This window comes from Dromaius novaehollandiae, chromosome 3 (genome assembly GCF_036370855.1).
Source record: "Dromaius novaehollandiae isolate bDroNov1 chromosome 3, bDroNov1.hap1, whole genome shotgun sequence".
In the NCBI taxonomy this organism is placed as follows: domain Eukaryota; kingdom Metazoa; phylum Chordata; class Aves; order Casuariiformes; family Dromaiidae; genus Dromaius; species Dromaius novaehollandiae.
In genome coordinates, this window is record NC_088100.1 from 107,317,787 (window position 1) to 107,389,875 (window position 72,089).

At 43.5% G+C, this 72,089-nt stretch overlaps 1 protein-coding gene across 1 annotated transcript; it reads right to left on the reverse strand.

Annotated features, from left to right (window-relative positions):
* Window positions 1-27,033: 27,033 nt before the first annotated feature.
* On the reverse strand, window positions 27,034-56,686 carry DUSP10 (dual specificity phosphatase 10). The gene is made up of 4 exons (XM_064509730.1): window positions 56,508-56,686; window positions 54,076-54,921; window positions 32,112-32,486; window positions 27,034-29,308 (listed from the first exon to the last, which is right to left on the reverse strand). The coding sequence occupies exons 2-4, from the start codon at window positions 54,875-54,877 to the stop codon at window positions 29,043-29,045; spliced, it is 1,443 nt and encodes a 480-aa protein (XP_064365800.1). The 5' UTR covers window positions 54,878-54,921; window positions 56,508-56,686; the 3' UTR covers window positions 27,034-29,042.
* Between the last annotated feature and the right edge of the window lie 15,403 nt (window positions 56,687-72,089).

Sequence of the window (72,089 nt, forward strand, 5' to 3'; positions counted from 1 at the left end):
TCCAAAACATACAAGTGAACAAGATGATGAGCTCCTCAAGCATCCATCTCTAATATCACTTTGACCAAAATTTCAGTGTTAGGAACTTATTTTGGAGGTGTTCTCCTGCCAGAACTAAAACATGTCCAGATTTTTTAAATTATAGACAACAATTTCAACAACTTCCTGACTCAAAGAGTGCTGTATCTTGACTTTATCTGGTAGATAATAAGCAAACAGTCACTGAATCAAAACTGTATGGTTACTTACTTAGGTACAAGAGACCATGCTTTGGCTGTTCAGTTTGAACATCAAAAATGCAAATCCCAAACCACTAATCTAACTACACTTTTTGCAGTTTCACAAAGCTAAAAATAATTGACAGTAAGATAAGAAAACAAACAAAAATATGAATTGTCATTATTTAAGAGCGTTTTATGAGATAGCCCAGAAATGAAGATTCCACATTCCAAAAAAATGTGTTCAATAATTTTAAAAGCACTTGGCTTTTAAAGAGGAAAAGAAAGAACTGTACATGTAAAACTCAACAAAACCCCAAGCTATAATACACAATAAAGCAGGGAAGTTGTTAACCAATAATATAAACTAAAGTCTAAAATAATAGGTCGTTGAAATAAGCAACTGAATTAAGCACTATAAAAAAGGTTTGGGGGGGGTGAGAGCATTAAGAACAAAAACAAATAATACAGAAATAGTGGAGTTGTAATGCAGAAAATGCAGAAGTAGCTCATAGATATTTCTGTGCTACATAAATAGGGAAAAGAACATGTGCTCATATCATACGGTGGTGAAATACCCTGAGTTATAAATATAACACAAGAATGTTTGACAGAAGCTAACACAGATTCAAGTTTTAAGAGATTTGTCCAAAGAGCTATTTAGCTTTTTGGATACTAACGTTGAATCTCTTTAAATCTTGGAACGCTGGGGAAGTTCCAGAAGAGCCTGAGTAAGAGGCTGGATTTTAGTAACAACAAAAGGATTGCTGATATGAGACATGGTAGCAGTGTTGATAAAGTATTTTTACCCTTCTGCAATAATCTGCTTTCTGGATCGAAGGCTACAACAATACAAACCTATGTGGTGCATGCTAAGCTTCTCACAACCTGGTTAACTGACAGATCTCTGGTTGTAATTGTAAATAAGGGATCCTTTTCAAACAACTATGTTTTCAGCGGGACTCTACAAGAATTAATCCCCAGTCTTTATTTACTATTTTTTGTCAGTAACCTGGATGCACAAAATAGAAATCCTCTTGATCAAGGATTACAACTGACATGGAGATCTGAAGACTAGTAAATAACAAGGGCAGTCATTGATGCCTGATGATCTGAATTGCTGATTAACTGAGAACAAGGAAATATCATGCTCTCCAGGACAACAAACCATAAAGTTCTATAACCCTGAGTAAAAAAGTCAAGCCATGCTCACTTGGGAACCAGGAACTTTTAAAAAAGGCTTATAATTATGGCAATTATCAACCCATTGTAAATATATTGGCCACAGTGTGTCAAAGTATATAAAAAGAGGACTATCAAGTAGCCAAACAACATCTTACTTGGCTGTGTTGCAAGTATTACTGTACTCCATTCTGGTACCACATATCTAGAAAGCAGATGAAAAATTGTAAAGGGATCAGAGAAAAATGAGAAAAAATAAAGAATGATGTACAAAATTCAGTCTACTTAATTTATGAAAAAAAATATTACAAATGTTTTCATCACAGTTTATCAGCTTCACCAATTTCTTTAACTAATGGCTCTTACATTCAGCAACCAACAATATAACAGGAGCCAACTGATGGAAGGTGAAGCCAGACAAATTCGTTCTAAAAATGAAAGACAAAGCAAGAGTGGAATAACTAATCATTTGCATTACATATCCCATAGCTTGTGATGGATCTGCCATCACCAGAAATCTTAAATTAAGAAAAAAAGCATCATCTGAAAGCTGTGCTCCAGAACAACCGTGGAATAGACTTGGAATAACAGTTACTTCTGCAGAACTATTATAACCCATGCAACACAAAGGCTGATCACATAAGATCCTATGAGTTCTCCAGATGATTCTGTTCATAAATCCACAATTTAAAAATTGAACCTGATATAGTTTCTGAAAATGTATATATTTTGTTCATTTTGAGGCCTCTGTGCTATCCCATGATCTCTCATAAACACCATATGGATATATCTTTATGTGTCTGTTATACCCATTGCTATCAGATTTCAGTATCTGGCTCAATTCCACCTCAACAACAACATTTAAAACAGCCAGGGCAAAGGAAAAAGATGAACTGACAAGTACAGAAAAATGGCCTTTTTACCAGACTTTAAAGGAGATGTTGTGAGAGCACACAGGGGAGATTTTTGAAAGCATGCTGGGCTGCTTCCTCTGACTATGACAACTGCGTGCCTAAGTCTCCTCATAACGAGTGACACCGTGGTCCACAGCAGGCAACGGGAATATTGTGCTATCACCCCCACTCGGGTTAATCCCAGTACCTTTTGAACTGCCATGTCCTGCCACAGCCAGGTATAAGTCCTCACAACATCATGCCATGAAACTCAGCATTTGTGACAGTATTTCTACTCCTTCAGCCACGCTCTCACAGATTTCACTGCCAAAACAACCACTGACTGTAGTCCCGTTGCTCTCTAAAAGAGTATAAAAGAGCATCCATTTTGAACACCAAAACTCTCCCTCACTGCTCTGTGAGGATGGATGCACCACAAAGAGAGAGACGTCCCACTTCTTTGTTTGTGGACTTTCCCAAGAAAGCAATTTTTAAAGGACAAAGACCTTTTGGTGATCGGGGAGGACAGAAATAGCAAGCTATGCACCTGAACAAAGACTTAATGCCAGGCTACATATTAATCTGTTTGTTGCAGCCTGATCACACTTAACTTACAACCCAGCAGAAGGGGTAACATTAGGGAAATTTTGGCAGCAAAATTTCCTTCCTTCTGTCTTACAACCATGCTATGGTTTGTGCTGGATCAACTCCTTTCCTCCGAAAGAAATCCAGTTGCCAGAGCCAAAACTGGCTTTATCATGCCAGTCTTCCAAACTCAGATTCTCCTTCCTCACTAATACTTAAAATAAGATTCTTTCTTTACTTGGGTAAGTGAAGGACAGACCTAAAGCATATTTTAAACCTAGACCAGGGTATTTCTGATAAGCAAGCCAAGGGTAGCCAGGATTGATGCATCTGCCACTATTTCGGCTCTGATCAGCCAAACATTTAACTCTCCAGCCAGCTCAGCTCACCCTGTTCCACAATGCTCATTCTTTTATGAGGGGGACAGAACGGGAAATAATGGCTGCCTTTCAGTAGGAATTAGTGCACCTGTAGTTAGGATAAAGGATCTGTGGGAGAACTCCCCAAATCTCTTCCCACTGATATCACTCAGTCTTTGAGCCTCCCCAGACAAGCTGTTAACACTTTGCGTCTCACTTTAGCCCTCTTTGAAACATAACTAAACAGTGCTGTGAGGTATAATGAGAACTGATTATCAAAATGCCCAAGGCTCTCTGAAGCATGGGAGCCATGTAAGTATAAAATGTCCTTAGCTTGCTCCTAGATGTTTATAAAATGCTATGTACAATTCTTGGATTGTCATGAGAAGTTATTGCAAAACTCTTCTACTGCTGACTTCCTCAATGACTGTAGAGTCAACATCAAAGAGTCATTTGAAGCTAAGCATGAAAATGTTCAAATGGAAATATCTTTGAAACAATGGCCTCATTCAGCCTCTCTGGAGCTGTTCCATCACAGTGTCTTTAAAACATCAAGAGGAAAGTAGGTCATGATAAAGACCAAAGGAAGAGAAATTTTCATAGGAAGGTTGTCCTATTTAAATGCCAGACTAACAAAGTCATATGCGAGAGGCCAGGCAGAGAGAGGAAAAGAGAGATCATATTGTCAGAAGGACAAGCATAAGATGCAGAAAAAAAGCTCTGGGACAGCTCATAAGACCACATTCTGACTTCTGAAAAGACTTAGGGTGGCAAATGCATTCATTATTGTCTCTAATCTGTTATATTCCTCAGGGTGATGATGAAGAGAGTCATTTGATTTTGGAGCCTGAGAAAATGCTATGCATTGAAACATCAGACCTTACCCACAGTTGCTATTGTCATAACAGCAGTCATTCTAGGGAGAGGGTGAATAAGCCACTATGCAGGAGGAAGAAGGCCCATCACTCATCCTTCACAGATGGACCACGGGGCTTAGCTCTGGAAAAGGGACCTTAAAGGGAGGTCACACCTAGCAATTCCAGCCAGGCAACACTTGGATTCTGGTTAAAGCCAGGAGCCTGAAAATACATGGAAATAAAATGACTGGGTGAATATTCACCCTTGCAAAGTGCTACAATGGCAGTGGCAAGATAAGGTTGATATTTAAAAAGCCATACAAATACGTAGGAAAGATTCCACTAATTTATTCAAGCAGCTCCACTGTAATGGACTGAAGGATTTCACCTCTTTGCCTATGGCAGTCCTGCTTCCCAGCCAATATGCAACTCATTGCTCAGCTGAGTTATTTCAGCAGAGAGTTGACCCATTTTTCTCTGGGTTGCTGCTGAAAATAAGAGACTAAAGCTACTGTATAACTGTAATCAATCAAAACATTTGCTAGCATTGTTACTTGCTTCTGATAAGGTTATTGGAGAACTTAAAACAACAGCTTGGTTGCCAGGAAAAATAATTTAGGAAAGAAGATTTCAGCTGCTCTACCTTCTACTATGTTGATGGGATAACAGTGTCTTTAATGACATCCTTTTTATGAGGGGTAGATCCACTTATGCATACATGACTCACTACTATTGCAGGAACTGTATATGCATTGTCTAAACCCCAAAGTTAGAAGTTTCACGTACACATAGCCTATTAAATAAAAGGCTCCTCACACAGTGCAAACAAATGAGAAGGGACAAAGTGTATAAGTGACTGCTGATCACTTCTTACCCTATCAGTTCAAGATCAGCCATCATGCCTTTTTTTCTTATGAAAGTTGTTGACTGCTCTGTGTGTGTGTGTGTGTGTGTGTGTGTGTGTGCACACGTGCATATACATACATATTGTATATGCATGTGTATTTGTGTATTTTTTTTTTCTCTTGGCAACTGTTTCTTTCTTTCTTCTTGGCACATTGAATACCTGGCACTTAATCACTGTGAGTGATTTGCCATGACAGACCCAGCAGATATTTCTGTAACCTGAAGAGGGAAAATCTTCAGTTCCTGAAGGATATACGTACCTTTCTTGTAATGTCACTCAAGACTTAACCCAAGACAACTGTCTAGTGCACGGCCATCACTGACTGACATGCCAGTAGGCTCTGACCTCCATGCTATAAGGCCACAGTGTCCACAGGAGGAGGCACATCACCAGCCAGATAACACTCATCGGAAGTTGGAGACACTTCCTATTTAAAGGCATGGGAAAGGAAGGAATCTCATAGCAAGACACTTGGGATTCCAGTCTTTTTATAGTAGTGCTTCTGTTGTGTTTTTATAGAGAATGAAGAATTACATCCTTTTCTAATTGGCTTTGAGTTCCAATATTACAAAACATGACCAAGAGCAGAAAAGTTCCCTGATTTTTCTTGGACTCTCCCTCCCTGTTCTTGCTGCTGCTTTGCAAAAGCAAAACAGAACTGTCATATTTTATATCCTCTGTATATGCTCTGATATTTTGAGTGAATTAAGTGTCATTTTGGCAAATGGCAAATATAGCAATCAGCAAAAAATGAAGTTTGCATCTTTATATAAAGCTTCATTTACTGTCCTTTGAAATCAATGTAAAGCCTTGCATTGACGTCAGTGAGCTTTCAGTCAGACTTGTACCACTGTAAATATAAATCCAAGTTTTCCAATAGCAGAACTCATGTAATAAGCCACATTTTTGATGTATTGAACAGTACAATCAAATTTTCCTTTGATCATCCATAGCAGTCTTCTTCCGTGGGTTTTAAAGTATATTACAAAGGGAGACAAGCATCATCAGCCTCAATTTACAAGCGAGAAGGAAGAGGTAGGAGGAGACAAAATGATTAGTAAGGCTGTATAATACGTCAGTACAGAGATGAGAATATAACACACACTTTCTGACAGCAAGCCAGGGTCTTAACCAATATATCACACTGATAGAGGATCTAGTTTACTACTCAGATATCAAAACAATTCTTTATCTTCCCAGACAAAGCTTTCAGAGGAATGAACTTCAAAAGCTTCAGACAGAAATTCTGATTGATATGGAGGTAAAAGGGAGAGGGGAAAAAAGGACAGAAAGGCATAAGCAAAAAGGAAATGGTATAAAGTCCCTGTACCATAATCACATGTGACCTCTGCATTATTTGAAAGCAAGCTCAGGTCCACAGTGAGATTTCACACATGGGCTTTACCTTTAAAAGGGCAAAGGTTCAAGGGGATTATAGTTTAGGTGTCTCAAGGCTCAGTTCTCCTTCTTGGAGTGGGCTCCCTAACTGGGCTTCATCTTCTATTGTGTACTACTTTTTCCCTTCTTGCTGAAGAGATCACATCAGTGCCTCATGTTACGTTCTCCCTAGAGGAGACAGCCTGAATTCCAGCCGTTTGGCACCATAGGGCAGCCAAGGCTGTAATTTCCACTCGGAGGTTAACTAGAAGTAGGGGCGGGCAGTTGATCTGTGCACAGCCTTCTCCCTGCCCAGATCGTCTCGCAGCTGTAAGGTTAGCCGTCCCAGCGTTTGGCTCCCTGGTGGTTGGTGGCTGCTCTGGGGGACTCACCTGCTGGCTGGGCTACCCTTTGGGCACCTAGAACGTGCCAGCCAGTTTCTGAGCTGCCCTGTGCTCCGCCCCACCTCTGGAGCTCCCTGGGGTACTGGTGGGGCCCCTGCATGCCCTCAAAGTGGGAAAAATAAAATAAAATAAAAGTAAGGTAAATTTAAATAAATAAATAAATACATATCAAGCCTCATGGCTGAGATTCTTCATATTGCTATGGTCATGTACAATGCCGTACACCCACCTTACAGTGGGCAGATAGGAAGAGGAGGAAAGTCTGATCAATTCATATTTCCTAGACTAGGTCAAGCAATCTTATAATTATTCAGTAAACAGTCATTTAAATTAGTTCAAATAAAGTATCTACTTAATGTTTTATACATCATTTCCCCAGCTCAAAACCTGCAGTGCTGCCTTGCACCAGCATTAGTCATTTGCAAGCAGTTTGATTTTCCTGAATTTCAGTGGACAGCACAAAGATAGCAATATCAGATTGCTTGCCAGAAATCCTTAATATTTATGCTGAGAAAAGCCTGATTAATTAATCACAGAGAATGAGAATTAAAGCACAGAAGTGGAAGGGAAACCAGAGATACAGAGCCACTGCAAAAAGGTCTCTGTAAAGAAATGCTATTTTTAATATAAAAGGCTGGCTAACGGTGCAGTGTTCAGAGTCAGATAGACTTAAGAACTGTTTGCGATTTCCATTAGCCTCACAGAGCAGTCACAACTAGGAAAGCTGGAGCCCATTGCTTCTGGTGCACCAGCAACAAGCCTATTTATGTAAGCTTCCAAGTACTAACATATACAAAATTGCAGTACACTCAGTTTGTAAACAGGCAGATGATGTCAGATAACCAGTAATACAAATGCACACACACTTCATCTCCTTTCTGAAAGAAATAAGAAATGTAGTGCCTTGAATCTACTGAACTTTGCATTCAAATGTACCCTCACAAGTCAAATCTCAAGCTGCCAGAAAAATGTTCTTTAGGATGTGTTCATGTACATCGGTGTGACATCCCGTGGCAGGTTCAGTTAGTTTCAAGTGCTTGCTCTTACCTTTGTTTCTCCCACACAATACTACAAGTTTTCTCTTTCCACCCCCTCTTTCAGCCCCAGGAAAAACATGGATGCAGCTGGCTGCTTCTCCACAGCATGCTGTGCTTGAGGCCAGAATGAATGAGAGGGTTTTGTTTTAATCAATTCCCGAGTTACTACCTTTCTTTCCATCTTTTCTCGCTTGGTGGTCAGTGTTACATCTCTTTCATCATCTCCTTTGCTGTGGGATGGGAGAGCTCAGGGATGCTGCTTCCATTATTTTCTCCTGTTTGCTTGTGAGAGCACAGGCTCTGCTGATGGATTTGGGGCACTGCTATGCTGTTTACTGCACATCATATCTCCTTTTAATATTTCATGCACAGACCCAGAAAAAATAGTGCATTTTTTCTGTGTCACAAGACACATACCACATGGCCAACCTACCATTATACTCCCTGTTCTCCAGCAAACTGTATTTCCCTAGGAGTCTGTTATGTTTAATCTTAGAATCCCATTCTCAGATATTTCCCATTCATCTAGAGGACCACAAGCAACAGTTTTCCCTTGTGTCAGTGGAAGGGCTTGGCCTACACTCTTTTTTTTTAACCAAGGATTCTCAGTGGGGGGGAAAAAAACCCACTAAACATCCTTCTGTAATTTCTTCTTCTTATGTCCTGCTAAGTCAAGGGATTCTTGCTGCAGGTTTCTCCAGCCACTACCAGGGCTCCTGGGGTCTTCCTTCCCCGGCCTGACCCACAGATGCACGCGCACCCGTGTGGGGTGCCCTCTCTAACTCCTCTACTACTCCGCCAGCGGGGAACAGGCGAGGACACAAAACTACTGCTCCTACTGGCAGGATATTCGCATTTGTACATCTGTTTCCTGAATGCGGACATCGGACATGAACATGTGTTTGCCCTCCATTCTAGGTTTGAGACCTGTCTTGCCCCAGAGGAGGTGACAGTCAGTTTGGAGACCTGGCTGGCAACTTACTGGCATGAAATACATTAAGATCCTTTAGGCATTTGGCATCTAGGATAACTCAAGTTGACAAGGTCTTTCCTAAGGAGATCAAAACCTTAAACTATTTTAGAGTCTGTTAAGACATAGCTAGTTAACTAACAAAGTCTGGGGAGCAGGGCTGTGCCCTTTCTTTTCCGGGTGGTGATGGTGATGAGGCCTGTTCACACTTCACATATGAACAGCTTTTGCATTAAAAAAATAAATAGAAATAAATAAATAAATAATCCATATTTATTTGCAGCAGCACTTTCATAAGAACTGCTTGAAGAAATATAAAGACTATGTCTGCATGGAATTTACTAATCATACATAAAATACATATGTTCTTCTCTTGAGACTTGTTAATAGAGTTGGGGGCAGACAGGGGCTGAGACTACCCTTCTTCATGATTAGATGGGAAAGGGAGCTTCGCCTACCAGAAAAGCTTGAAAGTCACTGGCATAAAGAACTGTGATTTAATGCTAGGAAAAACTGTATCCCTTTTAGTAAGTGTACTTCGACTAGATTTTATGTAAGTAAACACAGAACACAGAAAAACCTTACTCATTCTTATGTCACTAATCCATACCCCTCATAATTTGCTTGGGGGTGGGGAGGAAAGGAGAGGAAAATCAGCACACTGCTGCTTCCCAGACAAAATGTAATACTGAGGTTTCTCACTATTAAAATTTCATTTTATTTTATGCAACAACAGAATATTCACTACTATATACAAAGCCACACACAGACCCCTCTGTTTACTCTTCAAGTAATCCTATATAGATGTCTAAACACAGACAAATGTAGAGGCAAAGTCTTTCTTGGTGCGTTAAGTTTCAATAGTAATGTTGAAAAGAAAGTACGTCAGTCTTGCGTTATTCGGATGCATCATCCATCTTTTGCTGTATGGTTGAAGCTCAAATATTTTACAGATCAGTGTGCAGCGTCTCAATGTATTTTGAAAGTAAAGCCCTTCTTTCCATCCTTGTACATTCTCTGCTCTCGGAAAGACAGCATTGTCATAACCTCTTATGTTTTCCCATCTTTTTCTCTATCCACAAACACTTTTCCACATTTAGATGCATCAAGCAATTCAGTTACTGCTTTCTCACAGCTGTGTCCTACCCTGCCAGTTGCACTGTGAAAGTGTGCTTTTAAATAAGAACAAAATGAAAAAGAGTATTTGAGGAGGTAAGTGATTCTGAATGCATGGAGTTTAGGGTCTGTTGATCAATAAGAACACACACACAGAGCCTCACATACCCATACATGCTTCATCTGAGTGACACGCAGGGATTTGGTAAAATTCCATTTCATGAAGCAATGGATGTGTTTTAATCACCCATTGGCAGTACCCAAAAGAGTGTCTGCATAAGCAGAAAAAGAAAGTTAATTAGTTGCTAAACCTTTCCCAGGAATCACATTAGCCCCAGACTTAATGATCTCATCTGCTGGTTACTGGCTTTTGGGTTCTTAACTACTTCTGTTTGTCTTAGTCCTCTTTCTCCAGGAATGTTGCTTTTTTTCCATACAGAGGAATACAATTCAAGCCAAATGTTAACATCTACTAAGTTCAAAGTTATTGCCCCACAGACACACTATCTTGTCATGAAAGAACCCCAGCATGCACAAATCTGTCCCCTTTCTCCTTAATTATACGTTATAAGGATGGAACTTCCTTGCTATCTGCAGTCCTGAACAACCATACCTACTGAAGTAGAACAGAAATATTCACCAACAGGTTTCAAGATGTTCTTGCCCTTGGAAATTTTTCCATCTAGTGTCTTGGGCAGGGCGGCTTCTGCCACAGCAACAACTGGGGATGGTTCACACTGTCAGTACTGACAGGTCCTGTTCAGGGCAGCACTTTTACACATGATATAGACACTGGTATACTCATGCAGTCAAGCCAGAGGCAAGCATGGCATTTAAGTTGGCAACAGCACTACGCTGCTACCATCGACAAAGAAAAAGATCTCCTCCCTCTAAAGGAAAGGGAAGAGCAAGACAAGGGCTCCTCACATTGCTGCGGCATCCTGTTTTATCCCTCTAGCAATGAGCAGCATAAACTTAGTGAACCTTCAGTCTGAATGTTTACCCATTTGGTCACCGCAAAGTTGGGAAAAACATGGATGCTGAATTAGAAGAACTTACAGAAACACAGCCAATGCTCACAGCTCTGCCTATCTCAAGCCAAAAATCCATGTTTTGGAAAAGAACTAGTTATTCTGTAGACCCTCCTGAGGGCACCTGCTCAGTATTTTCTGAAAACAAGGCTTTTTTTTATTGGTGTAAAATCAAGGTATCCAAAAACCAGACACTTCTGAGTAATCAACACCTTTCTGTAGGTCAGGGCTAAGACAGCTGTGTTCACCACAGCTGTTGCTTTAGCTATGTCTAGCATGCATGCATGAAAATTGACACTAGGTTTCATGAATTCTAGCCATGCTGTAATTCACACACTATTGTAATTATTTTCATTATATAATTTTTAATTGCAGTATTTTGATCCTATTACATCTAATTAGATAAGACATGATTTGATGATGAGACTACTTTACAACAGCACATCAGTCACTGGCTATTTAATTTTATGTGACATCGAGCATTTTATGAATTTTAATTCCCATTTATTTTCAGTTTTATTCCAAGTTCATGCCACATTTATAATGAATGGCTGGATTCCAACATGCACTTGGGACTCTCAGCACGATGAGCGAGGGAATCTGAGGTATTGCGGAGGAGCTCCCCTACAGCCATTTAACCAAGCCCATCTCCTTCCCTGGCTGATTGCAATGGGGAAGAGAGGACTGTGGCTCCCATTACCCATAACTGCCCTCTAGCAATACTACATGTGAGTAAGGTTTGGCAGTGGTGCCGCTCTAGGACAGCGTACAGTGTAGTCCTGAGCTGTACAGGACTGAACACTTGGAAAGATCCAATTGCTTGTAAAATCATATTGCTGCTGTTCTTATCATGAGTGTGTTTCCACAGTCCACATCTCAAGGGAACGAGAATGACTTGTGGTGTGGGCAGCACCATGTGGGCACCTGGCTAATAAACCCTGTGTCCGAGAGGCACCTGGCTTCCCCGTGGCAGGGCTGGTGACTCAGGCATCCCCGCAGCACTTGCTGCGGTACAGGGAACCCGTGCTGCTGGAGCAGTCTGTGCGTGCTGGCCTCGGCAGATGCAACAGCAGCAGCTTTGCCCACCAGCTTGGGGAATACAGCACTGGGAGCAAACACAGTGGAAAAAGCACATCTCATTGTCCTTGTAACACCAAGTTTCAGATCAGGAGTGCCCATGAGCTCACCACAGGGATAAGAGGTTGAGCATATAGCGATGCAGACTTTTGTAACTCTCAGCATTGGCACGTCCTAGTCGTGTGGAACAGTATCTCACAAGCACTGAACAGCTTCCTTTCCAAGGGCAAGTATCAGGACTGTCAGGATCTCTTGGGAAAACTCCGCGTTACTTTAGGATGAACTAGAACAGTTCACACTGTATTTAGCATCAGTATTTTCTCCACGCAGGCAAGGTGCAGACACTCCAGACTCGAGATCATTTCCAAGTCATATTTAAGCACTGCAAAACAATTACATCAACACATCATTTTCTTTGATAGAAATTCTTATTCCCAACTACCTATTCCCATGCTTTTCAATTAGTTAGATAATGTTACTTCTTGTGCAAGCCCAATTCTAACCTATGGCATCTTAACCAAGCCCCCCCGCACCCTGATTAACCAGGGACAGATGTGGAGACAGTAGAGGATTGTTGTTCCACTTACTATTCAAAAAGGTACTATTTCTTGAAATTTCTTAGGTTTGCTTCATTGAAGATACTTACTTCAAAACTTTGTCAACCCAAATTTTATGTCAGTGAAAAACACTGTTCAGCTCTGCTAAGGTGACAATTACTATGGTGTGAGTTTGTTTCAGGATTTATGAGAAGTCTTCTATAGATTCTGGCAGCAGATTTGTTTGTTATTTTTATATAACACTGATCAACTGTAAACTTTATATAACACTGATCAACTGTAAACTATACCACTGAAGGCAAGGGTGTTACTGCCGAAGAATTTTCTCCAGGCTGGCAATAGCACTGTATTACTATAAAATAAAAGGAGAGGTAGTTCTGTCTCCCTGCCCATGCACATAGACTACCAACAGCAATGACTTTAAATGATAACTATGCAGACTGATCCTCCACTCATTAAACGTCTTACATATTTTTTTTCTAAAGGCAGTTTCTTCTTAACAGAGGACTGCAGGATCCAGTCTTCAGCTGGGTTTTACTGATGACAAAATCGACTCACCAGTAACTGATGCATTTCACATATGCCACAGATAACTATTGGCAGCCAAAGGCTTTTTGAAACTACCTGTCTGGACTGAATTTCAGCAAGTGACCTGACAATACAGTTGGACTTGTTCATTACCCTTCTGCTGAGCCATCTGATCACCAGAAGTCACAGACTTCACACAAATGCAAATCTAAATGAGTTTCTCAAGTAGAAATTTAAAGATCATGTGGCCCATTATGAAGGGAGGAGATCACAGGAACATCTTGCTTCAGGAATTCAAAGTGTCAGGTCAGAGTAGCTCAGAAGCCAGGAATGATAATTACTTCTTTTTGACATAGAAGTTAATTGAAGTTATTCACTGAAATTTCAAAACTCAGGTGTTGCTATCAGGATTTTAATGTAGTCAGGAATATAAATACCTAGAGACAACTAAGGAAATACCTGATGTAAGTATATTAATAATTACATTAAATAATTATCCCCTTATTTGGACTTAACATATCCTTTAAAGGATTAGCTTGAATAAGCTTGAAATAAAATTAGTCAATTAATAGTTAGGATGACAGAAAGCAGACTAGTTAATTGGTTTGTGGAAGGTTATTGCTGTGGCATTCAACCTCAGGGTGAGTTAAGGAGAGGATGATGAAGGGATAAAGCTAAGCAAGAGTAAAAGAAACAGTGTAAAGTCCCAGTAGTGGGAAAAACATGCTGTAGATGGTTTGAGGTGTGTCCAGTTGCAAGCATGGCCAATAATCACCACCATCCATGGAGTCAGGGACTAAGTAAACAAGTGATAAGGAGCTCATGCTAACCATGATAAAACTTAACAACCAGGTTTAAAAGTAGCCAGTTTTAAATAGGTGCAAAAATTTTGGATTGGATTGCCAAAATAAGCAATTTTGAAAGCATGGGTACAGAGAAGCAGACTTATTTTGTAATCATTCCAACATTGTCAGTTTGATAACTGGACTGGAATTTGAACTTGCATTGATTTATGTTCTGGGTTAGAGTGGGGCTGACAGTGAAGAAAGAAAGGACCATCTTTTCTGAGAAATACTGGATTTTGCCTAGAATAGTGTGATTGAGCAACTGAGCATTTAAAACTTAACAGGAAAGGAAAAAAAATGGGGGGGGGAGAAGTTTTTCTTTGCAAATTATCTCTAAGTTTCCTTTCTCAGAACAAAACCAGAACCTGGGGACCGGAGCAAGAGGAACCACGTGTGTGGAAGGAGTTTCGAAGGTTATCGCTCTAACTCTACAGCCAGGAACCCAGACACCCTGAGAGATTCCACTCCAGGCACAGTCCACAGGGCTTTCAAGATTAGCACTTTGAGAGGTTTTTACTTTGTAGGGGCCTAAAAGGTTTGAGGACTTCAGTTCCAAGGCATTAAGAATAAAAGAAAGGAAAATAAATTATTTTTAAAAAAGGAGGCTTGCAAATCAGCTTACAGAGTCAGCTGGGCTTTGCTAAAGGACACGGAGCTGCAAATATAAGAGCACCACTTTCTGTCTCCAAGTACTCTGCTCTCCACTGCTGTATCTTAAGTTCAGAGAGACATGGTACAAAGGCCTCTTTGTTAGTGATACAATTTCTTTTCTCCAAGATGATCAGTCTTGGAGGCTTGAGGATGGCAGTGCTCCCTTTACTGGATCACCAGCCTGACACGCGGCATATCTCAGCCACATCCTCTATTTTCCTTGTTTCTATATCTTTGCTTGCTCAACTATGCAATACTTGGAAAAGTTGTAAATAGGATCTTCCAGAAAACCATATATATCTTTGAGACCAATGTTTAAAAACATGTAGAAAATACCATGCCACAAAGACTGTTTGTGCTTCACTTTCTTAGAAACATACTCAAAATGATAAACACAGGAACTTTTGAGGAAACTAGATCGCTACTACTGTGATCACAGTTCTGCAAAAATTATGCAATAAACTTCTATAAAATAACTCCAAGGAGAAAACCCTAGTGAACTCTACTTTCATCCATGCAAATCCAAAACAGGACAAGTACGCTTCCAGCTGAAGAAGATACATCTGAATTACCAAGATATTAAAATCCATTTTGGCATATTCTGCTTGCTTCTAACTTGACCTCACATGGCAGCTTCTCCACAGGACAGGTTTCATCACAATTAGGAATCATTTTGTTCTTTGCAGCACATTTTCAACTAATTTTCATATATTATGTTGCAGGTCTTTGTACCAGCTTACTGCCTTTTCTCTTTCATCACACAGAAACCAACTTCAAGATATTGTCTTCCTTTCACAATTTTCTCGCCTATGCCAAATATCAGGCCTCCTTTTATTTAACCCTAATCATCTCTAGTGAACACCCAAACCCTTTTGTTGCATTTCTGAATTACTGAGGATAATTATGCACAAAGACATGAGGGTCATATAGCAGAAAAGAAAACACAAAGCATTTTTTTCTGCACAAGACAAATTAAATGCTCTCAATTATAAAAGCCATGTGTTACCTTTATCGCTAGCCTGATAATCAGGCATACCTTGATTTCTTACTAATATCTTGCAGTAGGAAAAACAGTCTTCCATCCAAGTTCAGAAACGGCAAGGCACTTGGGGCACAAGGTTCTCAGTATAACCGAGTGCTAGGAAACCTAAGCTTAACAAGTCAACAGTGGGCAATATCAGGCTCTTGACTTTCAAACATACAAACTTTGACTTTCAAACATACAAACTTTTATATTCCCTACTACTTACATTGCTCTTTGGCAATACAAAGCACTATATTGACTTTAGTTACATAATACTTTTTCCCAAACATGTTAATGTGCCTTCTCTTTCTAAGAAGCCTTATTCCTTAAGCACACGCAGCATCAAGAGCTCTTCAAGCACTTCCAGGGCAATTCCAGAGAAGTGCACCAGCATTTGCTCTTTAGCCCATACTCCCTCTTTGAGGATCCCAAACTAACTTCTTCTGTCCACATTTCCTACTAGGAACACTGAACCCTGAAGACATAAGCAATTCCCTCCCCTCATTTTATAGATGAGGACACCAAATATGAGAATTAAGATCACACCTGAGCACATGAATGCCTGCCTGGAAGAGGATATGGACCAAGGAAACTTCCCCTGACACATCTGTTGTGTCACATACTAGATCAAGGATAGCAGCCACTGCTGTAACACCTGCACTGGCTGGACACCAGGCTTGAACCAGGTACGCGCTCCAGGAAAAAGGCCAAAGTAGCTTGCATCCCTCGGGGGGGGGCAGAACGTGGTATTGCTACAGCCACAGCATTGCACTCAGAGGCACAGTTGGTTTGAGCTGACACTGAATGCCTAGGTCAAAGACATACCAAGAATCAATAGCAAAGGCAGAAAGAAAGCAGGAGTCATGCTTCCCAAAGCTACAAACTTAAAACTGCTATTATGCCTTCTCCTACTTTTAGGATATTACATGAAGGCCTTTGCCACTAGGCCTACTTGAATTCTTCTTCTAGCCTAAGCGCTCCAAATGGGATCAGACAAAGGATGATTAAGAAAGAAAGAAGGATGGAAGGAAGGAAAGAAGGAAGGAAGAAGAGAAAAAACTAGCACAGAGCATTTTTGTTGAAACTGTAATCTGGAAGGATGGCTTTGGCTACACTTCCCTCTAAGTTCTGCAGGCTGAGGAGATTGAAGTAGTAGTCTGGGTAAGTTTGAAACTTTGGGGAGAGCTTATAGAAGCCAACGTTTTTGAAGATCTCTCAAATATAAGAATATATCATTATTTTCTATAAACAGAATTTCATCTTCATATTAAGAACCAGTTCAGGGAGGCACACCTTTGTGCCAACACAGGTTTAACAGAACAAATTTATAATCAACATCTATCCACACAATGGCAGTTTTGCAAGTGCTATCAGTCATTGTGCATGTACATTTCTCCCTTTCACAACAAGGGCACAAGTTTTTATTCCCCTCTTAAAACCTGGTTTAGTAGTAGTATGACTAGGAGCACCTGCCTAGGAACCTCAGAACAAATTGTACAGTGATGTGCTGTACAAACAGAAAACAAGTCCCTTTCTTTTCTCACTCTCACCAGTAGGACTTGTACAAGGCCAGGCTGGGCTAGATCCTCTTCTTACCTAGCTCCAAATGTGAATGAACTCACTGATTCACTTGGGAGAGCAGCAGACATGTTCCAGTTCAGTGAGGGTACTTTTCATTTACTTGCTAGTGGAAATGAATTCTTGTCGTAATTCTCAGCACTTTGTTAAATAATGTATCATCTCCCCCCCAAAAACCAGACTACTACTCTTGATTATTTGATAGGGCCAGCTCTTGCACTTCTGATGGATTTAATGTGTCCCTTCTCAACCCTAAGGGCTCCTATGAAGAACATTTTCTGACAGCTTTTGGTACCACCAGGTAAGATGTCAGCACAACGCCTTCTGACATTAGCAGATCGGGGTGGCAACCACTGCCTGTGCAGCTCAGGCAGCAGAGGTATACACTGCATGTCCGGCACTTCCACAGATGACCTATATTCAGTTCAATACCAAAACAAATGGACGGACCTACACAGTTTCAGTATACTTTTTTAAAAAGCAAATCATCAAAACAAGTGAGACAATTAGACATAGCTCCTTTCTCCACTCATATTTACAGTATGAAATGGTTAGTATTTGAGATTATCATTCACTGGGAAACACTGACATTCCATATTAGAAGAACTCCATCACTTCAAAAATTGCTTGCACCAACACATTTCAAAAGTCATTCATTTACAGGTGACCAAAGAGTTCTGACAAAAGTCAAAGTGCATATTTCCAACAGCAACTTTATTTTGTTTTAGAGAAACATTCAGATGATGAAGTCCTTTTTTGGAATGGAGAATTTTGCAGGGTTTCATTGTTATAAGGTCAAAGTGAAACATTCTGCCCTTATCAGAAGGCTTTCTTTCCAATTATTTTCTAAACAAAATTTTATCAGAATTGTGGATTGTGTGCAGTGCCTTGCTGCTAATGAAATGGTACTTCTTAATGGAAAAAAGAAAACATTTCAAACTTTCTAATTAGTTCAAGTTAAAAAAGAATTATCTAAGAACACAATGGAAATAGAAGAGCTCCAGCTCACAGCAAAGCCTAGACATCCACCCGGCATGGAAAATTTTAGCCCAAAATAGCTCAAGTTCAACAAAGTTATAAGGAACTGAAACCTGAGCCTTCTCATGATAAGTGTAAGGAAAGAGCAATGAGACTGACAGAGTCAGCAGGATAATGACAAAGTGCCCATAGCCTCCTCCTTGAGGCAACAGAATTTAACCTTCAAGGCAAAAGGTTTGCAGGGAAGCCAGTATGCCTTCCAGGTGGGTAAAGCTGCTGACGGGCTAGAAGTTTAGCCTTTTCTCACAGTATTAGGATACATATTGGACTCGACTGTCTTTCAATCATTAGTGATTCAGCTAAATCCTGGCCCTTACTGGGAAACTCCCAGTTTCCTGAAGACTCCAGGAGGATCATAAACCCTTGGACAGGCACGAAATGGCTCCAGTGCCTTCTGCAGCTATCATATCTCTAACAGGACTTAGGAAACTTTACTTCTTTTCAGAGCTCTACTACTAGGCCGATGAGTGGCAGCCTGTGTTTCAGAGTGCCAAATTTTTGTAGCTGAACACCAGCACATTGCCATATTTTGGTCTCTGAATTGCTCCTGGGATTTGACATCTGCTTTCTCCACTGCCCAGAGAGAGGGACTAAGGTGGAATTTTGGCCATGAAGAAACTCATGTCCTATCTGGATCACTGTTTCCCTCTCTCTAAAACAGGGTAATGATATCATAAAGAAATGTGTGAAGCAAGATTGTTGTTTTCCTCCAAACCAGCTTCCAAAACGCATTTCTTTCCCTGGGCAGCAGCTCATCTCAAATTGTCCAGCTATCAGTTGCCAGAGGCAGAACTCCTGATTCTCCACCTCTCAGCAGAGATTGTGCATCATCCCTCAAACCTGGGTGGAGAGAGACTCTCACCTGTGCATCTAGCTTTTCTGCTGTGCCATCCCCTGCTTCTAAGCATCTCCCATAAGTAGTATTTTTCAGCAAGACAGTTAAGCCTTTTCCACCCTCCGATCATTAAAAGCCTTGAAGAAGCATGCATATGTGTACATGCACAGATGCTTGTGGGGGGGAATCTTATGCTACCTTACTCTGCATAAGCCTCTTTCTGACCCATATATTGCCTGAAAAATGGCTTGGAAGCAATTAAGCAACTGATTTCTTCCAATAAAGGTGGCTAAACTCCACACAGCAGAATCATCAGCAGGTGAAGCAGGAAGCAAAGAGAAATATCATCTCCAGCTGAAATGGAACGAAGAATTTTAAGCAGGCAGAACGTCATTAATCTGTGGATGTAGGCTGTGTGCCTAGAGTGCTACTGAAAGCATCTGTCAGCTGCAGAAGTAGAACAGGAGAGCTTAAAAGAAGCAAAAATACTATAGAATATTCCCTTGGGGACTTTATGATGATCCAGAAATCCTTTTGCCCACTTTCCTGACACATGACCTTTGCTCTGATAGATTGCAGTAAGTTATGGTTCCTCTGCTTCCTCATGTACAATATGTGGTCATCATAGCAAAAGCAAGGCAAAGGTACCAAGAGTAAACAGTTTAATTCCCCAGTAATTTATCTAGCAGGTGCTCTGGTTAGGAAGACTGTAGCCAAATCCAGCCCAAGTCATCCCAGGAATTCAGCCGAGGGAATCATTAGATCCAGGGTAGTCTGGACAGTTCACAAGTAGCTCTTTCCAAGGTGGTGATGGGAAGAGGCCCAGCTCTACAAAAGACCGTGTTGAACCGGGTTGGTGCATATCAAGTAGCTGCAGCAGGCTGTGAATATTTAGCTGACATATTTCAGTCGAGTAGGGTTTACTATAAGATGCGGCTGTCTAGCCATTCAGTGCTCAAAGCCAATAGGACATATGCAATTAAAATGGAGAAAATAGACTAGGAAAACATTCCTAGCCTTCAGCAGGCACTAGCCTGCTCCAAGAATCAAATCTCCTGCCTACACAATACTTGGTGATTTGGATGCCATATGGGTGCAGAAGTCTAAATTCCCCTTTTGCAGCCAAAACAGCAGTACCATTGCACCTGTACTTGTCCTGTCGCTACGGTCCCTAACTTTGCACAATTTTTCTGTCATGTAACACCAGGTAAGCAGTACCTTGATATCTCCTCTGAGAGTTTAGAATAGCACAACACAAAGTACAGCTTACACCCTAAGCAGAAGCATTTCCAGAGATCGCCTGACCCTGGTCTCAATTTTCTCTTCTGTGTAGTACTTGACTTCAAACCCCTATCATGAGGATTTCAAGATGATTGTAACAGTACTGAGTTTTAAAAAAATGTCAGGTTCAGTTTTCAAGAGTAGCTTGCACAGTCACTTAAGAGAAAATTTCTGCAGACACAGCTTAGACTGAAGTCACCAAGAATGTTAAGAAAACACAGATTTTGCTTGTTAACAGTGCCAGTGATAGCCTCTGGGAAAGCTTTAGGCAGGTGCCCAGGAAAATGAAAAGGGAGAAAGGAAAAGCACGATAGCATGGGCAATGTACATAACAGTTCTCTCTGAATTATGTCCTCTTGCTTTAAAATTGAGGCTTTAGCCTGTGTAAAGCCATGCCAGCTGAACCTGGGCAGGTAGGGAGGGCAAGGGGAGCACTGTTCCCTTCAGACAGGTGCTCACACTGCTGCAGCTGACAGTTGCTGGCAGAGTGGCAGGCCGGCCAACCTCTGAGCCCGTAGAGATACTGGCTGACCGTACACCACTCACCAGTGGGAACGCGTGAGCTTGACTACACTGAGCTTGCCTACACCAGGCCCTGCTGCGTGACTTGCCAAAGCAGCACTCTTGCTCAGTCATGCAGCCTCAAGTTGGGAGTTGTGCAAGCTGCTGCATGCGGGCCACCTCCTGAAATGATGCAAAGCCCAATGAGCTCTGAGTCATCTCCACCATATAAAGTCAGCTCAGCCAAGTGGAAGTCCCTTTGGGCCTGTGCTGGAAGCCTGTCTTTTCCAAATACGTCGAAAACAGAACCCCAAGGCTGAATGCAGGTTTGCTGAGATCAGGGCTATTCTCGTGCAGACCAGCTATGTGCTGCTGATAGAGAGGATTAATGAGCCAGGCTGCTCATCCATTGCAATTAGAAACAACACTACGACTATTTTGGTGCCATTTCTCTGCAGAGAACTTGAACTGCTTTATCAACCCCTTCTCCTTGTAGATCTCCATGTAATCATGGCCACGTTAAATATAGGATAATAAACTGCCAGCAACATTATATGCACTGCTCTTCATTTAGAACTAAGATGCACAGGACTATTTGCTAATGCTCATACAGCAGCAAAAAGTGGTTTAGTAAAAGGTATTAATATGACTTTAGTGTCACTTAGTTGAAGCTAAAATTGCTTTAGCATTTTCAGTGCATATACGACAGACAGACACAATCAGAACCTAATCTGCCTTGCCTTCAAAGCCTCCTTATGAAACTTTAGCCAACCATTACACTTATCAGCCACCAACTGCAGTTTTAACAAATAGTTTTGTGACATTAATAAAGCAAAAGAAATTCTAGTTCCCGGGGTCTGTTCTTCGCCCTGCGCTGTGACCTTAAATATCTCGCTCATCTACCTCAGCTGTAAAATGAGAGGAACAATACCTGTCTAAAGGATGAAGTCCTGCTTCTAAAGTGTTATTACTTACGTGAGTGAGAGTTAAGGGCAGATTATGACTCCCAAAGGAACCTAAGTCCTCCTGTACCAATCATACTGTATTTTATACAGGACCTACAGAGCTGTAAACATTTATCATCTGCCTCAGTTCCCTGGCAAAAGTTATACACCCATGAGTGTGCACCAAATCCATCCTCAACATGCATCAAAATTTCAGAGTGGCAATTGAACTTCATCACCTCAAGCTTTCAGAGATTTTTACTAGTATTACAGGAGCAGGAGTTCAGTTGAGCCAGCTGACGGCACCAGCCTATCTAGTGCACTTCAGTTTCAATTTCAGCCAGTGTAAAGGGCTCAAGCCCAGAGTGGTTTCTCTGTAAAGAGGATCAGCACCCGAACCACAGCTGGACTCCACACCGTGCTCTGACCCTCAGCACTGCAGCCCTCACTACTGAAGGAGCATAGCTGAAAACCAAGGAGGGACTGAGGAACAAGGCACAAACTGGGGAAGGTGTCAGTGCGTTCCTCAGCACCTTTTTACCTCCTACTAAAAACGAATTGCTAAAAGTGACTATCAGTAATGGAAAAAAATTGGTCTTAAGAGTTGGAGTATTACAAGACAGAGCAAAGCCAAGCCATTTGAGGTAGATGCATTATTGCTGCACCCTAAACTGATGCATTTTAAAGAGTTTTCAAATGGTTGCCAGCAGGGGTAAAACTTTATTTAGGACTATCGGACAGACCCTTGAAAGCATCAAACAGCTCCAGGTAAGTTTCTCAACTCAGTCATCAATACATCATGATTCTTCATTCCAACATCATTTTCCAACACCCCAATGGATTTTAACAAGCGACCAGAATATTTTCCCTCAGAAAAGCTACTGTCTATGTCTCTGGCTAGAACATTTTATACCTGCATGTGTCTTGAACCAAAGAGAGATCTCACAAATCCAATGGATCTCTATTCAGAGTCCTTGCAGCATAGGCAAACTGCTATCCATCCTTATAGCAATTTACTACTATGCTCTACAATGTGATACTTCTTTAAATGCTCCACTTGTGTGTTCCAAAAGTGCAACATGATATGAAACTCCCAAGTGCCAGATACCTCCTTCATTTCTCCGTTACAAATAAATCTTCATGGTAAATCCACCCTCTCCTATGTCACATCTTATATATAGACAATCAAAGAAGTTAAGGTACAGCAAGTAGAGGTGTGAAATCAAGGCATATGAGTCAAATTACATTTGACCTCTCGTATAGTGCTTTCCTTGAGCAGGAATAGCTCATATGAAAGCTGTAAGGCACTTTCATTTACATGCTTTACCTTTATTCCCTGATTCATGTTAGTTTTCTTAAGTATTTCTATACTGGGGGGAGGGGGGTGGGGAGAGAGGAAGAACCCTTCCATCACATATACAGGAACTCTTATTCCCAGGAATAAAAATGTAGCTTATTTTTCTTGATGCTGAAATGAAATTAGCCTTGAAGTGGGAGCTGATCTATGTGCTCACTCTAACAAATTCACCCCATTGCCTAGGATGGAGCATTTAAACCAGATTGTAACCAAACAAACTGGGCAGGAGCTCAGTTAATATCCGAGGCAAGGGACAGTTATCTCTACGTACTCTAGGATATTGACTCCGTAAAGACTCAAAGGGAAGATCACCCACTGAATCAGCAGCAGAATTTCTGACTACACACAAGGTTAGTCCTGCTACATCTCATTTAAGACCTGACAAGCCTCTCCAACTTAGAAAGCAAGGACTAGAGAGACAGGCATGCTATTCAGCAGATGACTGCAATATGTACTTCATCATCCCAGCAACGTCCTTTGTTTCTAGTAACAAGGCACTTCCAAGCTTGCAAGCAGGAGCTGCTGCAGAAGGAGATCTTTGGCATGGCCTTCCCTGGGAGTGGTGCTCCCTGAAGAATGCCCAAGTCAAACCAGGAGCCCTTCAGTGTTCAGCCCTTCAGCCCATTCAGGACTTGTCAAGAATCCCTCTGAAGTACACCCCCAAAATGACTGGCTTTAAATCTTTTTCCTCCAGTCTGAGGAACAACAGGATGGAACAAGAGGCAGAAGACAGCAGAAGCAAGACAAGGAAGGAGCCTTGTTTTTCCAGCTAGTGCTCCACTGGGACAAGAGTCTAACAGTGGGGGAAGAGACAAAGGAAGAAAGCAATGCCTCAGGAAAAGGAGCAGCCTATTGAGCAGACAGATTAAAATTGCACCCAGCAGTGACAGGATACCAGGGGCTGGCAGAACCCGGCATCGCTCCTGGGAACACAGCACAGCTTGAACCATCTCCCACTGCTGCCAACAGCATGCTCTTGGGTATGGCAGGGCAAAAACACCAAGGGCTCTAATTATCACCTACTGATGTCAGCCTGCACTCAAACCATTTGAAACCTGCTCATCAGTAACCTGCTCTGCGGTACCTACAAAAGCAGCAGGCAAACATACCACAGGAAAGCAGATACCTGCTAATGAGACAGCCATCAACTATGTGTTATCCCTCCCTTTGATTACCTCCTTAACTCAGTCAAGACATAGCATGCTTTATTTTTGTTTTCTCTACAGAATCAGCATCTTGAGCTCCTGGGAGAATTTCCTGCTGCTTGTAGGATACATGCTGAAAGCCGATTCTACAATAGCTGATCAAGACTTAAGGCCAAAATGCTTTTCCAGTGTGTTTGACACTTTCCCATACACCTTGTAGCTGGTGTCTTGGTCTCATCAGCTCCTGCATGAGCTTTTGAACAGACTTTCCTTCAACTAGTCATTGACCGATCTTATGACCATAAGGTAACAACACACTTCCTGCGCAATTGCTTCACCTTGAAATACTTCTAGCCTCTATCTGTCAAATGCATAGGAGAGTAATCTTTGATCTTCCCCAAAGGATGTTAGCACAACATTTCTGGAAAGTAAAGTAGCAGGGAACCTTAGAAAAATCAATTGCTAAGATAAAAAAGCTATTCAGTTTGGTCCCAGGCGCAACCCAGAAAAATGAAGTATACTGGCTACTTAGCACAGAAGATTAAAGCATCTTCTGCCTCTGACAGTCGAAGATTAAATTTGGGATAGCTAGCAAGATCAATGAATTAAGTAGTTTCAACTTTAACAAAGGTTTACACCAGCTCTTAAAAGTCACACGCTAATAATTTACAATTCAGTAGAGTTCCCAGGTTTCTATATAGAAAATGCATTCACATTTAGAAGTGATATTTTCTCATAAAAATCCTTCCTTTCTTTGCAAGTTAGATCTAGGGACCCACTTCCATGACCAGGGTCTTGAGGGCAGCGCTCTCAGATTCAAGCACTTGAGGGTCTACCCCAAGCTCCCTGAAAGGGGAAATCAAAATAAGTTATTAGGTAATCAATTTGCAGAAAAGTAACTATTTCAGCATACCTCTCATACAAGTATGAAATGCTGACACTGAGCAGGGAAGAGGAAGTTCTCTTCTCCATGACTCCCACACATGCCAAAGGCTATTTAATGATTTTCCCTATTTGTGTTTTTGTTTTAACCAAGCTCAACCTAGGGGAGGCTGGGCGTGTTACAGTCAACCGTAGGAGCCAGGAGATCAGTGATCAAGTCTCAGTTCTGCGAGGAACAAGCCAGAACTTTAAAGTCAGAAATAAGCATTCTGAAAGTCTCTGTACCAGAGACTTGTGTTAGCCAATGTCTGCTTAAATTCCTTTGCAAGTATGGCCTCTATCCCTTCAGCCTTGCTTCCTTTTAAAATTGAGGGTAAATCTCTTTTTTTTCCTGGTAAGGGTGTATGTGATGTTCAGACAAGGACTTTCTACTGATACGAAGACATATATCAGCAATGCATCATATCACATACCAGAAATAGAGGCATCTCCCACCAACACAAGCAGGCAAGGCTCCCAGACAGTCTAACACACATACAAATCCTGAAATGAATTTCTCCTGCCCTCAATCATAAAGATATCAAATGATCATTCACCAGCTTCAGTAAATTCTGCCTGAATAATCAATGGTAAAGTGGTTTCTAGGCTGCCATTTCCAACCATTGCCATTAGTGCGACATATCTTCCTGAACTCCCATCCTCCGGCCCAGCTCCAGGACCTACACAAGGGCTCCCAAACAGCAGAGGAATGGGTCTGCACAAAGCAGGGGCTGGATACAGCCTGTCCCTGCAACCAACATGCCCGCACCAAACTCTGTGCACATATAACCTCACCTTATTTTGTGCCATCATCTCCAAATTCATCGTGTCAGACAGCAAAACCAGGCAAGTTTTATACGTATGTTCACTACTGATCATTTCAGCATTGCAAACATGAAGGCTGAAGCATTTCTACATTTAGCAGCGGGCACTCCAGTGCAAGGCAGTCCAACCTCCACATTACTGCATGCAGTAGCAGCACTGCTGAGCCTCACCAGGCAAACACTTCTGATTCCCTACTGCCGGTTATTTATCCTGGGCTGCAAAGGCTATTATCTGACTTAAATAAAAGCAAAACACAAGAACTTACATGGCTGAAAACTTGATTTTGATCCAAAGCAGCACATGCTGGTTGAGGTTTAACCACAGAGGATGCCATGAGTCATATCAGTGTGGCAGGCCCTTCCTCCCGTTGGAGACATGTGCATCAAGCCATTTAGCACAGGAACAAGAAACCAGTAACAAAAGGGGAGAATGGTTTTGAATTTAGTCTTTTTTCCCCCCTCATGCTTGCAGCAGCCATGTTCCATGTAACCAGCTTGCAGGCTCACATGCTCCTCTTGTCGAACAACTGATTTCCCTCATGGAGCTTTGACACTATTACACTGATCTTATGGTAAGACCAAATCTCAAGCTAGCCATTAACCTTACTGCTGCTTTTGCAAAAGGCCTCAATTTCTCTAGCTTGAAGAGGTGCTAGTAACAAACAGTTTTTCTAACCTCCTGCTCTGCTATCAAATGACAGGCACTCAGGTGCAGTTGTCTGCACCTGGAGCTCATGGAAAACAGCTGAGAAAGGAGGGCCCAAATACAATGAAAGGTGAGAGGGAAACCATATATGCTAAGAGACCTCCCTTCCCCCTGGAGCAAAAAGGCCCCCTAACCAGCAAATCATGCCTTCTCTGTTAAGCTGCTCTTTCCTTAACCCCAGCAGCAGTTAGAAGTCAAGTGGTTTTGCTGCCAGGGCAACATTCACTGTCAAGGGTGTCACAGTAAAAAGACCAATACTGATCATAGAAAAGAAAAAAAAATCAATTCCAGTAGAAAAATAATTTAATAAAGGGATAAGTTTCAAGAAAATATCTGTATAGTAACAACATTTTAAGTAAAATGTCCACAAAAATATACATGTCTAATGTGATTATACATAAATTTTCTGACAGGTCCTGTTTTAAACTCAGTTCAGTCCACATAGGTTTTGATTTAGGAGAAACCTTCACTGCTATCGGGCTTCCTGGGATATATCAGTTTGCACAACAGAATCATACGAGAAACGTTTTCTAACTCATTTTAGGCTCGTACAAATAAATTTTGAGTTGATAACAGTCCAGAGGAGATCAGGTTATACCATATCATTAAAAAAAAAAATTAAACACAAACAAAAAAGCAAAACAAATGAGGTCAGCCACCTAAGGGACACCATCAGCCAGAAACATCAACCCTACACTACACACCACACTTAACACTGACGCAACTAGAAAAAGAGAGCAACGAAGGAAAGATGTGCAAAAGAGAGGGAAAGAAACCAGCACAGGCAGGAATTGTGCAACTTGCTACAGCAGTGGGCTACAGGGAAGCCAGGTAAAGCACACAAGAGACCAATGTATTCCTAGAAACCAGACAGCTTTGAAACATAGAAGATAAGCTAATTGCATGGAGATGGAAAGGAATCAGTGGAAAAAACTTTATTTCTTATTTTTCCAAACGGCTATTGAGCTGCAGAAATACCAGGTCTAACCCAAAAAGCCCTCACCAAGAGTACTAATTCAGCTGAACAGCTCCAAGTTTGATGCACTTCCAGAAGGAGAGAAAATTATGGTTACAGAAATTAAAAGATGTGAGAGTACAGTAGAAAATAAGGAAAATACATTCCACCAGCAGAGGACAGAAAGGAAACACTGAAGAGGAGGAGATGTCAAACAAGGGATATCAGTTTTGTCAAAGGGAAATGCACACTAAAAACAGACAAACAAAAAAACCTAAAACCCATCCCATAGAAAGCAAATGGAAAACTGCTAAAGAAATAAAAGGACACGCATTTTCCAAAAGGTTTTTTGTTTTTATAATCAAATTTTTTTTTACATAGACAACTGAAACACACCAATATTTTGTGCGAAAAATATTCTTAAATAAACTTTGCTCGTTCTGGATTTTTTGTACATTCTGATATACATATGTAACAAGGTTTATGGCACTGTAACCAGGACAAAAATCATAAAAAGGAACAAAATAATTGCTTTCATTTATCCTTTCTGAACCAAGCTGGCTGCCGTTGCACTATTAAACTTTAAAAATTATTATCTTATTATTAGGGGACAGCCAACTCTAATCAGTCTGAACACTCAAAACAAACCCCAAATTATTATTGCACAAGAAGCCAGTGAAGGCATATGGCATAGAATGATCAAAGTCCCTTACTGTTAAAACCTTACACCCCAAAATAGAAAAATAGACCTGGAACATGAAACACACCAAATAAACTTTTTTTTTCATCTTCAGTTTGACTCAGGAGTATGAAAAGTGCCTTGCAGACTTTTTAAGCTGCTCTGATCTCCTTTGCATCAGTGAGCATTTTGCTAAGTTATATCTAGCAAAGCCTTTGCAGAACGAAGGCCCTTATGTTTCAGGGAGTTTTCTCTGCTTTGTTTTGGCTGTTTGTGTTTTGTCTTCAACTTACATTTCTTCAGTCTATGAACCTGCACAGACTACTTAGCCATAAATTCTACAAGTAGCTGGAGAGGGGAAAAAAAGCCCAATATTTCTTCTTCTTGTTTGGATTTTTAAAAGTACTCCTTTTGCTTCCAAAGCCTCCCTGCTTTGTCAGTCCCTGGGAAGGAAATCACAACAGCATTCCAAACACTGCAAAGTGCCTGGATCTCTTTTAAAAACCTTTCCTTACAAAAAAAAGTTTTTTATTCACAAAAGTTTTGCCACAAAACCCCCCAAAACCTAAAAAGAAAAACCCACAACCCACCCATCACTGCCCTAAATCTGGTGAAGAATATGTTAATCCCTTCATTAACCGCCTCCTTGTAGCTTCACGGTCACACTACAGTTTCTACGCCAATCAACTTTGGTGTGAGAATTCGTGGTGTAACACCATTATTTAGATCTTCTTCGAACTCCAGTAACTGCCCCATAAAGTTAAGATTAGGAGAAATGATTGGTCGTTTGCCTTTTACAAATTTATAGGCATCCGTCATGGTCATGCGTGTGTGCTTCATTAAGTATGCTATAACTATGGTGGCAGATCGGGATACACCAGCCTGGCAGTGAATTAGAAGACCTTTTCCACACTGGTGAGCTTCCTCTGGAAATGAGAAAGAAAGAAGAAAGAAACATTTTTGCCAGTTTGCAAATCACAAAATCCTAATACGATTAAGAGTAACGGAAAAAAAAATTAAAGACAGTGAAAAATCCCTTTTATCTGTGTGGGTTTTTTTTTCTAATAAGCACAGTAGCCTCTCCTCCCCTTCCACTCCAGCTGATCATCCCTAAGGATTTCAGAGTTGTTCAACGTGAAACAAAGAGGACAGTCTAACACTGAAGATCTTCATATTTGCTTATGTCTCTTCATTAGCTCAGCTATACATTCAGAGACACTGCTGCACTGCTTGTGTGCACTGCCAGGGAGTATTTACCTGGGGGGTCAAAGCCTATGACAAAGAAGCAGGCAGCCTGGACTCTCCTTCCACCTCTGGCACAACCTGGCTGTGTTACCTTGGCATCTTAGCTTTCCCATCTTTCAAAGAGAGCCATCCCCTTTCCAAAAACAGGTATTTTCAGATTCAGTTCATTAAAAAAAAATATTTATTTCAAAACCTTATTATGTGAGCTTTCTTACTAAGTTATTCTTGAAATGAACTTCCACTGGGCACTCTTCTATAGCATCTCTGCAAAAGTAGCAGTTTTATCTTTTTATACTGTAGCAAGACTCCAGCAGCGCTGGCAGAAGACTTCAAATAACTCCTCACTTCTTGCTGCATATCAAGTTCTGTGCATTTCTACTTGTTCTCAGCCCCTCAGCCCAATTTTTTTTCAACTTCAGCAGTGTAAAAAAGGGTATTTGCCTTCACTGTTCCTAAATGATTTGCACAGAGCATCAAACACAGCTGAACGCTGCCTCTCCATAAGTTTTCAGGGACTAGTGGGGAAGAGGCAGAGGAGGCACAACACAGCCATGCACACATACACACACACATGCGCGCTCACTCTCTCTCCCTCCACAAAATGCATCACCTACACAGAGGGATACAACACGGGCCAAATTTAGGGAGGACACAGCTCCTGGAATAGCAAGCTGGTAGGACACGAGAAATAGAACACAGTCACTACCATGCTATCTTCACCTCCCACACCTTGTTTTTAAAATGGGAGATAAAAGTTTTAAGATGCAAAACTTCAGTAGATTTCTTTTGTTCTACTCTGCAGGAGAAGCATGAATTTAGTTTCCAAGATTTTGTGTGAAATCCACCCAGACCAGAAGTAAGGTGCATCTTTTCTGGGTGCAGTGATGTTTCAATCAGCTGAGGATAGCAAAAAAGAGCAGATGAAGAAGTTTAACCTGTATTATAAAAGCATAAATGAAGCCAACTTTCCTCCAGATATTTTTGCCAGTTAGATTTAAGAAAGATGAAGTTCTGTAACTATGTTTTTTCCTTGACAGACCTTCTCTGAGAGTTTTTGATGATTTTACTTCCTATGGCTTTAGTCTAATCTAAACCTGGGTTTGGTTTGGTTTATTTTTTTTTAATTTTAATAAATATATTTAAATAGATGTAGGCTGATGATCAGCTGTTTAAACATTTCTACATCTCCTCAAATTCAATTTGAAACTTACACTAAGGAAGAGAAGGCTTTGACTAGTTACTTTCCCAGCTGGCTAAATGTGCTGTGCAATAAAAACTCCATGGAGAAATATTTATTAAAAACAAAGACAGATCCTCAAGCTGTACTTATTAAAAGGAAAGTAAAATGGTTTTGAGACACTTCCTAAACCCTTTCAGAGCAAGGCAGTTTCCTCTGCCCTTGGCTATGTCATAAACCTCACACTATCTTTGCATGGTTTCAAGAGCTCTAATCTTGTAGATCCCATGGATGTGGAACTTTCCCTCCCTCACCCCCCAAAAGATATTAACAGAGTTTTGAATTTCTTTATGTAAGCTTTGCCTGCTGCATCTCTCTGTCTTACTGAATTAGAAATCTAAGGTTTTACTGGATTTCCTGACCCAGCTTTTCTTCCCAAGAGATCAAAGCAAGACTCCCTCTCCCCTGCCTTCAGAGGGCTCTATCCCTTCACTTTCCCTAAGAAAAAGGCCTTTGTCTTCCCATGCATACAGTAATAATTTGGGGCAACTCATTAAATAAGCAAGGGGGGGAAGGGGATGACAAAGGCAGAGCTGCTTTCACATGATGAATTCCTGAACACCATAAAGCAGGTAAATGAACACCAGGACAGCTTTCTCTCAGCAACCTGGCAACACTACTGGTAGAGCTGAGTTTTGGTTAGAAACCATAGGAAAAATTTGGTCTTGAGCAGAGATCCTTCAGTACTCTGCACTGTCAGTCTGCATGTGCGTGGTGAACTCTCTCATGAAGAATAGTGTTTTGAAGACTCTGAAGCATAGTGTTTTGAACACAACAGTTCCCATCACTGCCCCCTCACCCACACATACACACCAAAGTTACCACCTCCATTTATTTTACCATAAGACTTCTGAGAGTTCATTAGTTTTCTCTTGAAATTAAGTTGGGAGACACTCAGTCTTCATTAAAGACAGTTACTAAGAAAAATTGACTAGAAGGTACTGTGAAGCCTAAGAGCTGTGAAGCAATTAGGAAGAGTAGATAAAAATCTGTTTTGTGGGGGTTCCTGAATTTGGAGGACTGCAGTTAGGCATCACTATCAATGGGTAAAATCATACCGCTAAACTACTTAAACAGGAGATGCCACAAGGTGAAAGTCAGCAGAAACTAGGCACTCGGCATTTCTGACAATACAAGCAAAAGTAAATAAGATGTTACATAGCTTTTGGAGTAGTTAGTGAAGCACAGAATTCATTCAAGATTCTTATAACAGGTAAAAACAAGCATTTCCAGTCAAGGATAATTACCAATGAATTCAAAAGCCTCTTCAAAATACTGCCTGAGATTTTGCTTGTTGCTGTCAGTGGCTGGGAGCCGCTTGTAGTTGAATATGCCTTTCTCGTAATGATACAAGGGCAGGTGGGTGGTCACATTGATTACATAGCCTATGTTCAACCTCTGCATTTTCTCCAAGTCCTGAGCATCGTGCTCATTTCCGAGGAAGAGGAAGGGCAGAATGGGGGTGAGCTCGGCGTTCTCGATGTCCGGCGTGGTGGGGATGGACTGAGGTAGCGTGAGGGGCACCGCAGACGCGCCGCCACCTCCCCCTTCGGGGCACTCTTGCAGCTGGAGGGAGTTGTCGCAGAGGTTTTCATGGTTCTGTTTGAAACTGCTGAGGCCACCTGGGAAAAGAGACCAAGCAGATAGCGCAATTAGATACCTCAAGGTTGGCATGGATCTTGGCTTGCTGCTCTGGACCTGCCTTCCCTCAGCTGTGCACAGGGTGCATATCGACTCAGCAGTCATCAGGACAGGACCCAGCCTCTATTGTCCCCCCACCATTGTCACGGTGGCTAATGCTGACAACAGAAGCGGTAGCATGAATCAGCAGTGGGCATTGTCCCGGCACCGCCGAGGCCGACTGTGCCAGAGAAACACGCTCGCAGACAAACACATCTCTGTACAACATCAGTACACTGGAGCTGCCTCACCTACATGTCTGTGGGAGGAGATGAAAGGAAAACAGGCGCTTACCCAGGATAAAACATCCTCGAGCCACAAGCAAAATGGCTAGAAGTACCAAAGCAGAACAGCAAGGCAGCTGGAATAGGTCTTTTAACTTTACCTGTTCACAGCCACTGCCTATTTATTTGCCAGAGGGCAAGCCTGCAGGGCACCTACAGAGCACAGTACTTCTGACAAGTGAAGGTCAGGACAGCGAGGGTGTAGTTCACCCAGGCTTCGCTCTGGAGAACAGTACACATTTGTGCAGTTGAACAAAAGAGTGCCACTCCTCATAACACAATAGCGACTGAGGTGCTTGCTTAACATGTGGCAAACAGCTCTCCTTTTTCTGCCCCAGCTGCCTGAAAATATCTAGCAAGAGTTATTTTTAGGGCATTAATATGGATTGGGAAATGGATCTGAGGGGGAAGGGAAAAAAGTTTTTGGCTCAGCATTTTCCCTGCTATATTTAAGTTATGTTGTTGCGTTTTCTTATTCAAAGTGGCATTTTTCCTTTTTTCAGGAGGGTGGCTCCACAGAACAAGAAAGAAAAGCAGACGTTCTTTCTACACCTCATTCAGCGATTACATCAGCCCCAGGCTCCCCACCTGCCTGGTTTCCATAGTGATTATACAAAGCACACAATGACATCAGCTGGCATGACATCAGCTCTTTGAGTGCAAACAATACAAGAAGAATGACTTTGTTTAAGGCCTTTGGTACAACTGGGTTCCTGGGAGCCAATGATGTAATGCTAACAGGTGGCTTGGGCTTGCCTTTGCCTCCTTCAAAAGAGAAAGGCAGAAAGAAGAAATGGAATGATGTCCTCCTGCCTGTGTGTAAGAGTATGTTTGTGTTTTACCAGGATACTTGGAGTAATGCACCACACTGAGACAGTCCAAGTGTTCAGATTCAATTGCACTTAGTTAAATGTAAGCCAAAAAATCCAGAAGGAGTGGAAGGGGAGGGGAGGGGAGGAAAAAGAACTACACTGAAGTTACTAGAAGGAGCTACGCTAGCCAAAATAAATGCTGAATGTCACCACCCTGCTTTTTTTTTAAAAAAAAAGGTTATTTATCTTTTTCATGTTTTCTTCACAATGATCTAGCAGAGAAAGACTTCAAAACAGAGATCAAAACATGTTGTCACATGGGCTTTGGACCAGATATAAAGGACTTCAATGCCTAAGTCTCAAGCACTGCAAGACCAAGCGTCTAAGTGCCTGTCCCGTAGGATGGAACCCACACAGCGCCATCTTGGCACCCTACACAGTACATGCTGGGCACGAGACATCCTTGACCAGGTCACAGTCAGTCAAGGTTTTGAGAAGGTAGATGCTTAACTAAAGCCTGCAAACACACAGACTATCTATACACCCAGAATCAGCCAACAGGGAGGAAACGAGGGAGGAAACGAGGCAGGTTTGGACCCACACTGATGTCAGAGGCAATCCCAGCCCCTCATCCTGGCTCCAGGCACTCATAGTTCACAGTCCTGGATCCTTCTTCTAAGGACAGGTTTTGACACCTTTCCTTTCAAGGCTCAATTTACAAGCAAAGGAGGGATTACTGCTTCCCTTTCTGTGTTTTCACCTCCTTGAGCACTCACCCTGGCTCAATTCCCTCCCCCCCACTGAGGGGATTCAAGTCCTCGTCTCCCAGACAGCATTAAAACCACCAGCCACTGCTGTGAGGTGGAAGGGCATGCCAGGAGAAGGGACACAGAAGCAGCAGCTAAACACATAGGTACTCAGCTTTGTCAAGAACAGAGCACTTTCAGGTGTACACCAGGATGCATGTATTATAGAGCTACAAAATCTTCACAAACAGTGGTAGCACCTATGGAGCTTTAGTACTTAAGGAAAAGCTAAACAGGGCACCTGAAGTCCTGATCTCCTCTTCTAATACCTGTGCCTGCCCCCTCCCCACTTTAAGTCTAGACTTCTGTCCTTCAGATGCTGCTAACTCATTTTTTCAAAAATGAAAGAATTGCTCACAACATACAGAATATTTCCCCTGCCTCAAAACCGTCTCATCTTCAGCTGATTCTGCAGTTTACTGGACAAGGAGCAAACATATACATTAAAGATCTCTACTCACAAAGTTAATATAACAGAGGAGCAAGAAGGAAGAGGAAGGACACAGTCTGAGCTCATCTAACAACTGTATCACCTGGCCTTGACAGGATCTACTCAGGAAGCTCAAGAAAACAAACGTGACCATGGCCCCCAAACTGAAGATGTCTGAAGTCTCACCCAAACCAATAGCTCCAGCCTTGAGTTTGGGCTAAAGGCTAAACCCTGATCCAACATTTATTCTGCTTTTACACAGGCAAGCAATCCATTACCCTTAAATATTTCTGTTTAAACAATAACCAGAGCATGTTAGGATTCCCCAAAATACCCCTGAAGAATAAGCAGCTTGGCCATAGTCACTTCAGCCTCAACGCTTGTTCTTCACTGCTTCCCTAGTCCTCTGGCCATAATCAGAGATAGGATCCTACTGCATCATCCCTCAGGTACTGTTATACTTGTGGTGTGGCACACACCATCCTGCTTCTCCAGGAGCCTCGTAAGATAAGGCAGAGCCGGAAGGTCTGGAGAAAGCTCCTTCCTCATTGTCTATGCATCTTCCTTCTGGAGCCTGCACCTGCCCTGTCAACTAGAAGACACTGTTGCTCCTATTGCCAATTCTTCCTCAGTGCTGTGTGAGAGCTTGGATCCAGCAGGTGAAAATGGAGGAGAGGACAAGAGATTATATCATGCAGAATTCTTCTATCGCCACACCCAGAGGGGAGCAAGAGGAGGTGTCAGGCAACCCTCACCACTCCAGCAGGGTTGCCAGGCCAAAGGATGGAAAGGGGATCCAAAATACAGCATGTGAAAGATGCCCAAATACCATTATCGTATAGCAGCTAAAAAACATACAATAGCTTCATCAATATCTTTCCTGACATCCATCAGTAAAGAGGTCACCCTTTCCTAATGTCAGTCCAAGCAATTCTCAGAGTACCCATTCCTGAAACTATGCAGTACTGGGTAGAGGATTAAGCTGAACTAGCTCAGACACATGAACAAGGAAGCAGTGGGCAGAAATACATGTGCCTGGGAAGGATGCAGCAAGACATGGTCACAGAGGAAAGATTAATTCTGAAACCAACAGCTAAGAGCTTAGCTTGGTTCTGTGCTGCAATAGTAGTCTTACATGACTCAGAAAAAGACCCAGCCACCCCACAAGCACTGTTTCTTGACTCCACTCACCCTGCACTTAGCACGCTGGATCCTAGTTGATTTATGTGGCACTAATGTAGTTGAAATGGAGCTTATGTATGCATAGTGCTCAGGTTTGCCACATATTTAGAACAATACTTACCAAAAAAGGCCCAAGTGAAGTTCTTTATGACCAGTGAGAAAAGGGCACAGAGTCAAGAAGGGATGAATATTCTACCAGAACGTACATAAATACAACGCACAGAACAATTCAGGGGTGTCTGCATTTCTTTAAACAATGAAATAGCAGCCATCTGTCAAAGTTTTAATGCAGTGGGGGAAAGGAGGTGGGAAAGAAGAGGCAATACCCAGAGAAAAGGCTGGTACTTAGCTACAGCAAGTCTGGTCTAAGAGTTCAGTCATGAAACTCGGTGAGGACAGGAACCTGTCTATATCCCTGCTACCCACAGAAACTCCAGAGCACAAGGAAGCTGGAGGTGTGGATTTAAAAATACATCAGTTGTGGCTACAACAGATTCTGTTGTGTGACAGAAGCCGTTCAAGCCTCCCAAAGCCTGGGACAAAAAGGAGGCACTACAGTCAGCACTAACAGGGAGAGAGCGTGGGTGAGAAGCAGAATCTGAAAGAAGGCTCTCACTATTAAAAAAAGTAAGCTGCAATTTAGAAGCAGCTTTTCACCTGCTATTTGCAGTACACACAAAGACCCATCATATACAGGCAGCCTAAGTGGGCAGGCAATATATCTATCAGAAAAGACCATCAGCATGCATGGCAGTGCAGTTTGAGCTACAGCTGTGAAGCCTAAACTCAGCTGGGTAGTCACCTTCAATAAGACCACTCAGATTCAAAGGTGCAACACACCAACAGAAAACAACATGCCAGCAGCTAGATTACTCACTAATATTCACTTTTACAGAATGTAGTGTTTGTAATCAGTCTCTTCTAGCTTTAAACATACCCTTTAGCTTTAATTACCCATGTGTAGTAAAACAGCTTCACTCAGTCTGATGCATCCCATGCACTGATGCTGAGAACACACCAAGTGCTTTTGTGCACTCTGCTACAAAATGGATGGTAGGCAGGTTTTCAAAGGGGCTGAACCTACCCAAATCCCAATGAAGTCAAGGAGAGGCAAAGATACCCACTATGCCTGGAAATCCAAGGTGTTTTTCCATAGGGTCATGGAATCAAGGAAGCAGGATGCTCCAAGACAGACAGCCTGGCCTGCTATCTAGTGAAACACATCAGAAGCCGGAGCACTCCTGTTAGTCACTGATGTGAAGAGCCAGAGATTTTTACAGTTATCACTACAGAAGCTGCATGACATATTCCACCGTGCTATCCTGCCGGAACAGTTAGTAAGCGACAACAGACTTCCGATTGTCTGAGATGTCAAAACTTTTAGGAAGTTTCAAGTCAGCACCATACACCCCAGCTATTCAGACTTGTTTGCTCAAGCTCTTTGCAACCATCTGCCCATAAACATCTTGCTTAATGCTTCTCAAAAACCCCTGCCGAGCAGCGCCGAGGCAGCAGCTGCACACAGATTTCTGAGCTCCAAAGACACCCAGGAGCTCCGGGCTCGCACCAGTACTACGAGGCCAGGTGAGCAGCTGCACAGGAGCCAGAGCAGCTCTGGTGTTTGCATAAAATTATGCCAAACATGGTGTCTGTTATTTGCCACCAGAAAAATGTTAACATGATGAAAAACAGACAGAAAAGATATGGCAGGAAAAAAGCCAACTAGCTTTTACAAGGGACCGTGACCGCACAGCTGGAACAAACATCTCTGAAGAAAACAAAGCACACCCTTTTTTATTTTTAAGGGAAGTCAAAAAATAAAAAGGCCAAGTACAGTGACATCTGCCCTCCTTTGCCTTGCCTTCTGTGATATCTCTTTCAATCATCACTGCTGCTCTACAGCAGGGTGACCATATAAGCTAGAATAGGGATTTATGGTATGTTTTGGTAGATTTGCAACGTTTCCTACCTGAAAACAGGTGCTTACTCCACTGTAAAGACAGTAGGTTACCTAGGCCGGTTTTTGTTTGTTTGGCCTCTGCGCCTTTCTTTTTTTTAAAAAAGGTTCCCTCCCTGCCCCCCACAATAGGAAGAGACTTTATGCAGAGGCCGTTACCAAAATACCCTTACCATCAAGCAATATCTATCCCACCTTTGCATTACCTCATCCATGCGGCCATATACGCTTTGTTCTGAGAGTGGCAGGTACTGGGTGTTCCCGTAACAACTACAAACAGGAACATTTTTATACATGACGGACTGCAGATGTGGGATTCACATTTAGACAGAACATGTGATCCCCAGAGACAAACAAACCTTTCATATAGCTTTCAGAGCTATTCAGATGGACTTCTGGATCCACTCATCCTTGATTACAATACTACAAAGCCATTTCAAAAAAATAAAGGTAACAGAAAAGTAGAAATCCCACACTGCTGTGAAGTAGCACTGGAAGATGAATTCTGTCTGCAGCTTTCACAGGGGAGCCCCAGAGACTTCAGCGACACATGGGCTCTGTTAATAAAAGTGTTAACAGTTAAGGAACAAGTCCAAGTTTTTGAACACCCACTCAGCACACTTCCTCTCAGTACCTGCACAACAAATCCAGCTCCTACAGCTAAGTTTGACTATGCTTGAAGTGTTACAGCTTAAGTAACTAGCTTTTCAGGCATAAGAGGAACAGGAAGGAGAAGATATTTAAACGATCGGTGCGTATCTGTTTAAGATGACGCTTTGCATTTGTGCAAGTACAGCCTGTTCCTTTAAACACATGACCTCATTTATTTACATTACTGCAGAAAAGCACTGCCAGAAGCAACAGCTGATGACAGTCTCATGTATTTTTCCACTAAGACGACAATTAAACTGCTTCTGTGTTGTTAATGAACAGATGACTTTGTGTCAAGTTGATTCAAAGTGCAGGATGCCTCAAGGTTAAGCAAGCGCAACTTCAACGCGTAAAAATAGCGGCACACTGCAGGCCAGGTACAGCCATGCTCTGTGCCAACCGCCCACCCCTTCCCACCACGCAGCAGGGCCCGGACCTGCAGGGCCCCGCCATGGCAGCCTCGTTCCGTGGTGAGGACACGCCACACTTGGCAGCAACCCGATGTCCCACTGCAGGGTGGCATCTCGATGCTGAGCCACTGCAACGAGGCTACAGGCACTAGGGGCTGTGGTCACTACCCAGGGAGGGCACGCTGCAGACCGCAGCGCCAGCTAGGGTATATGAACCAATCCGGGTCATGCTCTTACGTATCTTACTCAAGCGCTGACAGAAGACACTTATCCTCATGAGCGCTTCCTTATCTTTACCCCTTTGGCTCAGACTACAGCCCTGCATTGCACACCTACCGACTCCACCAGGCAGCACTACCTTCCTTGTGCTGACCTTCACAAAACTGGCTTACAGATGGCCGAGGCTGGCTGGGCTTATCTGGACATAATTGTTTTTGTCACCCAGGTCACAGGTATGCTGGGAGCGCTTTCCCAAGCGAGGGGGAACCGGAGCACTCTGGTGCCGCAGCGCTCCAAGGGATGCGGTTCCTGCGCAGATACGGGGACACTTTTAGCAGCGAATCCATCACAGCCTCCTTCCTCACCCCAAGGGAAATGAGCTTTACAGGGCAAAGCAGAATTTTGCCAGTTTAGGCCAAATCCACCCTCGGGATGCTGTCTCATCCCACAACAGCCATCCAGATCACGTGTCTTCGCACCTCTAACCAACAAAGTCATGCCTGCAGAAGTTTATAGCACAGCTATGCCTTAACTCCACTGGAGAGTATCTGTGGGAAGTACTGTATTCTTTCTGCAGACGGATCAGTTATGTTTTTTTGTCTCATATAGTCATCTCAGGCTTTTCCTCTGCTGAGCAATTCCCAGCTCCTCTCCTTATCTCTTTGTTAAGGTGATTGGCATTGAAATCAGTAAGTTCGCCATTGAAGGCATTCAGTCTTACAGTTGAATCATCCTCCAATAGATGGCTACTAGAGAAATTCTTGCTCTTCAATTCACTCTTTATTTACAAAGATATGAGCAATGCTCATAGAAGCTTTCATTCTTGAAAGAAGCACAATCCTCAGAGCCCCATGGGTTGAGCATTCAAAGAAAGTTTTTCTAAATGAGTGCTGATGCATTCTGTGGCTTGCCAGACAGACTCCGCTCCAGCTTGCCAGGCAGAGCCCAAGCATTTGATACACAAACCCAGAGAAAGCAGCAGAACCAAGCTGTTGAGACCTGAGCCACAGATCCCTTTTTCAGCACATTAACAACCAATGGTGGAGTCTGCAACTCTTAAGGGGGGGAAAAAAAAAAAAAAAAAAAAATCACCCAGAAGAGGGGATTTAAAGAGAACAGAAGCCAGACATAGGGCAAAGCTATTCGCACTTGGTTGATACAAGATGTTTTAACGCATGGCCATAACCAAACCAGAGGTCCAGCCATCCCAGCATCTTGTCTCCAACACCACCAGTAAGCAGAAGTCAAGGGAAGTAAAAGCAAATGGAAAGCACCTTTCACCCTGCATTTCTCATCCAGCCCTCCCTCAGCTTCCCATTACTTCCAGCTCGAGCAGGGGTAGTTCTACAAGATACCAAAAACACTACTGGGGTGCCTGGAGGCACTGGTGGGGTGCCTGGAAGGTGAGAGCAAAAATAATCTTGTAGCTGAAGATCCAGCCATCACACTCCATCGCAACTGTTGCCAACACCATTTCAGCCATAGCAGAGAGCATTCACAGTACGTCTTGGGGATCATTATCTGCTCATTCTGAAGCACTGAAGAGACCCTGAAATTCCCTGTGCACCATGGACAGCAGCTTTCCTTGCTGTACACCAAGACCTTCCTTGCCCAAGCAGCACCCCCTCTCTCTGCAGCAGGCTGGAAAGGACCTTGCTTCCCATACCTCTTCCAAAGCAACGGGGCTAATTCAAGTACATCAGTTCAGAAGTGTTTATACTCTCAAAGACAGATCTTTTTCTCCTTACCACAGCTGTTCCAGGCTGGTCAGTGTCCCGACCGTTCATGGCTTACCCTCACTGCTGTACAAAGCTTGAGTGCTGCCCCATGGTTGAAAATAGCGTACTTGGCCCACATAGCAGGAAGCAAGAGATGAGAAGGGCAACTCCCCTCTGTCAGAGGAAGTGGGGACCATTCAGACCACACCTGCCTAGACAGAATTACAAGCAGCTCCTTTGATTTCAGGGGAATTGTAGTTTTCACATTGGAGGGAGACCAAAATGAGGTCAAGCTCACAACAGGGGGAAGCCTATCCTTCTGCAGTACAAGGAGAATGCAGTGGTACTGGGAGTGTTTTATACATCACAATTTCTGCTGTAATAGAAGGGAAAATTCGTAACTGCAGCTTCATTCAGTTCCTCAGAGCAGAAACTTTTACTTCATTCACCATCCTTTCACAATATAAGTATCTTTTTCTGAATTACATCTGTCTCAAGAGCCTACATAGATTTTGGAATTGGGGGGGGAGGAAGGGCACAAGTGACTGAAGACTTTACTTCTGTTGCTACTAACAAGTGAAATAAGTCTTGCTTTCCAATCTTGCAAGCATATTCCTCACCTGCCAGAGTTTGCCTGCAGCAGGTTCAAACAAGCCATTGCAGGGTTTCTTTCCCCTATCACTCACACAGCATTCAGTATCAGCCTTGCCACAGAAGATTAAGCTTTAAACAAACAAAAAAAAGTAAAAGTAAACATAGTTCACAAAGAACAGCTTCCACCTTGATACACTCAATCTAATCTAGTCTTCCCCCCCCCCCCCCCGCCCCCACTCAAGCTGTCAACAGCACTTCAAAAAAAAGCAAAACTCTGCATTCCACAGAACTTGCAAGGTCAGTTTTTTTGTGTGTGGGAACCATCCGGAGAGGTTGGTTTATATGCAGATTCTGGCCTAAAGAAGTTACAAGCACATCCTTGACATGATTGCTTTGAGGTCCCTTTAAAAGTCAAGAAGAGTGACACAGAATAAAAAGGATAAATTTCCCCTCAGCATCGACATGCACACATTTGCATGTTATTTCTAAATTCATCTCAGCGCTGCTCACGCCTCTTGCCACAGCATATCCTCTCCTACTGGCCTCTTGCAATCTCTGATCTTATCTACTTTTATTTTGCACTTTGACACCAGTAACAGTGCAGCCTTCTTTCCTGAAGGGCATCACTGGCAGAACTAGGCCCTCTTCCCCACCAACTATGAGGCAGGAGAGAGGTCACCAAAGGCACCTTCACTGGATCGCACCAAGGGACACTGGCTCTGCCCAGCTCCACTCCCTGCTCTCATTTCCTCCAGATACACTTCTCTGTGCTGCCCTTTCTCCTACCATTTTTCCTACCACCCTCTCAATCATATTTTCACCCATTATGCCTCCAACATCTGAACACACAACTTGGGTCATTACAGCACTATCTCATATTGCTTTGGTCCTCACTTTCCAAGGACCACAAGACCATACAAACTAGTTCTGATTAGGAACAAATAGAATAGTAGGCTTTTACCCGTCACTGGGGGAATATTTTGGGGTGGCTTTTTTTCTTTCTTTCTTTCTCTCTTTTGGTCTTAAGGTCTGAGGCAAAACCAATTTTAAGTTTTGTGCCTCAGCTGCCTGTGCAAGTCTGTTCATGTTCCAATGCACATCTCCCTCCCCTGCCTTATTCATCACTTCTTACAAAAGATGCTCTCAATGCTTCCGGACTACTCACCAACTATTCCAGGAGATGCTGTTGATATTTCTGAACTATATTTCTTGAACCAAATTTGAGAACAGTGATGGCAGTTTTGCAACTGGAAGCCCCCATATGCTGGGTGAGCACACAGTCTGTCCATTTGAGAGAAAAAGAACATTCACAGGAACAAACTACATAACAGCATCCTTCAAAGCACTGAGTTATTCTTAGGGAGTGGTCAGGTAGGTGAAAGAAGAGAAGGAACGTTCTCACTTTTGGTTAAAGTTATATCTAATATGTAATTGGAAACGAGAAAAGAAATCCCATGTCCCAAACACACTACTGTGTGATTTTACAGCAACAGATGACGATTGCACTTACTCCCTGGAGAGCAAGCATTTAAAGCAGAAACTGAAAATTACACATTACAACTTCTCATAGCAGAAGTATGCTTTCCCATGGGGATTTAAGCTAACATGAAGTCCAATTAAATAATCACTGGAAATGTCAGTGTAAACCCTGAAGGAACACATACTTCTACTGTGAAATGCTCCCACTGGAAATCATATTAACAAAAAGGTCATCAAGAAATGTTAAAGCTATGTATAAATGAGGCAGGGGAAGTGAGGGGGGGGAGAGGGAGAGAAGAGAAACTATTTTAATGCAATAAAGATACCACAAAGGGTTTTGCATCAACAAAGAGCTACAAGTCTGCTTTCACAGACAGAGGGGTAAGGCAGACCAGACCAGATTTGCCTGAAATGCCAGCGGTTTTGTGGTTGTTTTAGGGTTTTTTTTTGTTTTTAAACCTATTACCAATTCTCTCCTTTGATCGCCCACCACTGTATGCATCCGTAAAGCAACCTGCACATTTGCCCTTCAATGCAGCTTCACCTGGAGACAACCAGCAGCTGGTGTGATCATGTGAGAGCATGAAGGCAGTGCAGAGGGCACTGGCTCAGCACATTTGAAGAGAGGTCCAGGGACCATTTCAGAAATCTGCAGTCCTGAATGTGTAGGATTAGACATTGTTTAATTCCAAGTTTTAGAGAACACTGACATTTTCATGGTCCAACCATTTATTTATTCAATCTACCCTTCCAAGGACAACTTCAAGACAGTTTCATTCTAATGACAGAGCAATCCAATTTATTTCTTCTGAGAATGAAGGCTCTTTTCCAGTTCAAACTGCTGCTGCTCTGCATCAGAAACACCAGCAACATATAGCATTGACATGAAAAGGAAACAGGGTGCTGCTATACCACACCAGCATTAGTGTGAATTCCATTCATACCTACTGGGTCTAAACCCTCGCTTAAAATGAAGAGTTTCTATCCTTTTGGCCAGAAGGTAATAATACCTGGCTCTCACTTATCACTTTCCAGCAAAATATCTCAAAGCATGTGGAAAAAAACCCAAAAGTAAAGGACACCATCTTGGTATAATCTAATACCACTTTTTATGGTCAAAAATAAAAGCAACAAACTACTGGTACTAGCCAAGCACAAGCCATCCCCCACCCTATCGTGTAAAAGTCAGGGCCAGCCATCACTGCCACTTGAATCATATATACTTCAGAGTTGTTGACGGATGCAGGCTGAGGACCACCACAGTGCATCTCACGTACCTTTCCCACCTCATAGCAATGCTTCAGCAGCTGAGCACCCAGCAAATCACTCCTTCATCCCAGCCTTCAGGAGAAATACTGCGCTCACTTCATAGTGCATGCACACAAGGACAACTCAATGGAGGAAACCCAAGTCAAAGAAGGCATATGTTTTTACTGTAGAGCTACTGTAGAGGAGGCAGTTCAGGAGGTGCTGATTTCTCTTCTGTGGAAACAAGCTCCTGACTCCCATTTCAGCCTCACCTCATGCAGAAGCAACCCCTGCACAGGCAGGAGACCTGACCACAGAAGTGGGACTGAGCTGCTGGAGAGAGTTTTCAGGCAGCAGCACAGCCTGCATGCTATCTGATGGGAATCTAATAAAAGATAAGCCTGTTTTCAAGCTGGCTGACCGTAGTTTGTCTGTACCACCATGGCAGGCCTCCTCATCTGGAGGAGAGGCAGCCTACCTACCTGCAGCTCCCTACCTGGAGGGCCCTGCTGCCACCCAGCAATCAGGTCACAGCATCACGCTGGCCAGCAGTGACCCCGCCATGTGACTCCACGGTGGTGTCACTCCGCCAGGGCCACCGCTCACCTTTACCGCCTGCCCCAAAGCCAGCCCAAACAAGGCCACAGGCGAGATGCTTGAAGCCACAGCACAGCAGCATACCCAGAGCTGCAAGTTTCCCACCTCGGACTTTTTCCAGGCATTCTTAGATAGAACAAGTAGCAAGCCTTGAGCCAAGCAGTCGAGCTGCCTGAATCACACACATGCCTGCAGCTGGCACAACTGCAACAGCTGCACACACAAAGGTGCATTTTGCCATGTTTGTCACCCAGAAGCTCAGAGAGACCATGGCTCTAAACCAACTTCTTCTGACATCTCCTGTGTGCATCCTCACCTCCCATGGTGCACCTCCTCTTCATAGGGGAAGTATGAAAAAGAAGGGAAGATGATCCTAATGGCCAAAGAGGCAAGGAAAGACCCTAAAAAAAAAAAAAAAAGATGCAAGGCACAGGAAAAAAATTGACCCAGCTTACATCTCATACTCCAGAATCAAGGAAAAACTGCATATATGCTGGCAATAAGGAAGCTAGAGAGATGTATATTCACTGAATCTGGAATTAAATAGCAACCAAGGAATTCCTTCCATGCAAAAAGGATCTCTTTAGCCAGATCCTTGAACACAAACTGGATCTCCTTGTCTCCACAGGAAAATAACACTTCCCAAGAGCCTAAGCACCATGTTATCCCTTGATAGAGATAATACTGCCTAATATTCATCCACAAAGGACTAACTTGCAGCTCATTTTATCAATGTGCAAAATTCATATATGCTCATCTATATATGTAGGATTTAACCTCAGATTAAAAGAGCACATTAAGTGTTTTCATACTTAAAATATGCTAGCAAATTCCAAAAAGCAGCAAAAGGCTTATTCTTAGTTTCAGTTGAGTGGGTGGCTAGAACACCCATCCTCTTAGAAGAGACCACAGCCAAGAGGAATCAAAGAGTCCATCATCAACACAATACACATCAACTGCTTTAACAATAGCTTTTGTTTTATAACATTATTGGCCAGTTGCCTATACAAGGTTTAATATCATGCTTCAGCACAATAAACAGACAGTTAAATTGACTAATGCGACAGAAGCTTGCAAGTTCTCTTCTGTTTCCAAATCTCTTAAAGTTACTGTAAAATATGTAAAGTTACTGTAAAATATATATGTTAATTCATGTGCATGTGCAGATGACAAGTGACATTTTTTCTTCTTATAACCTTTAATTAGAAACAGTTCTTCACTGTTGCAGTGAATCAATTGGGAATTAACTCAGACATCCTGGAGATTTTTTTTTTTTTTAAGCCAGAGCATAGTTAAAAGAGTCAGAACCAACATGTTCACATCACTCTCCCCCCCCCCCCCCTTAATTTCCTCCTTCAAAGCCATTATCTTGGAAACAGAATGATGCATTACTGCAAAGCAGTATCTAATGCCTGTGGGAGCAGTGAGGTCCCACCCCCCCCCCCCCAAACTACTGAAGAGCATTTGTGTCCCCTTGGCAGCAAATGCTGACAGATTTAGAATCACCCTGACAGCACTTACCTCGGACCCCTCCAGTGGGGACAGGCCACGGCAAAGACATGAGCTGGCCAGACACAAGCCAGCAGAGCTCTGGGTGTAGCCTAGCTGGACTAGCCTTGCATTGCTCCACGCAGCAGGAATCGAAGGCTTATTACTTTCGGGCAAATGTGACTAGGTGGCACCTAGATCCCAGCTAGTAGAGCTACAAGGTCCCAATTACTTCCGGGGGCTTACTGGCTTGGGTCTCTCTTGCACACACATCCTTGGGAGTTTTGACATTTTCTTTGGAGCACCATTTAAAAAAAAAGTGGCAAGAGATCATAAAGTTGTGCACTGTCCAGATTTGGCCTTTCTACTATGAGTGCAGCTTTCCTTTAGAAAGAATATAACCTGCTCCCCAAAGCAGAGGGAAAGACATTAAAACTATTTCAAAGAACAAAAAAATCCTAAACGCAAATCAGAACCTACAGTTATTACTTTAACAAAGATGCACTATTAGGGGAGGGGGGGAAGGGGGTACCTGCAAGTTGCTTTCCCACTTTTGGCAAGAGGTAAATGTGTTGTTCCAGGGCGCTACTGTGACTGTAAATGATTCTGGATCAATTACATTTAATACTGACCATAAGAGAGATTAGCTCAGTGTTACAACAGGTGTGGGGGAGCAGGGGTGAGAGAAAAAGAAGACCCAGACAGATTAAAATGACTTGTCCAAGGCCTCACAGTAAGTCTATTGTTTGCAAGGTCTTGGCCAGAGTGCCCCATTTTCTACACACAGTTATCCCTTTAGCCAGATCACCCCTCTCCTTCACAATACAGGAGAGGGAGTTACTTCTCCCATCCACCCCTCTACTTCAAGCCCCAAAAAGATGCTCTCCAGGTCCAGAACGTCTAAAGGGACATGTGCTACCTGGGAATCGACAGCTTTCCAGAGCAGGGGGAGGATGCACCGAAACCATCTCTAATGGGCTGAGATGATTTCAAGCACAAGGTTGGCTTAATCGTAACTATTAATTTAAGCAAAGCATTTCCTGTACTAAAAAGTCACAAGGCATTAAAAATCCCCACAGCTTTGCTACTGAAGCTACTGGGGCAAGAAGCGTCAATCCAGCCACAAAGCACCAAGCAGAGCACAAGCACCCCAGGACCTTCCAGACACAGAAGTAACCCCACTGCAACATTTTAAAAATAGGAGCAGTGCCCCTTCGTGTGTACTTTTTGTGACAGCTTCCTGTTCTGCCTCCAGACAGGATGCACCAAGAGGCACAGCCAGTACCATTAGCTAATTTTCTAGCCTGGCCTAATCCTGCGGCACTGGTACACGAGAGCTTTACCACTACAACTACTATGAACATGTTCATTGGATCAAAACCACAGCTCAGAGGTAGAAAGACAACTATTGAACACCTGCCAGATGAAGCTGATGCAAACAAATGAGATGCTCTGAAAGGAATCTTTATCCAGCGATCACTCAATAGGATCTTTGCCAGCTCTCATAATTTTTAAGGGAGGAATGGAAGAGTGAAAGCCATGATAGCTGGCATTTTTCTTTAAGCCCTAACTCACCAAGCACCCTTGTGCTAATGAGAACCTCCGATTTCATTTTTAAAAAAAGTTTAACTTTTACAGTACAGAGACATTTAAAAAAAACACTGAAGACAGATGCAGTAAGTATCTTGTGAAAAAGCTCCATGCAAACAAGGGCTCACAATAACCAGGTCAACCTTGTGATTTCTGGAGCCAGTGCTCCTCAGGTCCACCAGAGGACTCCCCACAAGGCCAAGGTGCCAAACAATCTTTTGCACAAAGGGACAAAGCATTAGATCATCGTTATAGTTTAATCATGATCTATTTAACAAAGCATGATGTCTTCTGTAGCCCTGCAGGCCCTGTTGAATATTTGAGAAATATTTCTCATGGTTGGTTGGCAAACACACAAGATACAGCAGAATTAAGACTGTGTGCATGCTGCTATTTATGGCATTTCTTCAGTTTCTTGCATAAATAAAACTAATTGTTACATGGCTTTTCATAGAGTAAAGAAAGAGTCACAGCCTATAGACAAGTGGTTGATGCTGCATTTCAAGTGCCTCATAAAGCCACAGTAATCTTATCAAGAACTTTGTGTTCCTAAGCATAATAAAAACCATCCAACCACTGCTTTAGATGATGGGGGCGGGGGGAAGCATGTGTATGCCCTAAAAACAAGTCTATCTATTTGATAACATCCAGACACCATTCAAATCTCAAATACAGCTACATTTTTACCTGTACCTCTCAAACAGGTTACACTCACCTTACAAATAATACTAAAACACAAAAACAAGAAAACAAAAAACATTTCTAGGGATTTCGCTAGTAGATAGACTGTCACATCTTCAGCAAGGTAAGAGGAAGGACAGAACATCAGTCATTCAGCTATTCGTAACCCAACTTTTGTCGGCCAGGAACATTGCACGGGATACCCCCAGAGTTTAACAGAGCTGAAGCCAGATTTTTTCTTCACTAACATTAGAGGTATTGGCCTAATGAAGCTATTTGCTTCTTAATTCTTAGTTTGATTTCCAAGGGTATGAGAAACTGGACAGATAAAGGAGGAAAACAAAACCCACACACATTTTTTTTCCTTCCTTTTCCCCTCTTTCCAAGGCAGTGCCTTTGCTTTTTCCCCCCCGCCAAGGACAGTCAAAACATGATGGGCACTGGTGCATGCCTGCATATCAAACTCTAAGATGCCATCATCTGGGCGGAAATGCTACACTTCCCATTACTGTTGGGTAGCCATAGTTTAGAGGTACAAAGAAGCAAATCAGTGCAGAAGCATTGTTCTGAACTACAGAAAAGTTTATGGTTTTGACAGCATTATTGTTTTATCTACCATTATTGCTTTATCTATCCAAGTTTTATCTATGCATGTACAGATGGGTACACATACACAGCTAGTTTTCAAATGTTAAGGCCAGTAAGACCGTCTATTCCAGTGGAGAAAGTTATGATTTTAAGCTCCAGCAATCAGACTCTAAAAAACAGAGGTGAAATCTCAGCCCTAACAAAGCCAGTAGCAGTTCTTCCTGACTGATGGGGCCAAATTTCTCTCATAGCATAGGCAGAACACACTTCGGTTTAAACATGCTGTATTTTAAACATGCATTACTTAATGCTTAAACACACATTTCCCTATTACTAGCATGACTTAATAATTATTCAGTGTCCTTTGAGATCTCTGGTGGAAACAAGTGCCAGACAGGTTTTGCTGATCAGCTGGTTCCATCGACTATTGCATCGAGTTCTGCTCTCAGTTACACCTATGCAGTGTAATTCAATTAGAGTTTAAAACAACACTGTCATTGTGGAATTACACAAGTATTTGCAACAGAATATGGCCACGTCAGCTATTCCAAAGGCAGTCAATCATAATACTCTGTGTTAACATGGGACAATGTAACATGGGTACTTACTTCTTTTACAAGTCCCTTGGTTCCTCTGCAGTTGTTTTAACTTTGCTGATATGCTACTTCAGTGAGGTAAGAGATCTGAAGTTATTTTTAGACCATGGCAGCAAGCACAGAGTGGTTTGCTGGCAGGTTTTATACTCCTCACTATAAGGAGAGCTAGTCACTTCATTTGTTTTCCTGTTAGATGAGCAACGAGAAAACACAGCGCCAGAGCATAAATGAGCTCCTTAAACCAAGAAAAAAAATAGAGATCGCAACTAGTTGTGATTGCCACTGGCGGGTTCCTCCCCTGCCCCTCTTCTTGCCCCACTCCAGTGATTGGTTTACCTTGGGCACAATGTAATAGAATTTTTAGCAGACTTGAGTTTTGCAGTGTTGCTATCGAACTCAATTTTTCTCTGCAGTCATCAAATAGAGAAGCTTTAAGGCTTCTGCTGCTGGGGCTCAAAGGCAGAGGAGGAAGGGTAAGAGTAAGACAATACTACTAGACACTGTCTAGGAAGACAAAGACAACTTTTCTTGTTTTACAAGCTGCTGAAATGTTTTGGCACAGATGTTTCAATTTTTCATTTTCAGGTCACTTGTAGATTTAACTTGAAAGAGATGCTCAACTCCAAACCTAAACATTTCATTCTCAGTAAAATAATACTTTTCATTTGAATGCAAATGAATTTCCCCACTTCCTATTTTTAGGTCCCATTAGCAAATTAAAGCACAAAAAAAACCAGGACTCTAGGTCACTTTCACTATGAGCTATACACTAAGGGAAGGCAAATTCTTCCAGTAAGGCAGACACACTAGTGCTTATGTGACAATTTCACCATGCCTTGATGTTGGGTTTGATGTGGTTGTGCCAGCTTTCCCTCTCCCGAGGAGGCCCAGGGCTGTGAACCCACCGGGAGCCACGTTACGAAGCTCTCCCACCACTGAATTCAGCAATAGTTTTGCCATCGGCCTCAAGCAGAGCAGGCACTGGGCTCTCATCACTGTTTTTTCTTCCTAGCTAGGCAAAGAAACATATTCACAAAAAGGGAGGCCTTCAGGTTTCAATATGTAAGCAATACTAGCATCTGCTGTGAAGATGTCTGGCTGCAGGGGGGAAAGAGAAGAGAAAACATGACTTTTCATATCTCACATATGAGCAGGCTGAACAGCAGCTTCAGCCACAACAGCTTCTAAGGCCAATGTAAGAGTAAAGTCCTTTATTCTTTTTTGGTAAAAACAGGACTTTAGTCTGTTCCTTAAATGTTGCTGTGCTTTCTGGACAAAGAAGTGAGGAAAATTTTTTCTTCTAATGGTCTTATATGAAAATGCAAATCTTGCATTTATGACCCAAACTGTCCATATTAAAGGAAGCAGCAAAGAGGCAGAGATATGAAGAGAGGAACAGAGCTGTTTAAATCCCTCTATAAAATGACACAGACGTAAAGCCCCCAATACTCTCTTGTCAGAGCATTAGTTTATACAGGCCTGCTATTCACATTAAAAATAAATCGGGGCCCTTCTTTGTAACTTGAGCCTGATAAGGCGCCATATATATATATATATATATATATATATTTTTTTTTTTTATCTATAGATCAGTCCAGGCTTTGAAAACAGTACAGAATTTCTATGCTGCTTAAAGATTCAGGCATCTAAACCTAAATACACACTAGACCACGTCGCTACCTTGAAGAACTGTAAGCTAAAGCTGTAACTCAATCCCGTCGGCTGCGGGCCCTCAGGTTTGCCGATCAAATTCCCCCCACAACGTGACACCACGCCACGAAAACAGCAACAGTGCCGCAGGGCTGACAGGCAGCACCAAACATGGAGAACGTGGCACCACATCAGGGGGACATAAACTTGGCCGGCACGGCTAGCAACCAGTGTTTACAAACATAAACCAGAGGATCAGATGGGCTGGCAATAAATTAGGACTGGACTGAAGCGAGCAAGAAAAATCGCTCAAAATAAAAAAGCAAAGAGGGCTCATAAACTATCCCCAGTTTCACTGCAATCCCTGAACCCACAGACATGTACGCACACACACACACGCCCCACATCAGCTCTAGCACTGTTGAAGCACCATGGAAAAAATTGTGTGACAAGTGAAACTAAATAACAAGCACTTCTAGCACCACTCCCCAGGCTCGGAAACTTAAGCAGAGCCTCTCTAAATGCTGCTTTATCATATGCTCGACTCCATTAGACCCCAATTCAAGCCCCACTTCAGAGACGGGAGAGGAGTTAAGAGCGTTCCCGTTTCCACCTCGTCTCTTCTCCCCTCACTGCACGCTTCCTCAGGCGAGGTCTGCTCTGGCCTGGCCAATACTACACCCAAAAAGCAAAGGATTTTGGTTTCCTTTGTCTTCTAGGACAATTTCAACTCTGTTGGCAGAAGTGGTTCAGGGAGAGGAATTCTACTCAGCACGTCTTTGAGACTGATGCTAACATTTCTCCATTGTCTAAAACAAAAAATTGCCCGAGTAATACCACAAGCACTCAGTTAAACCCAGCAGAGTGCCCAGTGAACCGCAGTTGGCACTGGGAGGTGGGAGAAGACACTGCCTACAGAGCAAGCGCACATGGGGGCTGCCCACCACAGGCCCCAGGCCCAGCAGCTCGGTGCTACCCAGTTACAGCTGCGTGGCTCCAACTTGGCTCCTGCCTTTGTCTTCAAATACTAGAAACTGTCACAGTTTGGAGCCACAGGAGTTTCAGTAGGTGTTTTCAGAGAAACACAAGAAAAATACCTTCAGCACCCCACTCTCAGAAGAGTAGAAACACTCGCAGGCTACAGCTTCTAAACCACATATCCAGTTGCAAGGACTTAAGCAGAACGCCTTTACCACCAGAAGCATTGCACTTCAGCAGTAACCATACTCCAAAGAGACTCTTCTCCCTTTTGTACAGCTTAAGGGCACCACCATGACCTGAAAGATCCACTACAAGCACACTGGGAACCAGTAGCAAGTGCCAAAGCAAACCCACCATAACTGTTTACTTGCTGTGCTTTACTTGTACAAGAGAGCCCAGCACAGTTTCAAGCTTCTACAAGAGTCAGATAAACTCAGAGAGGAAGGATCTCACAGGACCCATGATTTAGCCCATTTTCTCTGTTTCATTCACAGACTCTTCTAGGAGTCATCAGAGCAATGAAGTCTGCTGCCATATTTTGCAGACTGAAAGAACTTCTAAAGGAAAAAAAACATGAATTAAATATACACAATGAGCTAAACAACAGATCCTTCTGCATTTCTCAGTACCATAGCCAATCTCTGTCAACTATGTGTCTGAATGGCATAAACCCCCAGGGAGGAGAGATTTAATCTAGAGGGCAGCACTGTTAATAATAGGAGCTACAGAATAAAATGAAAGAGGGAAGTGTCCTTGGATGCTGCTTATGAAAAGGTTTCCCTAAGTCGTAGGGCTCCTTTTCCCTTAGAACATTAAGGGATAGATCAAAGCACACATTAAATCAGTAGCTTTTAAAGGAAAACTATATATAAACAAATGTGTCCATACACACATATACATACAACCCTTTCGGATCCCTTTTTCATAAAAATATCTCCCTCCATCCATTACTCTGAACCTGCTCCACCAGAGTAAGGCTTGACTGTTCCAGTTTCACTGGCTGGTCCTCACAACTCATGCAGGACTAGTCCATGATGCAATGCCACAGACCAGCTGGCTTCTCTTGTCTTTCCTCCTCCCTTTTACTCTCAAGCTATTGCCCATCTCCAACACCTATGAGTTCAGTTTTATGTGGACAAAAATAATCAAGCCCTAGGCTGCTAAGTAAAGGTCAGTCCAATGATCTAAAATGACTTGGGGAGAGAAGTACACCCTCCTGGACCTCTGCCCCTTGGGCTATAAATACTTAGAGAAAACACTTGGGGAAATTCTTTGTCTACACAAACAGACACTAGGAAGCGCATTTCCTCCCTCTTCCAATTCCCACCCCCCTTCACCGCTCAAGGACAACAGTCGGAGACAAAGAAAAAAATATCCCTCACTACTGAGCTACCAGCTCCATGATTTGTTGATGGAATATGTTTGCTTTGCCACCTGTGACCCCAGGCACACAGGCCATCCTAGAAATAAACAGCCACATTGAAAGTTCTGCCATAAGCCTTGCTTAAGGTTGAACAGATGCACAGCAAAGCAAAACATGAGATTACATGGGGGCAATGTGCAGGATTACCTTTCAGGACTAGGGGTTCCTTGCCTTCTCGCTTGAGTGACTCCAGCACTATGTGGAGCGGCTGGGAAGGCATTACTCTGCTTGGCTCATTGGTATTCTCATCATAAACTATGATTTCTTTGGAAAAGATCCTCTTGAATGAGTCCTTGCCTTCCCGACAGGAGATCAAGTCCAAGACAGTGATCTTGCCCTGCTGGAGCCTTCTCCGGCTGATCTTGTCAGAGCAGTTAATGTGAACAGCCCCTTGAATGTGGCTCTTATTATACTCCATGAAAGGCCTGCAGTCAATGATGACAGGCCCTTGGTTCTGTTGGTGGCTCTTGCTGCATTTGGTCATCTTCTTTGCCAGATCATTGGGGTAAATAATTTTTATGCTAGCTAGTTGCTTGGTTGTGCCCGAGACCGGGCTTCCCACTCCACCCAGCGGGCTCAAGCTGCCGGCGTTCTCATTGCTGTTGACCATCTGGTTGGCAGGGCAGGCGGTAGAGGCTCCGGCGTGGGCGCTGCTGGTGCTCGCTTGAGTTTGGGCCTGAGTGTCCTTGTCGTATGTTGCCACAGTGCAGCAACTGGCACTGCTGCATCCACAACTCAGGGAGCGTGCAGAGCCGTTAGATGAGGGCATATACGTGAGATTAGCAGTCTTGAGGGACACAACAGTGGTGCCAAGCAGACTGGAGTGGCTCTCACTGGCAGAAGAGACAGATTCAAGATAGCTAGAGTCTAAACAAAGGTTGAGATCCTGAGGTCTCACTGGCCTTGAAAGTGCCACTACTACCCTGTCGTCTAAAGGAGACGGAGGCATGAGGAGGCTGAGCACTAGCAAAGCAAGAAGAACTCAAGATCTACCTGCAAGAAAAAGAGGGGGAGGGGGGAGGGAAGAGAAGAGAAAGATGATGAAAAGAGATCATGGGATCATGCAAGTCTACAGACATTACAAATCAGTTTGCCAGTACTTATAACCCATTGTAATAATTATTAGCTCACTGCTGTTTGCTAAAAAACCTTTCCCAATCTTGCAGTGAATGCTTCAGCTATTTGCATTAATGTAAATGGCACACAGAATATACAACTAGCTTAGACTGTGCAACTACACCCAGGAGGAGGCATTTGTCTACATGCAGATGGTGCTGAGCTATTCTGAAACACCGCCGCAAGGCACGCGACTGATAATGATAAAGAAGCATGTTCTCTTGTTTCCCTCGCAGTAAGCAAAGGAAACAACTACTGGACTGACTCTACAGCTGGGAGGAATGCACAGCAGCTGAATGTGTCAGCAGTGATACACAACTTTTCCAGCAAGCCAGAATAAAATTAGCTTCTGAATAAATTCTCAGAGACAGTTGCAAACTTGACTACATACAGCTAAACAAACCAAACAAAAAAAAAAAAAAAAAAGAGAAAACAGGCAAATTAGGTTTTGAAAATCTCAAGTGCATGCCTTGAACTTGCATCTTCCCATCACAGATGTTAATCCAGTTTCAGTTAAACCCCCCCAGCTAAAGGTTAGGGAAGGCTAGCGTTCTCCAGCAATCTTGGAGGCAAGAGTTCCCCCCTCCCCAAGAGGTTTCGGGGCCTCTTGAAATAGGGGTCTGCTCCTCCCCCAAGGTCGCAGACTTCACAAACTTCAGCTTGTCATTTGCTAAGACACAATGCATCAGCCTTCCCTTCCACTTAAAAACAAAGGAGACCAAAACAACCCAGAAGACCCAGACAATGTCCCCCCTTCCCCACTCTTCAGGGCAGCTGATGGCCTCCTCCAAAAACACATCCTAACAACAATTCAACCAACACAACACTTCATCAAGAAGTGTCAAGGAGCCGGTAATACTGGTTCACCTCCCCCTTCAGCTTCGCACTGGCCCTCTTTTAAAAGGCACCCATGTCCCTTTTTTGGGCTAAGGGGACCTTCTCCCCGGGCAGCACGGAGCACACAGCCCTCTTCTACAAGCCCTGAACCACAACGTCTTCACTGAACGAGCCTGAAGGCACCTTCAGAGCAAGGCGCACAGCGCTGCCCGGGCGGCAGCAGATGGTCTCCAGGGGCGGGCAGAGCCACCTCCACCGAGCAGCTCACCTGAGGGCTCTTCTAGCGCACCCGGCTTTCCTGCCTCCTCCCTCCCTTTTGCTTGTTAAAAATGAGTATTTAACTAAAACAAGTGAACGCTGAGCGTTTTCAACTAACACAGTTCTTAAAAATAAGCCAGATCTCCCACTTCCTCTTGCTAGAGAGCGGGAGGAAAAAAGGAAAAAATAAAAAAAGGAGAGAAAAGGGGACAACTCAAGTTTTATTCCCAAGCGCGGAGGTGCCGCCGTCGCACCCCGCCCGCAGGACCCGCCGCGGGCAGAGCCGCCCGCTCCCGCCCGGGGCTCCCGCAGAACCGCCGCCCGCCGCCGCGGCCGCCGCGAGCCGCCCGCGCGCGCCCCGCACTCACCGTCGGGACGGGTCGGGTCGCGGCCCGGCCCGGCCCGGCCCCCCGCAGCTGCCGCTCGCCCGCGCGCGCCGCCCGCCGCCGCCGCCGCCCGCCCCGCGCCCCGGCCGCGCCGCGCGCCGCCCGCACCATCCTCGTTACTTTCTCTTTTGCTACGAGCGTAAATGTACGGCTCCGCGCGGGGCGGGGCCGGCGGCACCGCCGACCAATGGGGGCGCGGCGCGGCGGGGCGGGGCGGGGGCGGGGGCGGGGCGGCACGCGGGGCCACGGGCGGGGGGGTGATGTCATTCCCAGCCAATCGGGAGGCCGCGGCGCCGGCCCGCGCCCCGGGGCAGCAGCTGCTCCCCGCGGACGGGGGAAGGCAGCCGGCGGCGCTGGCCCCGCCCCCGCGGCCGCGAGGGGCCCGGCCCGGCCCGGCCCGGCCCAGGGTGCCCCGCGGCGCGGCCCGTTGGCCGATCCCACGCAGCCCGCGGGCGGGGGTGCGGGCAGGGCTGCGCCTGGCCCCAGGGGAGCCGCGGCCCGGCGGGCAGTGGCCGTAGGTGCCCGTAGCCCCGTTCCCAGATAGCCCCGTTTACAAGACCCACGGAAAGGGGCCTAGGAGGCCACCGAGCGCCTCCGCAGTGGCCTAGGGGTAGCTGGCCCTGCGGCACCCAGGGCGAATGGGCGCTGGGGGGACTGGCCACACTGCTTTAAGGACCAGGCGACGCTGTCGGTGATCACTCCTTCCCAACGGCCGCAGCAAGCGGCTTCATGATGTACCGTGGCGTTGAATCCAGGAGGCTGCTTCTTAGATGTATTTCCAGATAGTCCTGTCTAACAAAAATAAGCCTGCGCAAGATGCTTCCAGTAGAAAAGCAACGAGTTCCCTGAATGGAAGCTATAAATCACTGAGGGTGCAAAAAAAGGGTCCTTTGCATGCGGTTCAGACTATGCCAGCCCTGTAAGTCTCTGCACGCCTGACCTTTATATTAAAGATGAATATAGTTGCTCCATGTTATGCAAATTCGGATCATCCAGCTTCTGGCATACTGCCAGTCTGATCCTTGGGCAAAGATCATGTACGTTTGGATTAGACTAAACTTTCCTAGGGTAAAAAGGAAAGTGATATAGGCTTGAGGACAAGCTTTTAGAAACCAGTTACTAAGACAAGCGTAAGTCCCTTTTGTCCTTCCCATCAGAACTTTGACACAAGAGAAATAATGAGCTCTCACCCTTGTTACAGGTACACTACCAGGCAAAAGGTGAAAACTGATTTTCAAGCGGTATGGATCTACTAATCAAACACTAGAGCACTCTCTGGCAGCAGCATGAGATTCTTGCATTCTTTCCTTCCCCACTGTGCAAAATCCATTTTAGTATTTCCTGGTTCAGCAACAATATCTCATCATGTATCTATCCATCACAGCAGAGAAAATGAAAGTCTTGTTGCCACCCAGGCGATCTGGCAGGCTGACAGAATGATGCATCCCGCCACATCCTCTCTGACTGCGAGAGCACCAGGAGCATCTTGCTTACAACCAGGAATGCAAATTCTTCAATCTGGAGCAGGGGAGAAGGGTGGATTTAAAGCAGATACGATTTTGTTAATGTGATAACATTGAACCCACAATAGTGGGTTTTGGTTCTGGGGTGAATCTGCAAAATTCATTTTTCAACTGGGATTTTCAAGCTGTGACTACCAATCTTATTTACAGTTGGATTACAGATAATCCAGAAATAGTGTAAAATGCAGTAAAACCAGCTTTCAGCAATTTGGAGTAAAAAAAGCTCATGAAAACAGGTAGCAAGATTTCAGAAGTACTGATTTTTTTTTTTTTTATGAATAGCTAAAAGTTAAAAAACAGGTCCACTTGTTCTCTTCACAGCTGTTCTTTAAACAATCAGCTTCTTTCCCTTAATGTTCCTCGTAAGACAGTGATTCATTCAGTAGAAACTCATACTTAATGGTTTCCAGTTTTGCTTTACCACAGTAGGGCAACAGTTCTCCTGCACACTGGAGAGAAAAGAACTGTAAGATGTTCAAACGTGCAACTGTTTGACCTCTAGAAATCTCTGCTCCTTGCATCTGCTGAAAGTAAACACGTGCATCCTGAGCAAAGATTTTGAGCAGGTGAATCATGGAAGAGCTTCATTCTCACATGAGCAAAGACAGTAGTCCTACCTGGAGATACTACTTTCTGAAGGCTTATAAAATACAAGTCATTGTGATACCCAGTAGAAAGGAAAGTTGTACTTTTAATACCCGTATGCAGTTACTTCATTAACAGCTCCCTTCCCCAATAACACAGTAAATAGATTAATCAAGAAATGCAATGGTTTCAGATTCTATCCACAAACTTGGTTCAGTTCCCCCGAGGTGCCAACATGAATCACCACTGCAGTTTTTTAATACTCTCTGTTCCTCTTTGTCGGTGACTTGCTGAGGTTAACATCAGTTTCACCACAGAGGGGAAGGTTAGCTCATGCTTCCCTCAAAACTGTCCTTTCAGGCTGCCCTCAGGCTTAGGGAAGAAGCTCCCCACAGGTGTGTGCTCAATTGAGTCTGAAAATGGTCTTCCTCACAACTATGGGAGCTGGAAACTGTGTTTCTGTGTTTGGGCATCCTCCCAAAATTAGACATGTCCTAAAGCAAATATTTGCTAGAAAACACTTAGGATCTTTAACTTAATATGGTAGCTATCTTTCACTTCCTTATCAAATTTCTCAGTACTAACAACATGCACTGAGCAAATATTTCATGAATTGTTTATTCGAGGAGCTCACCTAGCAGAACAGCTGAACAGAACTTACTGGAAGCAAGTAGTACTCAGTTCTGAAGAAGATCAACTTTTGCCAAGTTTTCTTACAGTGCAAAGACAGGCCAGATGTAATTTTGTGTTATATTTGACTTAGATTTATATTTTTATAAGAATGTTGACTATAAGGGATATAGTTACTATCCATCTCCTGTTTCAGAGGACTTCCTACAGAACTTCTACTGACTTCATCTTTAATACATTTTATTAGCCTTTGACATAAGGCTGGCCTTTTTCCTGCTCACAGAAACCACAACGCACTGTGATTTTTTTTCTGAGCATATTCAATGAACAGCTTTCTAAATACTTTTACTTTCTAGACTTCGACACACAGAAGAGACACAACTTATCTATCCCATAACAACTAAACTTCTATTTTCCAGAAAACATACAAGAATTCTTGCTATGACAGCTGACAGATCTTAGTCGAATTTCCACTTCCAGAAGTAGCAGCACATGGGATTTTGACATTCATTTTCTTCAAATGCTTTGGCCATCAATGTGCACTCACTCTTTGTAGAAATCGCAAGCAAAGTGAAATCATTTCGGAATTCAAAAGAATCCTCACAAACTGTGTCACACTGTACTAACCACATAAAACCCAATCAAACCCGTTCAAGCTAACAAAAAGGGTAAAGATTGCTAAAAACACACTGGAAATTTAACGGATGTGAAAAAGAAGCCATCAAAATTCTCACGAATGACACTGAAATCATTTAAGTACTCTCAAACTGAAGAGTCCCTTATTATTGAAGGATTTGCTCCATTTGAACCATTCTTTTATCTTCCGCTCTACAATCAGGGACCTTTTCTCTTGTTTGGAATCCAACAAAAATTTCACCTTAGCCAACACAGCCATGTACAGCCCCTGTCCTGTGTATAAGCAGAGATGAAGGTCTACAGTCCTGTCCACTCTTAACATTCAAATCTCCTCGTCAGTGATGTGTAAAGAAAGGATTTGATGTGATTTACCAGACAGTGCTTCCCATCATGATGACTGCTCCAATCTCTCTACTCAGGATGGATTGCAGAATCACGCACTTCTATTTCAATTGTTATAAAGAGCATTTGACTACATTGCCCTCAGTCATAGGGTGATTTATTTCAGAGAAGCAGAGGAACAACCCAAGTTACATGTTCACAGTAACAGGCTGTGTGAAGACATGATAAAAGACAGTCTTCCTTCCCACCCGAGACCAGGATCTAAACAGAGCAAAGAAAGTTCACGATTTTACAGGGAAATGATGGACGGCAAGGAGAAGTCAACCTTGAGTGAGAGTGTACTTTAAGAGGGCCAGAAACTGAACACCTATCCCCTATGTCGGTAACCACACTCCTCTCTCTTCATGGCAGACGAGCTAATGCAGTGATAGGGGTGGGGTGTGTCATCTTCACACACATATCCAAAATACACATATGATCTTCTCCAGGTGTACACAGAGATGGTAAAGGCTTGCATTTCTGTAGCAGTGCTCTCAGAAGGTGCTCAATGTGCCTTGCAAATTGAAGTTATTTTAATTTTAGAAACAGGAAGCAAGAGGTTGAATGACTTTCCCAAAGTTACGTAACAAGTTGCATGGGGAAGCGGAAAATAAGGAAACTTGGGGAAAGCAAAGGTACTAACCAACACAATATTTAAACATCAAACCCAGTATCTTGTACTTTAGCAGCTATTCCATCAACTAGATAAAAGCAGATCTCCCAGAGGCCAAGCTGTACTTCTATGTGTTCACTCCTTAAGTCTGCACATTTGTTTTTTTAAGCACTGTTTGATTCCTGATAGTTTTCAGTGTACCGCTTTGCAGCCTCCCCAACTTTTGTTTGTCCTCACTGTGAATATCAGTTCCATTACATGAAGCAAAGCTGATAAACCTCTTGATTTAGTTTCCATTTGCCTTTCACAAGAAAAGAATACCCCCCTTTTTTTGGAAGTCTGTTTTCAGTGCACCTTCTTCAATAAACCACCTTCCCCCTTAAATGATCTTGTATGAGAGAAAACATAACCGTTTTTTAGACAAACAGTTCATCTGCTAAGGAAGTGGGTGGGTTTAAAACTTTGCGCAAAATGAGTTTATAATGAAGATTAGGTCCAGCATGAGCCATAAAGAAGTATCCCTGTACTCCTGTTTGCTTTTTGTCACTTATCTGCAATGGGGAAGCTACTGTGGGATGACCTAGTGTGTGAAATTAAAATGCAACAGCTATTGCACTGAAACACCATATGGATGATTTTCCTGCATAGTAAGCAGTCTATATAGGTTAACTCAGCCACCTGCAATGGTGAGCTGCCACAGCAATGGAAGGTGGATGTGGAACAGCAGATGGACCTATTCTAGGTAGCTTCAGCCTAGCCAGGGTGGGTACAATGCAAGGGATTTATGGGACCGCAGGCTGGTCCTGTGAGAAAATAGGGTGCGTGAGTGGGACTGCACAGCAGCAACAGCAGCTACAGCATGGTCACATCAGCAGCAGCACAGGCACAGCTTTGGTGTGAGGTAAGAGCCTTTGTATGGGAGCCTGCCTGAAGATGTTACCCTGCAGTGACAGTCTGTGCAGCTGCCCTATGGCAATCCAGGTGCCTGTCAGCAGCCAGGCAAGGGAGGGATCAGCCCTCCAGATGGCTTTCTGCAGTCTCAAAGCCCAGCACACAAGCTCTCCATCTCGAGAGAAGACACCCCAGCAGCAGCCTGTCCTGCTGTGCTGCGCTTCCCTTTCCCAGAGTGAGCCATGGGACTATTCAGGCAAGAAACAGCACTGGCACCCAGTTGCAATGGTGAACAGCACTGCTGAAACTAGACAACACATGTGGTTAGGTGAAGTCAACAAATATCCGTTGACCTTCCTAAATGCTCCAGTTTAACTCTTGGTCACTGCTGTTGGGTTGTGGTCAGACATTCACCTCTCAGCCCTTTCTGCTGTGTGCAGACATCCTTGCCTCCCTGGTGCTCAGTAGCACATCTCTGCTCAAGACAAATACGTGAGTGCTCTGAACTGCTGCAGGCAAGCTGCTGGCACCAGTGGCTCCATGAAGACCTCTGCAATCCCTTCTGCCTGTGGAGAGTGGGAACAGATGAGGACTGGGAGGAGCGGGAAGTGATTCAACATCTTTAACCAGCAGAAATAGAGTGAGAAGATGATCTGTGCTCACAGCCTTATCTATAGGATTTCATTAAGCAAATGCAGGTATAGATTGACACTGTAATTCCTCTACAGGGCATTTCCCCACAGGTTCAAAACAAATATATTTCCACTTACCTGGCAGTACATGCCACTGCTAAAACAACAGATGAATGACTAAATAGGAGTTTTCTTCAGTAAAGTAAGGTAGTTTTTCAAACCGACTTGGGTCAGACTTGCTCTTCTGTGTTTAAGCTAGGCCAGCCATGGCTGGCTGCAACCTGGCCAGGAACATTGACAAGATGGATACAGATTTTTTTCGCAGTCCTTTCATCATTGTGGTTTACCCTGTTTAAGCAATTGCTCACAGTTATTAACTTCCTCAGTGTAACATGTACTATAGGGAGCAGAATAGACTCCTGTCACAAGAAGTCTTCAATGTACTTCTGGAACCCACGTACAGCCAGCATAAAGCAATGCAAGGAGCTCATCAACAAGAAAGGACAGATGGCACATCTGTGCCTCAAAGGAGTGTAAATCAGAGATAGGGAGGGAAGGAGTAAGAACAGAGGAAAAGAAAAAGGGACCTGCTTTCTGAAGATTTTTATTTCTAAACCGTGTTCCATACAAACACGTGGTCTTAGTTCCTTTTCTTAGGATAAGATCCCTCACTCTCTCTCTCTTTAGGATAGCTAAAGGGGAAAGTGATGGGAAGCAGGGCTAGAAAGCAAGAAGAATGGAGAAACTCTAGCTAAAGTCACTGCTACAGTCTCTTCAGCAGTTTAGGGTCATAAAGGCTAGTCCATCCTGGCTTAAAAAAAAAAAGATCAGGGAGGGTGAGTTATTAAAATCAGCGCTATAGGAAAATAAGTGCATGAGTAATTGCTGCCCTGACAATAACTGTGAACTGAGAAAGCAACACAGCTATTGACAGCCAGCTGGGCCAAATTCCACTTTCCGTTGCGCCCAAACAACCCCATCGATTCAGTAAGAGCAAAATCTGCCTTTCTGTGTGCTTGCACAAGGTCTCCTTCCCAGAGGCAAATACCCAATTGTCCTGTCCTGCCCTGGCAGCCTGGGATCTGCAGATGGACATGCATGAGGTGAGTTAGGGCACACCAATGCTGACACATGGGGAAAGAGGGCTCCTTTGCAGCTCCCAGATGAGAGGAGCTCTAAGTACATTCCCAGGCAAACCTAAACCCCCATTCACCTTTGCAGAGCCGAGTAAGGCCAAGCCCCTGCCTCCCTGTGCTGTGGCAGATGCTGTCTGCCTGCCAGAAGCGACAGCTCTTGGCCTTTACTGTGGCCTCCCTCCTGGTTTTTCTTTCTCAGGCTAAGAGGCAGCTCCTCCCTCCCAACCCACAAGAGTGAAAATACCATCCCTTCCCCTTAAAAGGCACATTGCATATTCCTCTCTCCACCCCCATAAACAAAAGGGGAAGCACGACAGGAATATGACCTTTATGACTTATCCGCACTTGGAAGTGTACCAAAACAGATCTTTGGAAATAGTTGTTTCAAGTGCTGCTGTGGCTGTTTCAGCAGCTGCCTCCATATGGCCCCCTGTTCAAGAAGAACAGTTTTCTTAGGTGAGAAGGTTCTCTTCTCCCAAAACAAGTTTCTATACCAAAGTTCCCACCAGGACAGTTTCTTTGGTCCCAGTCTGCCTGCAAACACTAGCCAGGATCTGAAGGTCATGAAGGTCAAGAAAATGTGCAACACTGGACTGCCAAATCAAGATCCACCAGACAGTGGGTGTGTGTCTTCGTAACAGAACTGAACTTTTACCACTTCCCTTCATTTCCATTAGCAACATGCCTACCTGGGGGCAAATCACAGCCAGAATTTTTGCCAACCAGTGTAAGCCATTGCCAAGCCCCGTCCCTGCATCAGCTGCCACCACTTGCTGCTGTTCCTGCCTCGCTGCCTGCACTGTACTGGTGCATACATGTATAGGCATGTGGCGCAGAGAGCTGATCCCATTCAGATAGAAACCAGCGGAGAAGTCCCAGATTCCTCTTCCCCTACCCCTTCTCCACCAGATCAGTTCTCTAATTTGCACTGGTGCTTGTGCCTAAACATCACAGGCGCAGCAATGAGCAGCCAAAGATTGCTTCATCCAGGATGGCAGCACTTGCCCCTGCCTAGGGGCAAAGAGCAGAAGAGCTTCATTGGCAAAACTACCCATGCAGGGAAACCACTGGCTTCAGCCCTTTGCTGGGACTCCTCCTGAGGCTGCTTGTCCACATGCTGACTCCGCCTCATTTGCTCTTAGCATCACAAATACAAGCTGAGCAAGTAACAGCCTTTCTCAGGGGTGTGAATGACCTGGCTAACTCACCCACCTAATAACCAGGGCAGGGCAGAGAAAAGGACTCCAGGTTCCCAGCACTCCCCACCAGCTTGACAGAGATAAAGAGGCTCTGAGAGCATACGCAGCTTGTGGGCAGGTTATAAGGTAAAGAACATCAGTCACCTGTCAGCAGTGCTGCGCTCTTGCATTTGCAGGTGCTTCAGAGGAAACTAATTGAACTATCATAAAATCGCTCTAAATGTTTGTCCTAAGAGAGTATCCTAATTTGTTTATGGCAGAGGCTTTATATTGTAAGTTGCTGCTCATTTAGATTAGGATTCATTGCTAGTTTCCACCCCACCCCATTTCTGTCTGTATTAGACAGAGCTGTCAGCATCTTACCTCCAACGTTATGAGCAGCAGTATTCCTTGGCAGCAGGCAGAGGAGACTCTGTGCAAAGCATGGGTTTTAACGATTTAGTGGACGTGCAGACTTGTGAACCTGGAAACTTGCTCAGCTCTTCTAGATTGTTTAGCCCAACCACCTCTCTCCTTTGGAGTGATAGAGTCATCAGAAAAGAAGGAGAGCAGATGCTCTTACAATTCACATGCCTTCTCCAGGGCACTACCACTGACTTAATGGGAACAACTCCTGAACCACACAGACCTCTTCTGTGGGCCAGAGACTCATTTTTTAAGGTACACTTTCAAGCAACTCCTTTCCTCCTGCCAGGGCTCTAAGCAACTGCTTCCCTTCCATGGGATAAACTGCCTCTTCCTCAGCTTGATTACAGCAATCCTAAAATTGGAACTGAGAAGTTAGCAGGAAGAAAGAGCTGGGATCTTACTGAGATCAACTCTATTTCTGTCATGTTGACTGAAATAGGCAGTTGACCTTGTTCTACTTATGACTATTATAGTGCAAGCTACAGCTTGCTGTATCACCCAGTATGGGGCGAGCAGGTACAGCCGAGGCTGGATAACACCTCCCCAGTCTTCACAGCGTTGATTGGCCTTGGATCACCCTCCGTCCACGGTTATTACCATATTTCACAAAAACTGTGTCCCTGGCCACAATCAAATGACCAGCCCTCACTAATGCAGCCAAAATCAGGGAACAGGGAAAGTGAAATTTGTATTAATGGGTTCCAAATTTTGATCTCATTAGTCAATGAGCAAAGTGCTTGGGATCATATGATAGGCTTGTTTCCCTCCTCCTCCGCTTCCCCAAGGCTGTGAGCAATAATTACGCTCACCATCTTCCTTACACTGATATGACAAACCAGTTTATCTACAGAGAGCGCTTCCCTTGCCAGTCTACTGTACCAAAGGCAAATGAGCCCTGTGCAGGTTTATGCAGCTTTCATTTAAAAGATTTCCCGTTTGAAAAGGATGACAGTTTAATCAAAAGCATCTCTTGCCTTCACAGAGCTTCTCTCCCACCAGAAAACCACTCCTCACTTCCTTTTGCTTTCACAGCTGCCAGCTGGGTCTGACAATACATCTGTGATCCCCTTTAATTCTTGCCCATCTGCTTCTGCACTGGCCACAGGAGCTGCTGGGCCTTCCCAGAGGAGGTGCTGCAGTCACCAGCAAGCAGGAAGCCAAACACACTGTTAATCCCTGCAGGTGAGGTGAGGTGGACACCACCACGCAAGTTGCTCATATGAACTTCTTTCCTTGAGAGGTCACAGCCACTTTTAACTTAGCAAGATGCACTGGCATTGCTGAGCCTTTAAAAAGTGCATTGCTCAAACAGGACCAGCACGTTCATTTGTTGTGGTTCAGGTATCCCTTTTTGAGACGAATATAGTGAAATAACCAGGAGATCAAGGAAGGGCACAGCAGAGTTTAAAGTTGTTAGGCTCACCCAGTAAGAGCAAAATCAGTGCAAGTCATTCAGATAACAAAGCAGTGGGATAATCTAAAGGGAAAAATAGTACCTAGATTTTCTCAAGCAAGAGGATCCTTTTTAGGCAAGGCTCACAAACTGATCAGTATAAGGTCTCAGTGCTTGCGTAAAAATTTTAGGGCAAATTCTGCTCGGTTGACTCATGGGATTGAGGGACTTCTTACAGGACTTCTATCACCCTTTGTACAAGGAAAATATGATATAATCTAGGGAGAAGAGGAAGCTGGATTCCTCATGCCCACTTGTGAGAGTACAGCAAACAGTATTTGGCCATAAATACAGATCACCGCTTTATGCAAAATGCTTATTCTTGTTTAGAAGTTAGATTACCCACACTTGGATGAGGCTGGTTGCATCTAATAGTAAATTTCAGTGCCCTTCTCTTTTATAGCAAGCAACAAAAAATAAAACCCAAGTTTACTTATAGTTAATGTTAATGTCCCAGACATTTCTTATGACTCCTGTTTTCCCACGCTAATGATTCTACAGCTGATGTATTGTGAAATCACAGTGGAGGGACTCACAAAACAGATGTCAGCAGTGAAGATTACAAACCACGGGCTTGTTTCCCCAGCCCACTGAAGATTAACACCACACCTACAATCTATTTAGATCCCTTCTTGAAAGATTAATTCGTTTGTTGGACCAGTGATCATTCTTCCCCCTCATATCCAGTGAAAACAATTCAGCATGCAGTCCACAGCTGATGAGTCCTTTCTCTTATTTCAGCCCAATTACTGTAGGTCTTCTGATTTCTTTTAAGACCCTTCAATCTTTATAAGAATACTATTCTCATTAGGCAGCCACATCATTGCTTCTTATCTGGGCATGAAATCCCTATCCCTACCAGCAAGCCAAGCAAGGCCCTGGCCCTGGCTCTGGGTCCCAGAAGCATTTTGCCCTGTAGTAGGTGCATTGTAGTGGAAAGGCATCTCAGTGAGACATTCATGTCATAGTTTAGGGTTACACAGTTTTGTTCTGTATATGATAACCTCTCAAGGAGCACAGCTGTAGCTTCAATGTCTGCTGGTGGTTTTGGTTAGCTCAGCTCTTGTTCCTCTGTTCGGCAGCAAACTGCAGATATTGGGAACTGGATGCACAAGCTCTAATTGCAGCCACCTTCTCCTTCTCAGGCCAGTACCAGAACCAATGTGGTGGTGGTATTCAGAGAGGTGTGTGATGGGCTGTCACTGCTGTAAGAGTCATTTTCATGGAACCCTATTGGTCTGTCACTTCACTATGGTGACTTCCACTTTGCAGGTGATTTCTGTAATTCATGGGTCATCCTTTTCAGCTCTGTTTGGAAAGAGTCGCTACAGATTAAAATAGTGGTAATGCCAATCCTCAACAATGAGTCAGTGTTGCCCACTTCACCTACATAGCAGCAACTGCATTAACCCCCATGTTAGCCTATTTCTTCACTACTGAAGAATTGTTTAGAATGAGCTCAGAGTATCTGAGGATCCTAGCACACGCAGTGTTGTACATCCTCAGAGCGTTGTCAGCACATTGACCAGTCCTCCATACCACTCACACGAGATAAGGAAAAGGGAAACTGGCATTTAGCAAGCCATTCAGTACCATGTGGACCTATATGCTTCAGACTGACCATCTGAGCAATAAGATCCTGTCTAAGGGGAGCATGGTGGCTTAGAGATCCCAGGTTATTTCATAACAGACTGTTTAGAATATAAGTGTTGGCAGCAGACCCAGAATTAAGAATCGAGGGCAGATATCTCTCAGCTCCAAGATTAAACCAGTAAGAGCATGTCAGGACACGTGTCAGAATTTCAGTTCTATGTTAATCCTGCATCAAAAGCAAAATGCAAAGACAGGCTGATGACATAAATAAGGCCTGTGCATTTTTGACTGTTGTTATCAAATTCTGCTCTGCGTCCCCAGGCCATGCTAATTTTTGCCATTATAAACACTGCTGAAGAACAGTGCTCCCCCTCCCTCTTTTCCAAAATAAGGCCATTGATTACAGAGATCTAATAATAAGGATACAGTAAACTTGCAGGACTTTGTATGTTATTTATGAAATGGTGACTCAGCCTTAAATGCAGAAGCCAGCATATGTAACTGTAATCTAATAGAAGAGAGGTTTCTATAGAAAAGTCAAAGAGAACAATTGGCTATACACCAGGACAGAGTACCGTGCAAATGTCTCTCAATTTATGCTGTGCCAATCATTCATGCTGCATCAGGCAAATCAAGTGGATTTCACCAAAAAAATGAAAATGATCTTTTTTTTTTCTTTGCCAAGCAAGTACATTTACTATTATTCTGATTAAAGTAGTTTTCAAATATGACTAATCTGATCTAGTTAATAAGAAAATAAATAACAGCTCTTCCATCAGACAGTGATACTATGGTAAACACTGTCATTCTAAGAATCACGTGGCTCCTCTCTGAATTCTGTCAAGTGACTTTCATTCAGGATTTTAGACCTCTTCCTTTTCTAGGCAGCCATACCATCCATATGAGGCATCTAACTGTAGCTGCCTAAATTAGAAGCCTCCCCCACATAACCTAAGTGCTCTGAATCACCCAGTGGAGTCTCATGTCTATTGATTATCTAAGGAGATCTAAGAGGAGATGCCAAAGTCAACAGTGTGAGTAATTACTCACGTTTTTTTTTAATCAAAGGAGTGTAAAAATAAAAAGTGATGATATAATGAAGTGAAAGACTCTTTCTTGATGAGCCTTTATTAAGTCACGGTCACAAAGCCCCTCTGGGAACAGTGAGTGGATTATGGTCTCCATTCTTCAAGTGGGGAAACAGAAGCAGCTCTGCTGAGACCTATGGCCAAGGCTGAGCAGGCATTAATGTTTGGCAAGGGCTAGTTACCGCCCCTGTGCTTGTACTGTGAGAGGAAATTCTTTCAACATCTCCATGGTCATTTTTGGCTCTTCTCCTTCCCAAAGAGGGGATTACACCCTTCATCTTCTGTAACAAATCCTGGATCCCTTTCACATCCTGGCCCCTTTCTGCTTTGCTTCTTGGCCAGGGAAAATCTGTCCAATAAACAGCTGTCAGGCATGTGTGTGTTTAGGAAACACCACAGAAAATCACTAAGGAAGGACAGTTTTCCAAGAGGTATTTCCAGACGTATTGCAATAGACATGTATGTTGACAACACCAGCTACCGGATCCCTGTGTGTCTGTACAGGCACAATGCATGTTCAGGAAGATTTATCTTCCCCATTTCTTTACTTCCTACAGTGCAGAATGACCTCTTCAGAAATAAGTACTCCAAAGGGACTTTTCGGATTACATTACTAAAGATGTACTTCTCTGTCCAGATGGGCAGCCTTACATGACGAGTCAACAAGTATTAGCAGTAGCAGCACTGCCCAGGGGCTGTTAAGAGTACAGAAAGAGTTGCGAACTGGAGTTTTATTACCCTTTTAAGGGCACAAATCACACATTAAAAGGGTTTCAATTGGTTCCAAAAAAAAAAAAAATGTTAAGCATTTAAACTTATGGCTTTGTATTATGTTAAAAAAGTGTGTGTGTGTGTGTGTGTGTGTGTGTATACATATATACACACATATATATATAGTTCTGGCATTATGGCCAAACAGGCTAGCAAATGTCACATCTCAGCCAAGCCTGGTGTCCAGAACTATCGGTAAGCACCGCTGAGTACTACAAAGGCCTGTGCCTGTGTGTTGCCCTCACTGGCATACATGGAAAAACTCTGGGGTATATTATATGCTCAGCTAGACAGCAGCCTGCCTATTTTGAGAACAGAAAACAAGCTGTGGATACACATCTGGATAATTTCCCCTGTGGCTATGCATACCATACCTGTAAACTGCATGCAGAAGTTTGTGCCTGTAGCTAACAGATGGGGGCAAACAGATATAGTATAAATTTTCCCAAGAATGGGGAACCTGTGCTATAAAAAATGTACCTTGTGTGTGTTCAGTGTTGCTGAGATGAGAAAATGAATGTCAATTTTCAGCTCCAAAGTAATTTTAATAGCTGAACTATAAACACTCAAACAACAGGGTAATGGAGATACACACAAACCCTTATCTGTAGCGGCTCTGCCAGCTGCTGCTATAATGCTGTTGTTCACTTCTAACATTTTTTCTCAAAAGAGTCTTTGCCTGTCGTCTAGTTATCTGCAGGGTGAGCAGAACAGGGATTGAGAAATGTGCAGCAAAATTGTTTCAGATTCATGGAGGCTTCCATAATGAATCACCAAAGCTTTCCCTGCCAGGGGACACATCTCTAATCCGCAGCATAGCCCAAGCGTGGCTTCTCTCGCCAGGCCACCCGGGTGCTCAGCTTGTGGCTGCTGAGGCCAGAAGATGAGAGGGGTCCTGCTATTCCCAGGCCCTGCAAAGGCCCCTGGGTTGGTAGCAGAGTCCTTTGTGGGAGGACACTTCCAGCGGCTCACTAGCCTCTCGCCCGGGTCCTCCGTGGGAGCGAACCCCGGCGTGCTCCTGCAAGCGCTCCTCGCCTTCCTGGGCCAGGCGCGCTGACTGCCCGTGCTGTTGGAGATGGAAGTGACGCTTGGATCTGGATCAAGCTCAGCCAGAAAGCTAACTCAGAGCAGGGCTCAAAGAGAGGCTTTCTCCCCGTTTAGTCATCCTGCAGGTGCGCGGTGCCGCGAAGTGCCGAACAAAGCCCTCCAAGAGACAGAGCGCAACCAGCCATGAATGGCCCTTGTTTGCACTTTCACTAAGCAGTGTAAAGAGGCCTTCAGGCTGCTCTAAGAGTAATTATAGCCTTTATCTTGGTTCTGCCACACTGATGAGAATCTGGTCAGTCTGTCATAATTATGTAGAAGACATAACGTCCTTTGGAAACAGAATGCACAAACGTCAACACAAAGCTCTCTTTACCGATTATGTCAGCCTGTCCCCAGTTTGTGGAAATCCCCTTTTTCTTCCTATCCACTAACTGGTGCCCTCCCAACTGTCAAGTCACACCTAAATACCCAGGAGAGGTATCTGTGGTAAGGTGGGACATAGGCTCAACCTCTTTCTTTGGGAAAGAGTGAGCCTCAGGCTGTGGTTTGCTGCTGTCTTCCTCACAAGCATATTGCCTGTGCTGAGGAGGCAGCAAAGCAAGCCCTCGTGTCTGAGGACTGCTCTGCTCTCTACACAGCATCTGAGCCCTCAGAAGGAAATATGGACTGGCTCTTCAGAACCAGCAGTACAAACTTCCCTCGGCTGCTGGTGAAGTAAATAGTGACATTCCCACAAATGCCCTGAGAACTTCTGAAAAACCAACCCTATAGGTTTAACATAATCAACACCCCTTTGCCTTTCGATTTAGATATCATGTATGTTTGATTAAACTGCCTATGGTTAGCACTAATTGTAAATGCCACAGGAGTGAGCGATGTCCTCTTTGTACAACACAGAGCACACACAAACAATTAATGCACGACAAAAATAAGAAATTGCTTCATCAGGCTAAGGATGTATGCAACTGGCATGATGGA

Coding starts and splice junctions, on each gene's coding strand:
- DUSP10 (XM_064509730.1), bottom strand. CDS start 54,877: ATGCCTCCGTCTCCTTTAGACGACAGGGTAGTAGTGGCACTTTCAAGG. Junction 32,487..54,075: donor GGAACCCCTAGTCCTGAAAG/GTAATCCTGCAC, acceptor CTCTTTTCCCAG/GTGGCCTCAGCAGTTTCAAA. Junction 29,309..32,111: donor AGAGGCTTTTGAATTCATTG/GTAATTATCCTT, acceptor TCTCATTTCCAG/AGGAAGCTCACCAGTGTGGA.